We start from the raw sequence: 72,089 nt of genomic DNA on the forward strand, positions 1-72,089 counted from the left end.
GAGAGAGGGAGAGGATGGGCACACCAGGGCCTCTAGCCCCTGCATATGAACTCCAGATGCCTGTGCCACCACGTGCATCTGGCTTATGTGGGACGAGGAGAATCAAATCGGGGTCCTTAGATTTCACAGGCATGTGCCTTAACCACTAAGCCATCTCTACAGCCCTATTTTTCTTTTATTAATCAGTTTTTAATTAGATTATGTGTCATCCACAAAAAAATAAATATACTGTTTTGATAGTAGATGATCGGGGGCTGGGGAGATGGCTCAGCAGCTAAAGGTACTTGCTTAATAGTGGGTGATGTTTGTTCTAGTGAAGTATTATAGCAAAGTATCAGATTACCTCATCCTATTAATTTATCAGTGCCAGACTGGGACTGCTGAGGCGTCGGGCCACATGGAGCAGCTACCAGATTCCTTGATTCTTGGGCTTTCAATTGCTATTGAACTGCCCTAAGTTAATTCAATAAATTCCTTTTTAACATAAGTCATTCTAGCAGTTCTGTTTCTCTAGAACCCTGACTAACATGCCATCTATCTTTTAGCTCTTACCTAACTGTTCCTCAGAGTTTTATACAACCTGATTCTGTGGGTAGAAATATCAAATTCTAATTATATTTTGGGAGGTAGTTTCAAAAATGATGAATATATGTATCATGATTAAAATATAGCTTTTAGGGCTGGAGAGATGGTTAAGCAGTTAAAGTGCTTAACTGAGAAGTCTAACGACCCCGGTTTGATTCTTCAGGATACATATAAGCCAAATGGATATGGTGGCACATGCATCTGGAATTTGTTTGCAGTGACTAGAGGCTCTGGTGTGCCCATTCTTTCTGTCTCTGTCTCATTCTCTTCCTTGCTCTGTGTCAAATAAATTTTAAATATCGTAATAAAAATATAGCTTTTAAAGCCAATATCTTTATCATGTGACTGTTTCTTGGTTATGCAAATTCTATTTTTAGTAGCACATATTTTTTATAATTGAAAATATATGTTAACATGAGAGGGATCTTGAGGAGTAATTAAGCTATCTTTGAGTACAATTTATCTAATTTGGGTGAAGAGATGAACTCTTTAAGTCATTTAGTTCATCATTTTCTCACTCCATAAGGTTTATCTACCTGCCAAAGTGAAGTGGACATTTGGCAAGTCACTGCTAATTTGAAGAAGACAGATGCCAAGAGGCATCATGTGGGGAAAGTGTCCCTTGGCAGCTCAAGTGAGGTCTTAATGTGACCAAGGGTCAACGCAACGTAAGGAATGTTTTGTCTCCTCTGTGATCTGACTTTGCATGGTTCAGAGAACACAAGGATGCTTACACATAAGAAATCTTGCAAATGCTTTAAAATTTTATTTCTCAAACCTGTGATAAAAGGGATAATAAAATAATACATTTTTCTGCATTTATACAGATCCTTGCTGATTTTCATTAAAAAACTAAGAAAACAGGTATGTTTAGGCACTTGCATGTGAAGTCTAATGACCGATGTTCAATTCTCCAGATGCACATGGTGGCACATGTGTATGGAATTTGTTAACAGTGGCTAGAGGCCCTGGTGTGCCCATTCTTTCCCTCTCACCCTCTGTCCTTCTGTATATAATACATAAATACATAAATACATAAATAAATAAATAAATAAATGATTAAACAAACTTTAAAAAGCTAATGCAACAACCCTGGTTTTTGAAAGTTCAGTTGATGTGTTCAATTTTACCTTGAAACACTCATTAGAAGATGTTTACTAGGGAATAACATTCATTCTTTGTATATAGTTTAAAGAATTTTTATTTTTATTACCAATTTCATCTCGGGCAGATGAAAATTAATGTAGCAAAATGTTAGACAATTTTTCATATCTGATTATGGGGCGGTATAGAATTAATCGTGTGCATTTGTTGACTAGAGAATAACCATAGCTGTATAATTTAAGGAAGGAAAAAATATCTTGGAATAGCATGTGCATTGTCAAATAACAAAATACATTCCAATGCTAATATTTTTCTAGTATTTTCTGAACCTTTTTCCAAACGAAAGAATTTAGAAGGAACTTGATCTAGGTTTAGTAGAAATTACCTTCTTTTGCCTCAATCTCACCTTTTTAAGGGTGTTTCTGTCTTTTACCACATTATGTCCTTTCACAGTGCAAAGAAAACTTCTGTGACTATCGGACAAGGTCAGGGATAGAGCATGGGCCCTTACACACACACACACAGACACAGCAGGGGCAGAGATAGGTATACATATCTATCACCAACATACTTTACTTATTAAGGAATTTTACAGTAAATTATGGAAAATAATTTTTCAAGCATTAAAACATAAATTATCAATGATTCTACTGAAAATACATGAAATAAAAACAGAGTTGAAAAACCACATATGGTTAAATTATACTATGACAAATGTAGAAGAAATATTTAGAGCTTAGAAGCTTTGTATCACTGTTTAATGAAAGACTTATAAGCCCTTAGAATCTTACATGTGCGTTGTTTTACTTTGTCTTCTGAGTCCGTTGTATTTAATTTCTACACGCCTTCATTATGGTAGTGAAATCTTGCAGTGTGTTCCTTATTTCACTGAACATATTGTTGTCTAACTTCATCTATAATGTCAAAATTGACAAGACTTCATTATTGTCATATTTAACTTATTTATCTGAGAGAAAGAAAGAAAGAGAGAATGGGCACACCAAGACCTCTAGCCAGTACAAACGAATGACAGAGACATATGCCACTTTGTGCATCTGGCTTGTGGGTACTGGGGAATTGAACCTGGGTCCTTAGGTTTCACAGGCAAGCACCTTAACCACACAGTCATCTCTCCAGCTCCTATAAAACTACCTTCAGCATATGCAAATCTTTATAAAACTTTATTTTGAAAATTATTTACAAGTTGTTTCATGAAGAACCAATCTACTGATTCAAAGACTTTTTTGGGAGGGGTGGCATTCATGTCTTTTTTTTTTAATTTTTTTTTTTTTTTTTTTAATTTGAGAGCGACAGACACAGAGAGAAAGACAGATAGAGGAAGAGAGAGAGAATGGGCGCGCCAGGGCTTCCAGCCTCTGCAAATGAACTCCAGACGCGTGCGCCCCCTTGTGCATCTGGCTAACGTGGGACCTGGGGAACCGAGCCTGGAACCGGGGTCCTTAGGCTTCACAGGCAAGCACTTAACCGCTAAGCCATCTCTCCAGCCCTTTGTCTTTGTTTTTTTTTTTTTTATATTAGTTTTGTACTCAGTGAATACAGTCAAGTTGGTACCATTGTTAGCCTCTTCCCTGTACTTCCCCCTCCACAGGGACCCTCCTTGTTGGAGTATATGGGATGTGCATTGTGGGGTTAGCCATCAGTTAGGGGTAGGAGGAAATGTCTTTGTGTATCATGACCCAACATGTGGTTCTGACATTCTCTCCGCAAATTTCCCTGAGCCATGTTGGGTTCATTTTAGGTCTGTTTCAGTGATGAGGTCTTGGAGGCCTCTGTGTCTCTGCATATCTGGTTTGACAGGAGTTGATTGTTCTCTGTGTCAAGCTCCTTCACCCTTGTGCTGGTACCAGGTTCACCAAGAAAACAGCATTCTTGCTTGTTTCCCCAATTATTCTTAGTTTCAGCTGGGACCCTTTAGAGGTATGATGGGGAGGGTTCTGTTTTTAGGATCTTCTACTGACTTCTAATGTCATTACAAGTTAAGAAAGTACACAGTTTTGACCATGAAGCTTGTGTAAATGTCTTTGAGTTTTTCTACACTAGTTTTCTTGTCAGAAATAATTTTTAAAAAGATTTTAAAATTGTTGATAGACCTTGATAAATTTTCTTGTTCTCTAAGGGTGTCATGAAAAACATTTTCCTTGAGTGGTACATATTTAATGTTTCTTTTACTACCACTGTGTTTATTAATGTTTTGGTTATTTAGATCATTGTTTTCCTGCCCCCCCCCCCCGGTGAATTTTCTTTCTTTTTTTTTTTTTCTGTCTCTCTATCTTGTATTCCAGATTTCTTCCTACTAATTATTGATTGTATTTGGCTTTTGAGGTAGTGTCTCATTCTAGCCCAGGCTGAACCAGAATACACTATGTAGTCTCAGGTTGGCCTTGAACTCACAGTCATCCTCCTACTTCTACCTCCTAGGTGAGGGGATTAATGGCATGCACCACCACGCATGGCAGTCATATTTTTTGACTATCGAAAATGACCAATTCTTTATTTTTTCTTCAACCAGCCCTCCCGCACTTTCTCTCATACAATGGCCAATAGAAATGGTTCAGACACCGGATTTTAAAAATAATATATTGGTCCATTTATTTTACTTAAAATATTCTAATTCTGCAGACTTATGAGTGAAAAATATAGCTTTATGTATCATGAGGGTCTTCCTTGGCACAAATGCTTTCATATACAAAGAAACATGGAAAACCAGGCCCAAGACTGAGTTACCAAATGAAATTAAATATTTTAGACAGCAACATATGCTCTCTGACCATTTGTAGCATTGAACTATTACAGAGCACTGAGTGTGGGTCTAGGGGTTGTTAGATTCTTTTGTGACAAAGTATTATTTAGCTAAGCATGGCTTAAGGAAAACTGTGTAGGAGTAATGCATGCCCCAGTGAGCATGAGTCATTTACTTCACTTTTTTGACCCCATGGGGTCTGTGAAATGAGGAAAAATCTTGTGATTCCATCTACAATTTTGGTGACTAAGTGCTAATACTTTAGCTCAATATTTGCATGTCCCTTAGAGACACAAAATACTGCATGAACCTAAATTATATTTGTTACTTATGCATTAGCTGGAGGACTAATAGCCCAGATCTGCAATTCTTCAGAAACAAATATCACAAAGTTCGTGCCTTTTATTTTTAATTGGGAGAAATATATGGCTTACTGTTATAGAACTTTAGTACTTGTAGATATAATTTGTGATTAATACATGCTATTAACGGAGAGCAAATTGAGAAGCATTAATTTTATTTACCCTATTTATAAGGACTGGTTTGTATCTATGCATGTAATACGTGTGGGATATGCAGGGGGTGCAGAAATATAGAAACACACAAATACATATGAAGTAAAAAAAAAAAAAATTGTCAGGCTTGGTGGCACACACCTTTAGTCCAAGCACTTGGGAGGCAGAGCTAGGAGGACTGCCTTGAGTTTGAATCCAGCCTGAAACTACACTGTGAATTCCAGGGCAGCCTAGGTTAGGATGAGACCCTACCTCAAAAAAAAAAAAAAGAAAAAGAAAAAAAGAAAAACAAAACAAACAAAAACCAATTCATGAGATTGATGGGTAAACCCTATATTTTTTCTCTGCCATGTTTCAAAGCACATTTGAGCATGACCTAGAGGTTTTTCTTTTCATTTTTTTGGAAGATAGGATATCTAATTTATATTTTCATTTCTTTTTCACTCCAGTAGTTTTATTCAACTGAAAGAAAATAAACAATAGTTACTATGTAAAGATAAAGGGTTTCATTGAATGGAATGGGGCTCCAGACACTTAGGTCCCGCTGACCCCTTCTCGATTCGCACCATCCATGCGTACGCCCCCTGCTAGGATGCAGGGGTGACGGGCACCTCCGTGATAACGTGGGAGCCTCTGGCTGCACTCCATATGGCCATTTCTGCTACCTCCACATTTCATCATCTGGGCCTTGGAATAGTTACATTTTGCCAAGGTATGAATTCCCCTGGGACAGATTGTTGCACTTGTCCCAAACATAGGGCAGAGGGACATTTGGAACCTGGGGGTGTTAAGGGAAAACCTTTTGATGTGCAAGCCTCTCCTGATTACTTGCTTTAAAGTAGCATTTTTGTATTCTCTTTAACATGCCCTGAGAACTTGTTTCATGTAGTCCCAGCGTCCTTGTCCAGATCCGCTGTTAAACAGTGTGCAGGTTCTCCATAGCTCCTGCCTCACTGAGCTGTGAATTGAGAAAACCCCGTGGGCATCCTTTACAGAGCTTGCTGGTCTTTACCATCTCTGGTGAGGAGCTCACCAAAACTTGGCTGACTCACTTTATTATTTTTTTTTAAATTTTATTTACTTGAGAGAGACAGAGAGAAAATGGGTGAGCAAGGGCCTTTAGCCACTATAAATGAAATCCAGATTCATATAACACCTTGTGCATTTGGCTTACTTGGGTCTTGGGGAATCGAACCTAGGTCCTTTGACTTTGCAGGCAAACACCTTAGCCACTAAGCCATCTCTCCAGCCTCTGGGTGACTCCTAAGCATCCTTGACCCTGTAGTGTATACCATTATTCACTCAATCATTCTGTGAGTCTGTTCTTCATGGAGACTTTATTACTGTATGGCAAGTTGTGAACAAGAAGGAAAATGTCCCTGTGGTTTGACATATTACATCATGCGGTGGGCTGAGTATGGTGGAAAAATCAAAGCTTCCAGCTTATGTTATGAATATACTACATAGGGTATAAAGAGAGAAAAATATCAGGGAGTGATGGTGCATGCCTTTAATCCCACCACTAGCACTGGGGAGGCAGAGGTAAGAAAGTTGGCATGGGTTTGAAGCCAGCCTGAGAGTACATAGTGAATCCAGGTCTGCCTGGGCTACAGCAAGACCCTACCTGCAAAAAAACAAAAAGGAAGAGAAAAGTAAACAAGTTGTGGAAAACATAGAATGAAAGACAAGTAAGGGAAGAACTTTAATGACATGTTTTTTCTACTTGTCTTTCTGTTAAAAGTATTTTGACATTTAAAGAAGATATTGAAGTAGAGTATTAAAGGAAACAAACAAACAAAAAAAGAATAAAGGCATCCCAGATTGAGTTCAGGACGAAGTTGGTAGATGGACTATAGTTGTAGATGCCTCAGTCAGTAGTAACATGAGGATCGGGATTCTCTGAGGACAGGGAAGAAAACCCTGGGGAGTATCACACAAGAGTAGAAAGACGCTCCTAGGCTTGACGGGAATCCAGCACCCTGCAGCAAGAAATGATCGAATGGTTTTAAGCAGAGCTAGCATTAACGGTTTGTGCAGGTCATGTGGACACAGGAGCGAGGAGCATGGACAGAAGGCTAGAAGCCACAAGCTCTCTGGTTGCTCAGGTTGCACTATTCAGTGCCTAGCACAGGCCCACAGAGGTGAGGGTGCGTGAGCGTACAGAGAAGGTGCCTGCCAGCTACTACACTTTTTCTCCAGAAAACACTGAGGATTAAGCTAGAAGCATTATATTGTTTTTTCTACTACTGGGTGTAAATAAAACATAAAGGGAGAATCCAGCCTAAACTCTGAACAATCTCTGGAATACAGATTTCTGGGGACTTTACAAACTTCAATTTTGATTGAACTTAGATTTCTTAAAAAATTTATGTCAAAAGTTAGAAACATTCAAAATTATAAAGACAATTATTTCTCACTCATATTTAATTTAATGGCAGACTTTGTCAGATTTTTTGATATTATTAAGAAGGGCACACAGAGTTACAGCTAAATACCTACCTTCGGTTTCAATCATTTCTTCAGATAATAAAATGACATTGTTCATGAATATCTTTTTCATGTATATTTTGAGATGTGGGTTATATATTAGTGTAACTATAATCACATATTGTACACATTTTAAACAATTGGCATCATCCTATATAATTCATCCAATTGCTTTTAATATAAAAATATAGGTCCATGTATAATGATAAATCTGAATCTAATTTGTTCACTTAAACCTTTACAGGGCTGTAATTTTATTTATCTATTTTTTGTAGCTGTTGAATGAGTATGTTTCCTCAGTTTACAAACTGTGCTGTTTTGAAAATTATGACAAAAGACTTTAACAGATACCTTCAGGTTGCCTTTCATCCTAAAAGAACGTGTGTACACGCCCTATTTCAGATCTGGCTGTAAGCCGTTTTCTCAAGGACTCATGCTAAAGTCAATCCTAATGGTCTAATAGACTTGTACTTGGTCTGTATTTACATATTGGATGCTCTGTCAACTATCCTGTGTGTATGAAAAGTATACGTGTGAGGTGTACGTAGTGTGTGCGTGTGATGTATGCTTGTGTGTTATCTTCTCTCCTTTTCTTTGTTCATGGAATGCTAATTTTTCTAGCATTTTCCTATACTATGCACATATTACCACACATGGTTATTACAGGGTCAAGGCTTAGCTTTACAATTAGACCAAATTGCTTACTATAATCTGCCATGTAGACTTATTTACTTTACCAATGATGGCTTTAGTTTTTAATATATATCTAAATTTTAGTAATTTGAAATGAAACAAAATAATTTTAGGGAAGCTCTAGAATTCATTATTCCCATTTAAGAAACCCCTTCAAAAATAGAACTCCCATTTTCTTCTGTTTCTAAACTATACATGTACATAGTTACTCCATGAGGTAAATCCCACATTATAAGAACTGCAGGATGTTTTAAATAGGCTCAGTTTTGCTTCAGTAACAAAACCTTCAGTATCATGATGACTCAGAGTCTGTTTCTTGCTTGCCTTGTGTGGTGATCTGAATATAATTCCCCTCAAGGTTTGTGCAATTGAATAGTAGGTGCTCTGCAACGTGTTGCTGTGAGAGTGTGTAGACCTTTTAGGAACTGTAGCCTTGCTGGTGAAAGGCCCAAGAATTCAGAAGCCCAGAAATACTATCACGCTCCAAAGGGAGCTTAAGCGGTCCCCTGCATACCTCAAACTCCAGGCTTTACTCTCTGTTGGAAGCAAGTAAAGAACCCCTCTTCTCATTATATCAGAGCCCGCTCCTAATATAAAACTAGGTAAAAAGGGCATGAGATAGCCCTCAAGGATGGGAAATGAGTAATGAAGTGAACCACTTATTTGGTTTCTGTAAATTGCCTGCACCATAAGCCTTAATAGCCCACACCGTAAGCCTTAGTAGCCCACACCATAAGCCGTAGCAGCCTGCCTCAGACCACCAAGGTCATAGGAGGCTGATACCACACTCTGCTACCCCCACCCAAGGACCTGCGCAAATGCTGACCACCAAGGTCATAGGAGACTGATTGGTCCACAAGGGGCTTGAACAAATTAAACTAGTTGGCTTAGAAACTATGGATTGACACAAACTGACTGGCTTGCACCCCGCGGGCTCCTGATATTAAAAAAATGATTGGTCTAATGCACAGGCTTTGTTAGAAACCCTATAAAAACTGTCCCGTTCCTGCATTGGGGGCTCTGCAGTCCTCTACCCCTGTGCAGTGTACGACTGTGGGCCCCAGCGCGCTTGGAATAAAATCCTCTTACAGTTTGCATCAAGACCTCTTCCTGTGAGTGATTTGGGGTGTCGCCATATCCGGGCAGAGTGTGGGGGCCCCATCTTGGGGTTGCTTCACTAGCAGCAGTGCGTCAGTAGGAGTGGTTCTGAATTGCTATAAACCCGCTTGTCTTTTCTCCATGTCTCCCTCTCTCTCCTTTCTCCCTGCTGGTGTGATGAGGCAACACTGACTTCCGGTTCATGCCATGCTTTCCCCACCGCTATGGACTCAATCTTCTGGAATCCTTTTCTTTCCACAGGCTGTTTCTGGTCAGATGACTTATCATAGCAATTAGAAAGTTTAATTGATGCACTTTGCACATCTTTCCAGTGCCACAAAGGGACAGAGGGACCTAAGAGCAGAAAAGTTTTGCTCCCATACAAAGGCAAGTGACAAAAATGAAAGCTGGAGGGCCAGCACCTTTCAATCACCTAGGAGTGATTGACATCACTTCTACTGCCAGTCATTGGCCGGAAAAGTCACGTGACTTCCTCAGAGTCCAAAGGTGCAAGGGGGAGGAGCTGTTTCTATGACAACCTTACTAAAAAGGGACAGTGAAAGGCTGTGAGTCATCACAAAGAGGCTACCAAATCTGCACTTAAAAGTTTGACCCAGAATGAGATGAGATCATTGAACTTCCACATAGTTTATCCAGATTTATTTATTTATTTATCATCATCTTGTATGCCATAAAGCCATTCAATTTTCCAATTCCTAATGAAGCTTGTCAATAAAAACTATGCATTAGAAAGAATATATTCCCTTAAACATCTGTCTTTAAAACATTTTCCACAAGTATAATATTTTTGGCCTATCACTTAACTCTAGAATGTCATAAAATAAGTAGCAGTGGAGATATATTTAATGGATTATATTATGCCCTTATAATTTGCTAGTAATTCTCAAGTTGGAATGATTTCAATGTCTATTTATATATGGTAAGTATGCATAAATTTGAAATTACAGACTTCTCATTTTAATTTTTGAAAAATCATATACAGTCATTGGTCTACCCCAAAATCTTCCTTAAATATTTTATTACAAGTTATTCTGTGGTTTATTTACTGTATTGCTGGGAATGGAACATAAGTCCTCAAGACATGGTAGGCAAGCTTTCTCACACTGATCCACATTAACACCGTTTAGCATGTGTATATTTGCATCATTGGAAAATGACAATAATGTTATAAAATCTCCATGGACATAAAAGTGTCTTCTTAGGGGCTGGAGAGATGGCTTAAAAGTTAAGGAGCATGCCTGTGAAGCCTAAGGACCTTGGTTCAATTTTTCAGGTCCTACTTAAGCCAGATGCACAAGGTAGCACATGCATCTGGAGTTCATTTGAAGTTGCTAGAGGCCCTGGCATGCCCATTCTATCTCTGTGTGTGTCTTTAATAAATAAACAAATAATTTTTTAAAAAGTTTCTTGTCAGTAAATTCTAAAATCTAGGGAAAAAAACTGATAACTAATAGAAGAATTAATATTCATTTGCCCTTCTTTTCTCTCACCTTCCCTCCCTCCTTCTGGGTGCATAACACTTTTTACATTCATTTAAGCAAAATTTACAAGCCTAATGACAAATCATTGACTATCTGAGAATAATTTTGCTAAATCACCATGCACTTACATGGTTGGAACCACATGCATAATTCCTGAGGGGAGAAAACATCACTGCAATCTTATTGTTACATTTCCATTAAGCTCTGTTTTATTTTGCAGCAATTTCAGTGGCTTTGTGTTTAACAGATCAAGCAAGATCTTTTTAAAGTGTTCCATTGTCATTCCAAATAATAAGATTGCTTTCCTAGTATAGACTTCTTTGTTACAGATTAAGGAATGCAAATTGTCATTTGAAAATTGCACTCTGAGTAGAAATAAAAAAAGAAGTTGATTGGAATTTTCAATGTGATTTGTGACGCCACTTAGTGAAATATTACCAAGATGCCTTGGGCCATGAAACTACTCATTAACTTGTGACCGAAAAGCAAGAATCTCACGCTTCAGTTCCCAGTCCCAACCTTTCTCCATTTTAGATGGTTGTGACTCTGACTTTCCTAGGTTATTTCATTTCATCCTTCTAGGCTCATCAATTTTGGCATGAATGAAAGCATTGTGGTTTTGATGGTTGAATATCATTCCATTATTCATAATTTACACACTCATACATATATAAAATTTCTTTATCTTTTCGTAGTGTGATGGCCTTTTAGTTACTTCCTGTTTCCTAACTCTTGTAAACAGCCTATAATATACATAAAAGTGCAAATGTCTTCTCTATCCACTGATGTTAGGATTAAAAAATATATTTTTTATCTGTGAAAAGAGAGAGAGAGAAAGAGAGTGAGAATGCGTGCATCAGATCCTCTAGGCACTGCAAAAAAAAAAAAAAAAAAAAAGAAAAAGAAAAAAGCCTACAAACACATGCACCACTTTGTATATCTGGCTTTACATGGGTACTGGGAAACTGAACCCATATTGTTAGGGTTTGAAGGCAAACTCCTTAAGTGCTGAGTCATCTCTCCAGCCCTGGTGTCTAGATTTTGATATATACCCATAAGTGGGATGGCTTGATCACACATTTGTCCAATTATTATTATTTTTTCAGCAAGCTAAATTCTATTTTCCACAATGGAGATTCTTTTATAGTTCATATTCCACCACTATTATATAAGGCTTCCTTGTTTTCTACGTCTTAATAATTGCAGTTTTTAAAAATTATTTTTTTAAATATTTTCCCAATTTGGAGAGACAGGAAAGAGGGAAAGTGAGAGGAGGGTGGTATTCAGGCACTCTAGCCACTGCAGAGGAATTCCAGATCCAAGTACCACCTTGTTCATCTTTTTGATGTGGATACTGGTAAATTTAATTTGGGTACTTATGTTTTGCAAGCAAGTGCCTTAACCACTAAGTCATCTCTCAAGCCCCACATTCATTTTTTATTATATGCTTCATATATAGTCATAAGAGATATCTCAAAGAAAATTGCCTTCCTTTCCCACAATCTTGGAAGAAGTGCTAACAGCTTCCAACACTACTATAGAAGGTAGAAATATCAAGATGCAAAAGGTAAATAGCCAATGAAGAGAGCATTTGCATCTTAAAGATCCCTGGCACATCAATCACTGTTACCTTTCCTGGCCTTTCTTCCATCATTCTATTTTTTAAATTTTTATTTATTTATTTGAGAGATACAGAAATAGGCAGGTAGAGAGGAGAAAGAGCGAAAGAGAGAGAGAAAGGAGAGAGAGAGAGGGAATGGGCACGCAAGGGCCTCCAGCCACTGCAAATGAACTCCAGATGCTTGTGCCCTCTTGTGCATCTGGTTTATGTGAGTCCTGGGAAATTGAACCTGGGTCCTTTGGCTTTGCAGGCAAGCGCCTTCAAAAGCCATCTTGCCAGCCCCTCTTTCTCCATTCTTAATTCCCAGTTGCCACTAATGTTATCCATTTTTGTAATTCTGACACATTGAGAGTGTTATATAAGGGCTGGGGAAATGGATCAGTGTGAAAAGTGCTGTCCAACTGCATCAGAATCTGAGTTCAGAGGTCCAGAATCCACACAAAACCTTAAGAGTGGTTGTGTGTCTGGAATCCCAGCACTGTGAGAAAAGAGGCAGGACATTCCTCAGGCTCTCTGCAGGCTCAGAAAGAAATCATGTGTGATAGAGAAAGGTGGAGACCAACAGATAAAGACACCCACTGTTAGCCTCTGGCCTCTGAACACACACACGCAAACACACACACACACACACACACACACACACACACACACACACACACACACGGGTGCTCACACACGTATAAACATGTACACACCAACACACATACACAAACACATGCAGTCAACATACATTCATAGAAAGAGTTTATGTCTAGTAGGATAGTTTGTAGTTGTATGAAGTTAAATATCCTTCAAATTTAAAAAGGCATTCTATTTTATTCTATGGACTTTGTCTTTTCATAGTTTATATAGTTTAATTGCATACTTGTTGTAACTTTAATATAGTAATAGTCAAGTTTTATGTTATATTATGCAAGTTGTTTAATTCTTGTGATTTAATATATCATTGTATGTTATGATAGCATTATGTCTTACTTAAGGAAACTATGTTTTGGTTTAAAAATTAGTGGAATGGAACCCATAGTCAGAGCTGGGAAACAAGTCAGAACCATATCCAAAAGTGAACCCACTCTCCATTATCAAGCTACCACCAATCATTGGCTACAAGAGGACCTACACCTATTAAATTCTCTCTTAAAAAAAATAAAACAATTGTTAAACCATTTATCTGGTGCTAACTTTGCTCTTTGTCAGAAAATTTGCTTCTCTTTTTCAGATAGACTCAGATTCTAAGGAGAGAACCACCCCATCATACCTGTAAAGGGCCCCAGCTGAACCTAAGAATAACTGGGGAAACAAGCAAGAGTGCTGTTTTTTTTTTTTTTTTTTTTTTTTTTTGTGAACTTGGTACCACCACAAGGGTAAAAGAGAGACACAGGGATACCAAACCAGATATCCAAAGACACAGAGGCTCCCAAGACCTCATCACTGAAGCAGACCAAAAATGAACCCAACATGGCTCAAGGAAATTTGCAGAAAGAATGTCAGAGCCACAAGTTGGGTCATTATACAAAGAGACGTTGCCTCCTACTCATAACTGATGGCTAACCCCACAATGCACGACCCATACACCCCAACAAGGAGGGTCCCTGTGGAGGGGGGAGGACAGGGAGGAGGCTAGCACTGGTACCAACTTGACTGTATTCACTGACTACAAAACTAACAAATAAAAATCAATTTTCTTAGGAGTCCATATTCAAACCAGCTGGCTTGACAATTGACCCTGTTAGAAAAATAAAAATAGAAATACTGTTTTAAAAAAAGTATGCTAGGCTGGGTGTGGTGACATGTGCTGCAGATTCCTGACACGTGTAGCGGTGACTAAGAAAACTCACCATGACTGAACTCACAGGAGCACAGCATCTCCCAATTGTTCATGCTATGTTCTCTGCACCAGTGAAATTTGGCTTTAGGAAGGGCAGCATGTGGCATGATATCACCATCATGATGCATTTTTTTCATGGAAATAATTGCCAACATATAACTTTAAAAAAAATTTATATTGAAATTTTGTTCATTGATTTATTTGAGAGAGAAAGAAAGAGAAGGGAGGAGAGAGAGGGTGAAAGAGAGGGAGAATGAGTGTGTCAGGGCATCCAACCACCACAAACACACTCCAGGCATGTGTGCCATCTTGTGCATCTGGTTTATGTGGGTCCTTGGGTATTGAACCTGGATCCTTAGGCTTTGCAGGTAAGCACCTTAACTGCTAAGCCATCGCTGCAGCTGTATATTGAAAATTTTGTATACATATACAATGAATAGTACTTGTAATCCTCTTCTGTTACTTTCTCTGGGCCCCTTTTTCTCTTCACCCTTTCACTGAACTCCTGCTTATTTCTAAGTAGTACCTCTTCTAGTTTAAAGTGTGTGTGTGTGTGTGTGTGTGTGTGTGTGTGTGTGTGTGTGAGAGAGGGGGGGGGATCCCACACCCTACATGACAGAATGTTGATGGGCCCAATATTGTGCTGGGAATGACATTTGAGAAAATGTTACCCACACATTTCAGAGGTGGCAAGATTCAGAGGTTTCTGCTCTGTGCATATTTTTCATCATGTATTTTCTGGGAGGTCTCATGCCATGATGTCAACATGTCCAAAGCAGACACTCTTTCTGCTCTGACCATTCTTGGAGAAGCACCGACAACAGAGCTTCTATTGAGACACAGCAGGACACGCATATGTGAACGATCTCTCTGAGTTATAAGCCACTGAGATTTTGGCATTATCATTACTGAAAAATGAAACACTCTGAACTGACAGGTATGGTCATTAAAATGGCAAAATTATAAACTGGAAATATATGACATTTTCTTTAGTGTCAGAAGTAGGTGGCTAGAAAATACATTGAAGACTAGCATGCTGGAAACTCCTATCATGGGATGTTTAAACATTTGGTACATCAGTTTCCTGCAGTGCCTTGGAAGACAGATGATGAACAGAATGAATCTGAAGTGAAAAAATATGAAGTAACAATTCTTGCTTATTGTTTGTGCATTTGACAAATACCTAAAAGGAAGATGAACTACAAAAAACTTAGAAATTGGGCTGGAGAGATGGCTTAGCGGTTGGGCGCTTGCCTGTGAAGCCTAAGGACCCCAGTTCGAGGCTCGGTTCCCCAGGTCCCACGTTAGCCAGATGCACAAGGGGGCGCACGCGTCTGGGCGTTCACAGGTAGCTCACTGGGACTGACTTCTGGTTGATATGGAGATCCTTCAAAGCTTTGAGAAACAACACTGCTTTATCTCAGGCTGGTGTAATTTTCAATAAGAATGCTTACTGCTATAAACTGGGTGTGGTGGTGCATGCCTTTAATCCCAGCACTTGGAAAGCAGAGGTAGGAGTATCACCATGAGTTCGAAGCCACCCTGAGTCTACATGGTAAATTTCAGGTCAGCCTGGACCAGAGTGAAACCCTACCTCAAAAAGAAGTTTCATCAAGGCAGGGAGCTCACAGCAGAGAACACAAATGAATGTTTCCTCTTGTCACATCAGCTTGGAGGAAGCAGCAAGCAAGAGTGGACGGCCTAAGAACACCCAGCAGTCCCACGGTCTGCCTAGTGAGCACACATCTTCTTCAGCAAAGCTCCGCGCCCCAAACCTGGTTCAGCTGAGATCAAATATGATGTTTCTCAAAAGCACATGAGGCTATGGTAACACGCCACACTAAAAACACCACGACATATGAATGAATTCAGGTAATGTTTATCTTTTTATTTCTGACAGATTTCAATTAGCATAGGTCCTTCTTGTTGTTACAGATGACAGGATGTCTTTTACAATGCTGAATATGAGATACATATACATACATACATACATACATACATACATACATACATACATACATACATACATACGGTAGTTAAGTTCACATTGCTGGTAGAAATCACCGAACCAAGTGCTGCTTGTGGAAAACAAAGAGGTTTATTTTGCCTTACAGGCTCAAGGGGGGAAGCTCCATGATGGCAGTGGACAAAGATGGCATGAGCAGAAGGTGAACATCATCCCCTGGCCAACATAAGGTGGATAATAGCAACAGGAGACTATGCCAAACACTGGTTTGGGAAAACTGGTTATAATACCCATAAGCTGCCCCCAACAATGATGTATCGCCTCCAGCAGGCTTTATTTTCCAATTGATGTTAGCTGGGGAGCCTAGCACTCAGAACACCTAAGTTTATGGGGGACACCTGAATCAAACCACCACATTCTGCCTCTGGCCCCCATAAACTGATAATCATCCACAATGTAATATGCAATGCATTCAGTCCAACTTTAAATGTGCCCATAGTTTTTATCAATCCCAGTGATGTTCAAATATTCTCATAATCCAAGGTCTTTTATCTGAACCATAATACCAAAAAAAACAAACAAACAAACAAACCATAATTGCACAGAATAACCATTCACACTGCAAAAGGGAATGGACATAGCAAAGAAATATTCAACCCATACAAGATTCAAACAGGGCAAACATCAAATTCTGTAGCTTTAAGCCCAACAACTCTAGCAAGTGACAAATCTCCAAGTCTAATAATTCTAACCAGCAACAAGTCTCTGGAGTTTCAATTCCTCCCCTCTAGCTAGGCTACTCACAGTCCTGGAAAATTTTATTGGGGCTGGCAGCTCTCCTTAGTAGCCATCTTGTGGTCCTGGCATCTGCACTGGGTCTCCACTGGAACCCATGGTCCATCCTCATGGCTCCATTGGGTCTCCATGCAGACATCAGGCAAACCTGCTTCACACTGTCCATGGTCATTTCCAAACAAAACACAATATTGTAAACTCAATGACTTTCTTTCCTGTATTTCTTATACTATACAATACAAGGTAGGGTGCCCATTTGTTAATCCAAGGGGGGAATAAAGCAGACTTTGAAGAACAAGACACTTCTTGAGAACTCAGGCACCTTCAAAAAAGTCTGTATTCTTCCTGTTGCCCCAGTGCAGGTCAGCTGACCCAATCTCAAAGCTTAGAATCTCTCAATTACAGGTGAACAAGTAGCAGTTCACCCAAAGATTTCATTTCTGTGCCATATCCCTCAGCTCACATATGCCGATTTCTATGCAAATCAACCATGCACAAGTTCTCAGGACATGGGCATAACAAAAAGCCTCTCACACAAACTGCTTTTAGCACATTCCAAGCAAAGCAATTTCTCACCCTCAAAAAAGCACCCTCATAGTCCATAGTTCTTACTGCATTCACATCTTTCAACTCTGAGCAGAACAGCCCATCAAGCAGTACTTATAACACTGCAAGGTATCTCTTAGGCCAAGGTTTCAAATCCTTCCACTTTCCTTTTTAAAATCAGCTCCAAAAGGATATAGCCACACAGTCAGGTGTCCAGCAGCACATGACACCACTCCTTGGTATGTTTTTCAATATTTTATTTATTGACACAGAGAAATAGAGGAGAGTTGGTGTTCCAGGGCCAATAGTCACTGCAAATGGACTGCAGACACATGCATCTTCTTGTGTCTTTGGCTTTATGTGAGTACTGGGTAATTGAACCTGGGTTCTTTGGCTTTGCTAGCAAATGCTTTAACCACTAAGCCATCTCTCCAGCCCAATTACATTTATTTCAAAGCACTTCATTCTCTTGATTTTATTGTAAATGGAATCACCTATGTATTTCTTTTATGAGCAACACAATCTGTATGTTGTGAGCTTATCATAGTTTACTTATTAACCCTAGAAATATTTTCTAGGAGACAAGAGTTTTCTACATGTAATATCCTGTAAGAAATAATTTTTTCATGATTTCAAGTTTGAGTGTTTTATTTCTTTCTCTTGCCTAATGTTTCTTGCTAGGACTTCCAGTACTGAGAGGAGTAGAAATGATGAGCACTATCTAGGATTTTTAGTGCTATGTGGAATCCAGGTAACAAGGGTCAGCTGGGACTGGGAGAGATTGTTATGAGGGTGATTTTTTTATAAAAGGCTTTCAACTTCTTTGGGAGGCGGGGGTTAATATCTTGTTACTTTTCATAAATGACTTTGACTGTATTGAGATAACTTTGCTTATTTCTCTAGTGTATTTAAAGATTTTCTCATGAATGACTAAGGTAAGTGTTTGTTCTGCAGCAGGTGAGAAGAATATGGGGATATGCCACATTGATTGATTTGTGTAGGTTTAAATATTTTTCCTCTGTCCAATACCATACGTAGTCTTAATAGGTTCTCTCCATGTGCTTGCTTAGGCTAAGGATGAAATGTAGATAAGATCTTTAAAACACTGAGTGAGTAGTTTTTCTTTGTTGTTGTTGTTGTTAAAAGATCCATAGACCAAGGGGAAAGTTGCTCCTTGTGTTCAGGTATATATAATTCATATACTAAAGTCCACGGGACAAGAGCTGGCAAGGGCAATAGGAAAATACCAAGCACATTTCAGGGTGAGAGGAAGAAAGATCATCTATCTTTAAGATCACATTCAAGCTTCAAGTAATTCATTGTTTGTTTTTCACCGAATTCTGATTTGTTGAGTTATAATAAATGATGCCTCAATTAAATTTATTTTAAGGATATATATCATTCTTTTGATTTTATTGTAAACAGAAACAGTCATGTTTTTCTCTTATGGGTATCTTGGTACTAAGAAACACGGTTAATTTGTATATTTTTAGTTGGCAATGTGTGTTTACATAATCCATTCAGTAACTTCAATTGAACTCACTTCAATTCTATGTGTTAGAGAAATGAAACATATTTCTTGTGTAAATGTTAAAGTAATGCAATGACTTTTTAAACCTGGCTCCTCAAAAGTGCCACTTTGGAATATTGAAAAAAAAATAATAATCTTTAAGTTGGAGAGATGGCTTATTGGTTAGTCGCTTGTATGCAAAGCCTAAGGACTCAGGCTGAATTCCCCGTACACATGTAAGATAGATGTGTAAGCTAAACATGCATCTGGAGTTCTTCACAGTGAGTCTCTGGCATGACTTTCCTCTCTTTCTCATCTACCTATCTCTTTCTTTCTCTCATAAATCAATCGAATCAAATAAATAGAATAAAAATAACAATACTCAAGTCTCATGATAGTGAAATTTGATTCCATCATGACAGTTGATTTTAAAACACTTCCCCAAAAGATTTAAACTCTATGGGCAAATGATAGACCTATTGGTCTGATGAGGAAAGGCTGACAAAATTGACAGTCAAACTCATCAATAAGATAATCCTTGGATGCATCTTTTTTTTTTTTTAATCTGTGCAACAAAATAAAATAAAGCGTTTTGATACTGGAAAGGTTCTTACTACAGTGTGATGTTCTGTTGAAGACTTGATCAGATGAGGAACCACAGACACTCCTCTTGGGCAGGTCTGCAGTGTTGTTCCCAGGAAGGATGAGTGGCAGGAGGAAGAAGACTTCCCTGTAGAGTTGTCAGCCTTTCCGGGGTTGACTATAAATGAAGACACAAGAGGACACAGGCCCTTTTAATAAATAAATATTTCATTTACTTATTTATTTACCTAAGAATTGGACGGGGAAGAAAGAGAGAGAGAGAGAGAGAGAGAGACAGAGATTGAGAATGGGTATGCCAAGGTCTCCAGGCGCTGCAATTGAATTCAAAATGCATGGGTTACGTTGTGCATCAGGTTTCCATGGGTCCTGGGGAACCTTAGTCCTTAGGCTTTGCAGGCAGCCGCCTTAACTGCTAGGCCATCTCTCAGGTCATTTCTGTCTGGATACCCATGGTACCCAATGGTAGTGAATGCTTTTTTATCTGGCTTTCTCTGCTATCTACTTCTAAATACATCTGCTCTGTTCAGTTATCTTTGGCACCATTGGAACCAAGTTTATTCAGTCTTCTAGTGTGGAGTGAATACTCTAGAAGAATCCTCCAGGCCTTCGGGGCCAGGTTGGAACTGCTCAGGCACCGAACCTTGTGGACTGATCTGCTACTGGTTCCCTCCGAGTTTCTCAAGCTTATGACAGATGCTGGATTGTGATAATTTAACCCAACAAATTCCCCTCATAATATAAATTCATTCTATCAGATCTGTTCCTATAGGGAACCCTAACTAATACTTATGGTCTGTACATAACATTATAATATGCAAAATTAATTAATGTAGTAAGTCCTCTCTTTAGAGAAAAATCAAAAGATGAAAAGTCATTTAAAGAAATGGAAAGCACAGGGCACATGACTTAACTAAGCTCTGTTAGCTGGGTTCACACTCAGAATGTGAGTGTTTGGCAGCATGCATTGTTGGCGTGGCAATTTACCTAGTAATTTTCACCTCATTGTTGCAATTTAGCTCAGTTTGGCCTTAATATTTTTTTTTTCCTGCTGCTTTGGAAAAGGTGAACTTTCCTTAAAACTTGTACATCACCAGGAAATGATGAATGTGAGAGACGCTTTGATTAAACATAACAGAACACTAATTAAACTAACATCAAGTTTTTATAAGCAAGTCTTTATTTGGAAGGACAAAGAAATCCTTTCCTGGCATTAAATCTATTTTGGTAAAATCTCATTAATTTACACCATACTGATTTTAAGATTGTGAGAATAATGACAGATTTAAATTCACATTTATCCATGAGAAAAGAAATCTTAAGGAAACAGGCCACCCACAGGTTCACATGGGGATGCAGACAGTGACAGTTTTTAATAAGATCAACTAAAGGCCCAGGAACTGAATGCAGCTATAAAAGTAACCCTGTTCACCTAATATTTATTATTTCCTCACCATTGTGTTAGATGTTAGGGTATGCTTGCTTTCTCCCCAAGAAGAGGTTCTTCATCAACATAAACCTTCAGACATGAATTTATGAAGTTAAATGCAGTAAGGTGAATGTGATGGTGGTACTCACAGCAGATAGTAGAAACAATTTGTCTTGCATCCCCTTGAATGTCCAAAGGCCATTTGTAACTGTTTATATTCCTTGTTCATTATCTGTCTCTCCAACTATGATGTGTGGTCAGGGGTAACAGAAGGCAATGCATTTGCCAAGACAGCAAACAGAAGTTTGTCTCATGTGCATGGAAAATGAAGATGTCACAGAAAAACAATGTGAGACCCTTCCTTGATATGATTTCCACAAGTATTTAAATCTTAACCAGTCCAATAATTCCATTTCCCTTTCAGTGGATATTATGATGTATACTTACTGAATTTTTGAATAGTACCCTCCTACAGCTAGTGATTTTGCTTATGCTGGAAACTCAACGAAGGTACACACTCATTGTTCAAGACATGCCATATGAAAAACAGAGTTATGTAGTATGTGGGCATGGAACACTGCCTGACATGAGTGGCTGTACAAAATCAAGATGCTTCAGGAACACACTACATGGGAAAGCTTCACTCTATCATCCTTGGCTCTACTTTCTTCCACCTGTTAGTCTAATTACCCTTCACCAGACCAATATCCTTTGGCCTCTTGAATAAAATTTTGTAGTTTGCTCTCATTCTCCTTGTTATCATCTCTTGATTTCTGAACACTTGGGGGAAGTCGTGTGCCAATGTAGACATATCCACCATTGTTTCTGGAATGTGGCAACAGGAATCTGGACTCTGGGTCCCTGAGAGAAAAGATAAGTAAACCCTATCAGACATCCACCATGGGAAGCTCTAGTCTGTGATGATTATATATTGAAATTCATCATAGTAATAGAAAAAAAAAATAGACATAGTGAATCCCCCCCCCCCCATGTTTCCCTCCTCTTTTCTCCTCTCTGTGATTTGGGGTTGGGCTCATCTTGGCATAATATCAAGCCACTTTGTGACACGATGGTTGCTCTTTGCAAGTGAAATTCTATGGAATTATGTATTTGCTTTTGTAGTCACACTCTACTCTCTTCTTGCAGCCATATTGGCAGAAGTGAACTTTTTTTTTTTTTTTGGTCAGGGGGTTTGAGGTGGGGTCTTACTCTGGCCCAGGCTGACGTGGAATTACTTATGTAGTCTCAGGATGGCCTCAAACTCACGGCAATCCTCCTACCACTGCTTCCCAAGTGCTGGGATTAAAGGCATGCGCCACCACGTCTGGCTCTGTGTACAATTATGATTTTTTTGTACACATGTGTATGTGCATGGGTGTATGCATTTGAATTAATGTTAAATTATCACTTGTCTTGTATATTAAGAACTCTCTCTTATGGACACAGTATGAAAAGAAGAAAATCATAGACTGCTTAAGTATTGTTTGTCCAATATGACAAGAGGGGCTGGACTCTGAGCAGCTGTGAGTGCAGATAGGCAAATTGGTGAGTGTGCACCTCAAAGAGCTCTTATCTCTAGAAGATTAATTGATGAACACAACGCAGAAAAGTCCCGAAAATATTCTCACAAAAATATGCCCATTGAGACTGTAAGCTGAAATACATTATTTCCTTCAGTGCGCTAACTCATTTAGGTGTTTTGTCTGTACCCAGAAACATGAAGGTAGCTGAAACAGTACTGGAATAGGCTGTGAACCTAAATCAGTGGTATTGTACCAGTGCAGGGTTCATTATTTAATCACCAGTAAAACACATGCACACACACACACACAGACACACACACACACAAATATTCGAATTACAAAAAAATTGAGGTTTAAGTATATAAACTACATGATAACATAGATGGTAGAACAACCACAAACATATCTACCCAGATATTAAACAATATGCTAGAAATACATCCCGTGTGTACTATTGGCATTTTACACCATAACAATCGTTATGGGAGTGAAAATACTTTCTCCTATGAATGAAACACTAAAGAAAGAAATTTTGTTTCCACTTTGATGTCTTTTTTGCTCCTCCCTACCAGTTATGACAGAGTGCTGATGACCCCGATACTGTATAGGTCTTGTGTAGGTATCAGCAGTGACTGTGACTGTAACAGCCTCTTCATGTGCCAAATGCAGAGTTCTGCACAACTGGCTTTCGCATTCTTCCCAACTCCTCTGCCACAATGTCCCTTGATGTGTAGTAGGGTGACAGAGATGTGCCATTTGTCACTGAGAACTCCAAAGTTACTTATTCTCAGCAATTTGGTGAATTTTGAGTCTACCCAGTAGTCACCCCATAGCAGAATAGGGGTCAGTTGGGAAGAAAAAGCTACTCAGGAGTAAAGTTAATGGGGTTGTGGAATAAGAGAAGATAACATGATGTGACTATGTTCAAAATATACTGTGCAGATTAATGAAAATTATTAGGAAAGAAAGCTTTCAAAAGATTGTGACTTTAGAAGCTGTTACAAACATTATGAAAACCAATTAAATACTATTTATTCTCTGAGATATCAGGATGTGGTGGTTTGATTCAGGTTTTCCCCCATAAACTTATGTGTTCTAAATGGTAGGTCCCCAGGTGGTGGCAGTTTGGGAAATGGAGCATCCTGAAGATGATGTGTTGTTGGGAGTAGCTTATGGGTGTTATAGCCAGTTTCCCACTGCCTGTGTTTGGCACATTCTCCTGTTGCTGTCCACCTGATGTTGGCCAGGAGGTGATGTCCACCCTCTGCTCATGGCATCTTTTCCACCTGCCATTATGGAACTTCCCCTCAAGTTTGTAAGCCAAAATAAACCCTTTCCACCAACAAGCTGCTCCTAGTTGGGTGTTTTCTGCCAGCAATGGGAAGCTAACTACAACACAGGATGTTCTCACAAAAAATGAAAATGGAGGATAATAGCGAATATGTGAGACAGTAGTGAGTAGGGAACTATTGTTTTAGATTGGTGGTTATCATTACCTTCTTGTTGTGGGGGTGAAGCACACAAGCAGAATCAGATAGTAGGAAGAAAGCTTTTATTTTAGCTTATAATCTCAAGGGGAAGCTCCATGATGGCAGGGAAATCATAGCACAAGCAGAGGTAGGACATCCCTTCTGCCACAGAAGGTGGAAAATAACAACTGAAGAGTGAGCCCAGCTCTTGCCAGTGGAACAGCCCATCCCCAACAACACACATCCTCCAGAAACACACATCCTTCACCTCCCAGATAGTCATTAGCTGAGAACAAGCATTCAAACACCTTTTTGTGGGGAAAACCTGATTCAATGTACCACAAACAGCTTAAGGAAGATAAAATTATCCACTTATGTTTTCCTATGTCATTAAATGTATGTTATGATAACAAATGATGAGACATCATTGAGATAAAATTTATATTTAAACAAATCAAAGCTGGAATTTATACTTTGGGGTTTAAATATCCCCTCATTTCCTAATTTAAAATGATTTTTTGCAATTTCACAAGTAATATTTGAAGTCTGACATTTGAAAATTTATCAGGTAGGTGACTTCATTCTAACATGTTGGGGTTACCTAATACATGTGGAACATTAAGTCAATTTGGGGTGCTGCTTATATTACCAAAAAGAGAGTAAAATTTTACATTGAAGCATTAATATCTTCAGTCTGTGTAATTCTCAGTTGAGCTATATTTTTGTCATATTAAATAAAACTGAGAAGTTATAAAAGTTAACAGTTTAAATGTCTGATGCATCACTATTCCTTTATGTGGTCCCATTGTATTTAATAAAATATCCACCATAGAGAATTGTAAATGTTTAAAACTTTATAATTTTAACAGATGACTGTAATTTACATTGAAGATGAGAATTACTGAGGAGATTCTATACTCAAAATGAATGCATTTTATTTTTTAAATTATGCACAAATTGTCTGTTTAACTCATATCAAATTGATTGCTTGCATATTTTATACAATAGAAAATTTTAAGAATTTAGTGTATCTTAGCATCACTTATAATGATAAATTTTGAATAAATTATCTTAAAACTGGATATTGCATTCTTTTCTAAAACATGGAATAACAATTTTGTTCTTAGACTGGCATGCATAAATACTGAAAGTATACTGGCAGATTTGATGTAACTTTAGCTCATTTATTGAATTAGTCAAATTGCCATGGAAAAAGTTTACTTGTGCTCTTCTCAGTTATTAAGTGATAAAATATAATAAAATCACTTCTCAGATTCAGAAATGCTTTCATCTACCACTGATGTACAACTTTAAAACATATGGAATAATAATTTATATGGTACCACAATCACTGTTCAAAAGGTAATCTGTGCTGAAATATTTTAATAAAAATTAATATTCAAAAATCTTTGTCAACAAGTAATAAGGACAGAAGCAATATTTCATAAGTAATGGTGAAATGTGGCAACATGAGAGGATAAAAATTAAAGCCAAATACATCCTATAGTGATATGTGTTGTCCTCATATTTAAGAAAAGAAACATAAAAAAGAAAATAAGAAAGAAATCTATTTACATTTTTTTTTTAAAAAGATTATATGCAGAACTATAGATAGTGTGACACTAAAGTCATTATTTAAAAGATCATTTGGGGGCTGGAGAGATGGCTTAGTGGTTAAGCGCTTGCCTGTGAAGCCTAAGGACCCAGGTTCGAGGCTCGATTTCCCAGGTCCCACGTTAGCCAGATGCACAAGGGGGCGCACGCGTCTGGAGTTCGTTTGCAGTGCTGGAGGCCCTGGCGCGCCCATTCTCTCTCTTTCCCTCTATCTGTCTTTCTCTCGTGTCTGTTGCTCTCAAATAAATAAATAAAATTAAAAAAAAAAAGATCATTTGGGATCAAAACTGAAAATTAATTTAAGTACATTGGTAAATATACTTAGAAGTATCAGATATATTTGTTCATGTATATTTGAATAGGTAATATTTGTTCTTACCTTTTGGATTAAGTCATAATTTAAAAATATTATATTTTAAGAATTAAAATTTATTTTTACATTATAAATATGAAATTTCAAACTTATGTTAAAATTTTCACACTAGGGGCTGGAGAGATGACTCAGAGGTTAAGGCACTTGCCTGTAAAGCCTAAGGAACAGGGTTTGAATCCATAGTACCAACGTAAAGCCAGATGCACAAGTTGGTACGTGTCTGGAGTTTACTAGCAATGGCTAGAGGACCTGGCATTCCCATTCTCTCTCTCTCTTTGCCTCTATTTCTATCTCTCAAATAAATAAATAAATTTCACACTGTACAAATTTATGTATATATGCTTGTCTACACACATAGCCTTAAAATGTTTTATTACAAATAATTTTTTCTATAGATGGCAATTCCCTGGAAAATGCAATGGTCTGCTAATTATAATGTTATGTGAAATATATTAAAATATTTACAAAATATTTTAAAACACTATTATGATTTTAGTCTATTACCTTTTAAGTTAGCTAGGAACAAATTAAACAAAATTAAAATATCATAGCCCATTTTGTTAGCAAAATATGTGTTTGTTCTATGATATCTTTTTAAAAATTTTATTTATTTATTTTCAAGGAGAGAGAGAGAAAAGGGAGACAGACAGAGAGAGAATGGGCATTTCAGGACCTCTAGCCACTGCAAATGAACTCCAGATGCATGCACCCCTTGTGTATCTGGTATATGTGGGTCCTGGGGAATCGAACCTGGGTCCTTTGGCTTCACAGGCAAATGCCTTAACTGCTGAACCATTTCTCCAGCCCTGGTTTTTTTTTTTTTAATATTTTTAACCATCTGTGGTTCACATAACCAGATCTCCAAGTTCATGTACTACATATTGGAGTTATTGGATTGGAAGAATCAAGGCAATTTAGGACATTCAACAGTACTGATGGCCAAAATTAGTCAGGAGCACTACAACCAGGGGCTGGAAAGGGGGAGAAAGAAAGAAAGAAAGAAAGAAAGAAAGAAAGAAAGAAAGAAGGAAGGAAGGAAGGAAGGAAGGAAGGAAGGAAGGAAGGAAGGAAGGAAGGAAGGAAGGAAGGAAAGAAAGAAAGAAAGAAAGAAAGAAAGAAAGAAAGAAAGAAAGAAAGAAAGAAGAGAGAGAGAAATGAGAGAGAGAGAATATATGTCTGGGAAAGTGAGATACTGCACAGAAATTGAATCTCTTGCTTCTGAATACAAGGGTTCTTCTTTGTGGTAAAGTAGCAGGTTAACTTTCTGTCCATGGTTACAAAAGGAAATTAAAGTAAGAAAACCTGTCTTCTTGGGGACACTGTAAATGGGCCATCTGACATACAGAGGAAAATTTGCATTTACATATTGAGTCAAATTCTAGTAGGGGGAGAGACAGAGTGGAATAGCAGTGTCAAAAGAACGTTTGCATGCCTGTTTCCTTTAAAGATACAGGAGAGTTAGACAGAGTTACTGGTGGAAATCTTAAAGCCAGAACAAAGCACTGCTTTGAAAAGTGAAGGAATGGATATTATTTAGAAGGAAATGGAACTGAAGCCATTCAATCCAGCCTTCTGAGGCAAGACGCCAAGAGAAGCCTTTGCAAATGCTTTCAGGCCCAGAAAGAAATCGCTATGGATAGAGTGCTCAGTGCTGTTGAGGTGTGGCGGTGTTGAGAAAGAACGCGATTTTGCAGTCATCTTTTAGAGCTACACAACCCATGTCTTGGCTAAACCTCCATTTTTAATTGCCTTAACAAAGTGAAAATATTTAATGTGATGAAATTTGGAGATAATGATGCACACTAAAAAATTCTATTCTGCTTTGTTTGGTTTTCCAAGAACATAAATAGCTCAGGAAACAGAAAAAAAAAAAAGTTAATTCCACGGCTCCTTGGTAACATAATATTTGTTCGGAAGATGCTACTTTTTCTGAGTAAAATTAATGCATTGAAAGTCAGTCTTGTTTCTTCCCAAGGTTACAATCATCTTTCAAAACACAGCAGGTCCATGACTTTGCCAATAGGACAGACTGAGTAGGAGAGCTGAAATTCGTAGCTAGATGAACATATGAGGATATAAATAAGACAGGGGGCCCTGAATCAAGGGGGAAGCCATTCGGTCGACCATCAACACGTGATGACTGCGACACTGGGCCCTAAGCACGATTACTGGAGCATTCTAGAGCAGGCGGTGTTTGTGGTCAGTGAACAAGATTCACCATCCACCATTGAACACTGATCCAGTCGTTTGCCTGGTATTGCAAGGTAGAATTTTGAAATTCATTCACAGTCTCAGGAGGAAAGGCCCTGAAATGGGCAGCAGTGGAACAGCAGGCGAGTCTAATCGAAGACAGGGCACATCATGATCCGTGACCATGAAGACAGAGTGCTGCATTCAGCAGTTCAGCACAGACACATGTCGACAATCCACAAAGTCCCGGGGTGTTGAGCTTGGGAATCTTTAAAGTCCCAAGGGACTTGGAATTTGCATATTTCTGGTGGTCGGGGAGGACACAGGTACAGACCAAAATTCATGCAGGGTCTCTATGTTGACCTGAGTGGTTCCAAAGTAATAGATATTTATTATTATCCTGTGTGTTTTTCTCCTTTTGTTCAGCAAAGAAAATCTATCTGGATATCAAATCTCCAAGAACTTGCATTATAGGAAAAGGGAATCCAGTTGCAAAAAAATAGCCTGAATCTGCGTGACGTAACACGCTTAGATGAAAAGGAGTTTGACAAGTGGCCGGGAACGATCTCACTCGGCATGCTAGGCAATACTGGGAAGACGGTGCATTCTGTCTGCCCTTCAGCGGTGCATAACAGGAGCCCAGCTGAATGAAGGTTGGGTTTTCGTTTCTACACTAGTAATGCGTATTGTTCAGGAATTGTATAATTTAAACCTAAACTATACAAAATGTAAAAGTCATTATTGTCCGTAACAAAGTTTAGGAATATTCTTTCACATATGTTTAATGGGACTTAAAAAAAAAAAAACTTTAAGAATAATGTGCCATTACTAAATGTGTACATATATTATATGGAAAATGAAAAACATATACTATCCTGGAAAATAGACAGTTGGATTCATTATTTGAGTCAAGGTTACGGGATAAATGAGCTCTTGTGATGACTCTTATGTTGATTGTACAATGATTCTTGTACTTCTTGGTATTACTAGAATGAGTTTCCAATTCAAATAAATCACAAGAATATCTAAAAGCACAGTTCCAATTTTCTTGATAGGCACAAGATTAACACATAAGTCTTTTTTTTTCTTGATCATCTAATTTGTATCATGTCAACATGTGCATTTTAGAAATGGAATTTTTCACATGCACAAAGCCTGATATATTTTGATTGCTTTGCACTCTGTGTTCTATGTCTGGGTGTGGGTTCTCCGTCTCACTTGCATTTTCACTTTAAACCTGTGAAAGTTTATTTAAATCCCTGTTATGTTCAGTGTCACACATTGCAATATCAGTGAAGCTTAAGACTGTTGACATGTGGGGAAAGAAATTTAATTTTAAGCAAACTAAAAGTGACTTTACAGTAAAACTGTTCCTTAGAATGAAATAATTGCTTTTTATCTGGACAGTGTCTATCACATTGTCAAATGTCAATTTGCCAGTGACTAATCTCTTAAAATGATAGATTAATTATATCACTAATTTCACCACGAGATTCTGGATATAAGAACATACACTGCCACATTCTTACTATGTTATGAGTGCTAATGTGTGTATGGGTAGTACACAGTGACATAAAAATGCCAAGATTGTTAACTGCCACTAAGCAAATTTTTTTCTTTTCTTTTCTTTTTTTTTTTTTTTTCAAGGTAAGGTTTTACTCCAGTCCAGGCTGACCTGGAATTCACTATGTAGTCTCAGGGTGGCCTCGAATTCACAGCAATCCTCCTACCTCTGCCTCCTAAATGTTGGGATTATAGGTGGGTGCCACTACGACCCTGCCCCTGGCTTCCCCTAAGCAAACTTTTGAATATGTATGAAAGAATTCAGTTTCCAGTTAATCAGAAGTGACAGTTCACTTAAGAAAATACACAACAACAAAAATTATTGAGCAGTGTTTGGTATCAGGCAGAGACAACGAGGACCAGATAGCTTAGTTTCCTCAAATAGTTTCTTGGAAATAAATACAAGCAACAAGGAAGAGATTCTTGTGTTCAGGACAAACAGAGCTAGTTTATAGAGTCCCAGTTTAGGGGATCAAACAAGCGAGACTATTGAATGAATGAGAGCTTGACATGCTGAAGAACACAGAGAAAAAGCAGCAATTATACCACTGAACTTAATGGGCATTGAGGAGAGAAGTTGAAAAAGCAAGTTGAAGGCAGAAGTGTGGAGCTTTGAAAAACCATGTTAGGGAATTTAAACCATATTCAAGAGGACTGGAAGACTGGAAGTGATACTGCTGCTAGCCAAGTCTCACATAGTAACCACTTTCTATCCAGTGTACCTCCATCTGTGTGTGTGTGTGTGTGTGTGTGTGTGTCTGTCTGTCTGTCTATCTAAATATGTACCTCACTTACACACACAACCCAGCCATGCATACCCCTACAAGCTTACATATATATATATATTTTTTCCACTTTTTGACTATATTCCATCCAGTAGTTTACAGTGTGCACATCCAAAAAGACAATTTTTAGTGTTCATAACTCTTGAGCCCTCAAATACTTCTCTTCCAGTCCTCAATTCCCCCACTCAGACTTAGCAACCTAGGCCAATGTCATCCTTATAAGTATTATCTTTCCTGACTATTATTCCTTCCTCAGGATCAAAAATTTAGTGTCATATCCCTCAGACATACCCTGCCTTCTCTCCAGCAAACTCCATTTAGTTCTCCAGCTACCAGACCTTCACAATTGGGACATGTAATTTATTACTAATACCACCTACTTAAGGTCAGGCATCAAGCTCTGTTGATGTCTATTTTTCAATAGACATAAAGATAGATGATAGATAGATAATAAGGTCGATATAGAAAATAGATATAATATTGATATAGCCATAATCATGTCTATATGCATAAAATTGCATTTATCTACTTATACCCACATATATGTAACGTGTGTGTGTGTGTGTGTGTGTGTGTGTGTGTGTGTGTGTGTCTGTGTGTTAGTGAACAGGATAACAGGATACAGCATTGCAGGCTAGTGTCTTTGACAGTGTGTGTCCTACAACAAAAGAAGCCTACAATGTTCATCATTATGTAAATTGTGTAATATCTTACACTGACAACTGAAAATATATGCATCATATGTGAAGATACCCTTAACTTTTCCTAGAAAATTCTAGATAAATGTTATGACCTCATCTAACTTTGTCATATACTCCATTGAAAAGATATCTTCAAACCAAAAATTTTCAATCCAGAGATCATGCCAAGTTCTGCAGGTCTATGAGGTTGACATTATTTTAATATTAACCAAAGAATAGTATTTGCCTTTTTATCATAATTGTCTTTGAATTGGTAATATAAAAATGAAGGTAAGAATGTTTACAGTTAGTCCCAACAACATGTTAGTTGATAAGCAGGAATGATATTACACATGAATAAGCCTGGCTCTTCTTTGAAAGTTTTTCTACTGAAAGAATGCTTAGCATTTTTTGGTCAATTTTTACTTATTTGCAATAGGAATCCTGTTTTAATGAATGTACTTAAAATATAAATTACCTGTCCTTATCCCATCAACACTATTGAAAGCCCCTTAGCTTTGAAATATACTAATGTTGCAACTGAGAGTGATGTTTAAGCAATGATTAACCTAAATGAGTGCTAGATTCATTCTACATACTAGTTGGTGGAAAAAATGTTTGCACTATATTATAACAACATTCAGTTCTACAAGAATTTAGGAAATCATGCCTAAAATTCCATTTAATCTTACTTTATGTTACTAATACTGGCTCAGCAGTAATGAAAACAAAAAAGAACAAATTAATCATAATTCAGTAAAAATATTTAGAAAAATATCTGAATATTGTAGCATATTGTTAAATATGTCTTAATTTATTAAGTAAACATTTTTCTTCTCAAATTGGTCAGTTCAGTTATTCTTGTGATTGCTATATTATACTATAAGAGCCATCAGAATTATTCAAAGATAATCATGAGTCTATTGGTGGGAAATATCTGGCTACTTGCAAAATTACAAAATAACAAAAACTACCTTATTTGAAAACACAGAGGCTGGAATTCAGAGGCCCTTGTGTAATTCAACACGTTGGGGTTGCCTATTTCTATTTGTTAAACATTTTTTAAGTATTATACTTTGGAAGGTAGGTAATTAATTTTTGAAGAACATTAAAGTATGATCAATAACTATGTTTTTTTAGGTAAGGTATGCAAAACATTATATAAAAGTCTTTAAACAAGTTCAAAACTTTGTTTTTATCTAATCACATGTAAACATAAATGATTTAATTTGTACTGTTGTTTGCTCTGTTCAAAGAAATAAAGCCATACAAATTCTTTTATGTGCTCATGGCCTAAAGAGTTTTATTAATGAAGAAGATGCTGCAGGGTAGAATAATTTCTCCTGTGTTGCATGTGCTTCTGTCATTTTGAAAATTGTAATCTGGAAATATATTTGTAATATAGACAAAGCAATTCTTCTTGTTATTGAATATCCTTAGGCTCCTTGTAATCCCTTTTAAAAGATGTATTTGTTCTCTTCTAAATGAAAAATCAGTCAAATATTAGAACTTAATGTTATACTTTTCTTCTGTGGGTCATTCATCACTAGTCCTTGGATTCATAACTTTGTATTGAAACTATTGCTTGCTTATTTATCTTTCATGTATCAAATAAATTTGTGTTGTTAATTGTATACTATATATATAGAAGGCTATATACAGCCTCATTTAAATGTGTTTTTTTTTTTTAATTTTTTGAGGTAGAGTCTCCCTCTAGCCCAGGCTGACCTGTAATTTACTCTGTAGTTTCAGGGTGGCCTTGAACTCACAGCAATCCTCCTACCTGTGCCTCCTGAGTGCTAAGATTTAAGGTGTGTGCCACCACCTACAGGCTCATTTGAGATTTTTAAATTTGTTTTCTGTTCATATTTTCATGGACTTATTTTGGAATAAGATCATTTTTTCATCCTAATTTGTAAGATTTTTATTTTGATAATGGTGAGCATCTAATTTGTAATCAACTAGCTGAAAGCACTGCCTAGTTTTTATATATCCTTTTAGTTCTTAATTAGTTTTTCCCTTTTTTTGGATGAAAACAAGTCTTAATTAAAACCGCTCTTCCTATGTTTTGTGAAAATTTCATGACATTTTTGTGGGTGGGTTTTCATATTCATCAGGCAATGGTTGCTGGTGAAACAGACCTTGGTGCCTTAGAAACAAGACGGTATCACTAGAGTTCAGAAGTACCAAACAGTGTTGTAATATGCGCGTAAAATTAAGTAGGTTTATTCTGATTTATCTTATTTAGGTTCCAATTTCTTCATGAGTGTTTAATAATTTAGGCACTTCTCACCTTTGAATTTAAGATATTGATTTTAATACTTCCCTTTTTTGTTAAAATAATAGAAAAAAATAAGTGAATGCCTAATTCCTAGAGTGCACATTAGCTGGAGATGAAGCTTGGTGGTCTATGGCGTGTGATAGTTGTTTGAAATGAGAAACGTGGAAATGCCATTTTCTTAACTGGTGATAGATTTATCCCACTGTCCCAAAGCAAAATAGGCACATAGCTCAAGGGTTAAATATGCTTAATCTAGAACAGACATATCTTCTGTGTGCATTGAGCGTGATGAAACAGAGAAGGAAGGGCCAAGGGTTGCCGGGTTACATTATTTGTGCTCTGTAATACTCAAATCCTTAAAGTTTGGGAAATAGCTACATTGTGTGATGCTCAATTACAAATGCTCTTATTGAAGAAACTAAATTAACACTATTCAACAATATTTTATCTTCCTTTGATGTTAGAAAAGATATTGTTATTCCTTACACAAATAATGTAGATTTTTTTTTTCAGATTAGTGTCACTTAAATTCAGGGTTAACCAATATTTATATAAAACACTTAGATGCTAATGAGATGTTAAAACCCCTGAACATCTGTTACATGTTAGGATAAGAATATTATCTGTAAAAATAAATTTTATGCTTGTATTTAATTGGAATAAAATTCCATAATGTCAACTATAAAAATGACATATAACAGACTGAGGTCATATTGACACCTGTGAGATATAATGGAATGCTAATGTACTCTTTCACCTGTAACTTGCCCGCAACACCACCCCTGTGATTTTGCAGTTGCTATAGTATCCTGAATAATTGCTCAGCATTTCACCTTCAGGATTTAAATAACAAGAATCATCATTATTGCCTGTACTTCACACTGTTCATGTGGCTGGCTTAATTTTTTTCAAGAGGAAAGAAAGAGCATGAGTGTAAATATCAACAGTCACATGTACTTTAATGGTAATAGGTAATAGGGTAATGTCCTTTAAAGCAAGCCAATGTTTCACAGACTTACTAGAGTACCAGACATATTTTCAAATGCATTCTTACACAATAGCTCAAAAGCTCACCATACAGAGGTTAAAGCAATGAATTTGAGGGATTCAAGGGATGTTATTATTTAAGTTAACATTCTTAAGAACTTTATAGATATGAGTATATTCAATTAACTCAATTTCTTTGTATGCACACTGTAATTAATTTTGATTTGGCTTAATTACAATAAAATAGTAACTAGAAATGTACCTTATACTATGTTGGGGCTAGCATTCAAGGACTTACACATATTAGGTCATACTAGGCTCATGTTCTCCCACTGAGTTACCACATTCCCATTTACTTTTATAAAACTGTAGTCTTCATTGTGTGTGTTATTTCCTATGGCAATTTTTATTTGAACTTTCTAGTAACTTGAGTTTATTTATAAACTGTCCACTTCTAAATATTTTGGAAAAATTTTGGAAGATTTGTCTTCATTGTAAAATGAGTTGAACTTCTCAAAATTTATTCTAGAAAGAAATCCCATTTCAGATGCATGCTAACTATGGTGGTTTGAATGTTTAATGTCCTCCATGGGCTCTTGTGTTTGGAAAATTGATCCACAACTGGGGATGGTGATCAGGAAGTTTGTGGACTCTTTTGGAGGAATTCCATTGCTGAGGGGCAATTGGGTCTTGAGGTTTTACAGTCTAGTTTCACTTGCTGTGTTCTGCTTCCTGTCTAACAATGTGACTCTGTCAGAAGTCTTTTTATTTTTATTTTTAGTATATCTTATTTGTTTATTTATTGGATAGAGAGAAAGAGGGAAAGACAGACAGATAGATGAGAGAGAGAGAGAGAGAGAGAGAGGGAAAGAGAATGCATGTACCAGGTCCTCTAACCACTGCAAACGAATTCCAGATGCATGTGCCACCTCATGCATCAGGCTTATGTGGGTACTGGGGAATCGAACCTGTTTCCTTAGTCCTTTTAGGCAAGTGCATTAACCACTAAGCCATCTCTCCAGCCCTCTGTAAGTAATCTTGAACTCCGGCATGGTAGGTCCTTCTACCGTCATGTACTCTACATTATACAACTGTAAATAACATTGCACCCTTTTGCTTCAGTAAGTTTTATTTTAGTATTTAACTTATTTTTATTTTATTTTATTTTATTTTTCTGGTCATCCATTTATACCCAACAATGAGAAAGTAAGCGATGTAATTATCAAATGTTTTCTCTCATTCTGCTCATTCTGTGATTGACTTTTCACAGTATTGATGAAATTTTTAAAGCATATAGCTTTTAAATTTTTTATTAATCCAATTTTTTTTGTGCTCCTGGTGCTGTATACATAATTCAATGACATAAAGATTTATTCCCCTGTTTTCTTCTACGAAATTTAAAATTTAACTCTTACATTTGAGATGATGTTATTTATTAAAAAAAAATACTTTCTTATTTGTTTCCAAGCAGAGAGAGATAAAGGAGAGAATGGATAGACCAGGGCCTCCAGTCACTGCAAACAGACTCCAGATACATGTGCCACTTTGTGCATCTGGCTTTACATGAGTTCTGGGGAAACTGTATTCAGGTTGTTAGGCTTTGCAGGCCTTACCTGCTGAGCCATTTTACCTGCTGAGCCATTTCTCTAGCCCTTGATGATGTCATTTTGAGTAATTTGTGAGCACATATGTGAAATGGGGATTCAAGTTTATTATTATAAACGTATAGTTGAGGAACTATTTGTTGAAAGCCATTAATTCCACATTGATATGTCTTGGCATGCTTGTATAAAGTTGATTGACATAACTCTCAGAGTTTCTTTCTGGGCTAAGGAGGTCATTTCATTTCATTTGTGTATACATCTTTTTTTGTTCGCACAAGGCAGTCAGAACTGCTAGAGATTTCCAGTATGTATTGAAATCACCCCTCATGCTTCAACCAAGGCCCAGGTAACACCACAGGGCGACAGGGGAGATGCACAAGAGCGCTGCCTACGTAGTGAGCCTGACAATCAGAGCCAGGGCAAAGGAGACAGTCGCTGAAGACGCTCAGCACATACCAAAGCAGAAATCCAGAGGCTCCTATGACCTCAGCACTGAGTTAGACTTAAAATATACTCACCATGGATCAGCGAATTTCGTGGAAGAGGGGCTGGAAAGATTTGGATGCCATATCCAGAGGCACTGACTCCCCAGTAACTGTTGCTGTTCTCACAAGACATAATCACAACCACATGGGGAATTCCAGCAACCCCATGAAGGAGGGCCCCCAGCAGAATGGGGGCAGACATGAGGGAAAAGATGGAAACAACACATGATGTATCCATACAAAATGTTCTTTTTAATTTTTTCTTAAAGGGCTGGAGAGATGGCTTAGTGGTTAAGCGCTTGCCTGTAAAGCCTAAGTACCAGGGTTCGAGGCACGATTCCCCAGGACCCTCATTAGCCAGATGCACAAGGGGTCACATGCGTCTGGATTTCATTAGCAGTGGCTGGAAGCCCTGGAGCACACATTCTCTGTCTCTCTCTATCTGCCTCTTTCTCTCTCTGTCACTCTCAAATAAATAAAAAAATAAAATAAAATAAAAACAAAAAAAATAAAAAAAATATTTTTTATAAATTAAAAACACATTTTGTATGTACATAAATACATATAAAAAGATGAACAGGATCTGGAAAGAAGGCTCAGAGACTAAAGGCACTTGTTTGCAAAGCCTGACCATCTAGATTTGATCCCCAATATCCACGTGAAACCAGATGCACAAAATAGCGCATGGGTCTGGAGCTCATTCTGGTGTGCCCTTTTCTCTTCCTTTCTCACCTCAAAAATAATAAACAAATAAATAAACTTTAAAAGATGAATTCAGGAACTGAATAAATAATTCTGCTTAAAAACACCATCATATTGCAAGAACAGAAAATTTTATCATAAGATCTCAACATAATTTTGAATACCTTGATATTTTATACTCACTTAATTTAAATATTCAACAATTTCCCCACAGGAGTAAAACTATATTATTCTTTTTTTTTTTTTTTTTTTTTTTGGTTTTTCGAGGTAGGGTCTCACTCTGGTCCAGGCTGACCTGGAATTAACTCTGTAGTCTCAGGGTGGCCTTGAACTCACGGCGATCCTCCTACCTCTGCCTCCCAAGTGCTGGGATTAAAGGCGTGCGCCACCACGACCGGCTTAAACTATACTATTCTTAAGGACTTAAGATTGATTCTGACATTGAAATATAATTAGGATCAGGTAACCCAAGCTGTAAATTTTATGATAACACAGCCCTCTGCATATGAGAGTGGCAGGCAGTTTTAATACATCGTCCTCATTGACCTAATTCATGTTTTGCCTTTCTTTCACTTGAAGGGCTCATATGACAAAATTGTTGCTCTAATGCCCCAACACTTATCAGTTATATGTACTCTGCTAAACAACCCCTACCATGTTCAGGCATGCAATCATAATTAGACTCAGATTGTCTCTCTCACACACAAGGGGCAAAAAAGGCATGTAATTGTAAGAGGGACCAGATGGAAAGGTGAAGGCAACAAAAGAAGGTAATGGTAGAGGACTATGATCAAAATTCACTATATACATACATAAACTTGTCAATAAATAAAGATAAATGAAGAGTATTCATATTGCAAATGCCAATTTCATGGTAATAAGGTTTAAATTCTCATATGTACCTTTTATTTATATTACTATTTACAAAAATGGCTGGGGGAAGTCCCCCTGTGTCTCAAAATATTTGAGCTCCAATTATAAATATCTATAGAAAACTTACTATGTATAATTATTTAAAGTGAACAAACTGTTGTGTTTGCTCATTTCTCACCAAGGTTCTACAGGATATGAGCTGGGTTTGGGGAATTTTTAGACATGATCGTTAACTAAATTTGTGCCATCATTCCTTATTACCCTAATCAAATTGTAAGCTGGGCAGATTATACAGATTCTCTCTGTGGGTGCCCTGAGCTATCTTGAAACAGATTGACCAAAAGAGCTTGCCAGAATCCCCTCTGCTCAAGTTGTCAGTTTAAGTTCCATGGCAGGGATTTTTGTTATTGGTAATGGACAGATACATTAAAATGATTTGCCAAGTGTTTAATGTGGGGTTTAAGTAACAATTTATAGTACCAATAAAAATTGGATATATAGTTTGTGAACTAGAGTACCTAGCACACATTTTAAATGTTCTGGCATTTTACTGTATGTTCTTTTCTCTTTGATGTCAGAAATTAATGTTTTATTTTGATTTTTGATTTTTCAAGGTAGGGTATTCTACTATGCTGACCTGGAATTCACTAGGTGGCCTTGAACTCACAGAGATCCTCCAACCTCTGCCTCTTGAATGCTGGGATTAAAGGTGTGTACCACCATACTTTTTTTTTTTTTTAACCAAAATCATTGTCTGTGTATTACCAGGAAAGAAGGGTTCTTATTTTACTGCTGGAACAGATTGTAATATACTGTTGGAATATTTTTCCTAAGTCATAAAGTTTTGGGAATCTCCCCAGATTTCAAGCAGACTGCCTGCAGCCAAAGTACCAGCGGGAACCAAGCAATTATTCAGCATTCACAACAAATACAAGTTTCATGTGCATTAACATGAAAGTTATGCATAATTGATAGATTTGTTTCACAAGTATTTTTCATCTGTGTGTGAGGGTGGCAAATTATGTAAAAAATATTACACTAACTAGGTAACAAAAAGAAAAAGAACTTCATGTGTCATTAATTAATTCCTCTACAAATTCTTATATAATTCTTGTTCCAAGCAAGAAGTGGGCAGAAAAATGAGACAAAATGTTTTCAATTATAGAGAGTGTGAAAGACAAGTTGAGATTTGCATTCTGACCAACACACATATATACTAAGAAAAGAAATGTGCCGTGTTTTGCTGAGGTTAAGGAAACACCACAAGCATTTGCAAGAGAGCAGAAGGGCTTTCAACTTGCATCTGGATCAATATCTCAGCAGTAACACCATAAAGAAGCCATTGGCATCAAGAAATGGTGTCTAGGGATAAATAAGATTAAGGAAAGCTAAACTTTTCCTTTGAATGCTAGCAACATAAGTATAAAACTGCACTTAGAGTACTGTTTCTCTGAAACTTATACATACTACACCTCACTGTTCCACATTTAAGTTCAATGTTTAACCTGAAAGTCCTACTGGGTCCTGACTCTGAAGTGTAAGCCTCCATCTCCTCACGTATCATTGTTCCTACTGAAGGACTTCCTCTTGATATAACCCAAAATGAGTGGCGAACACACCGTTTTGGTTGGTGTAGCTCCTGCTCACTCATGACGTCGCCTATCAGCCTGAGGCTGAAGGGTTCGCTTACAGAAATCCGTCTCAGGGGCCCTTGAACAAGTTCAGCTCTCAACTGCAACCCATAGGAGAACCAGACACTGTTGGATGATAGGCTAAGTTTTGGGCACTTCCTACTGTCTTCTCAGCTCTTCTGCCGCTGAGTTCCAAGTGGACGGGAGTCAGGCTTCAAATTAGTTTCCTCCTGAGATTCCAAATGAGCTGGAAAAACAAGAGATTCTTTGCCTCCCAATCTCAACACATTGACTTAACTCACTTCACATTATTATACACCAGGGTATGAAAGGAAACTTCCTGAAATGTTTGCTTATTTGGTAACCACAAAGGAAAACAGGAATGGCTTGTATTTTCTTCTTACACATTCTTAACTCTACTTCAATTGTTATAAGAGGTAAGTAAGTCATTTTATGAACACAGTACATATTCTTTGATAACTTCTATTTACTGGGTCTTGTTGTCAACACTACCTTAGATGTCTCAAATATATTAATTCTATTTTAATAAAACATATATAAAAGGTACTATTAATGCATCAGAAAATCAGATGATGAAATTGAGACAAAGTAGGTTAGGTGGATGGGATCATGGAAGAAAGCAAAGAAATACGAATTTTATTCCCAAACTTGGGCTACATAATGGACATCTGTTTATTACAGATTACGGCTAACATAGACATTTGCCTCAGTGACTTCAAACGTGGGTCATCTTTATAGAGATATGGCTTCCAAATGCATTTCTGGGAAGGACAGTGCTCTGTCCTTCAGGTGCTGATCAAAGGACGTTGAAGAGCATCCAGCATTTAACACATTAACAGAAGCCACATGCACATATAGGGACATCCAAGAAGTTGCTGGCATCAGCCACTGCAGACAGTTCATCACAAATGGCAGTGCGCAACAAATCTTGGTCCAAAAAGGCTTTATGCAATGTACCCACTGTCATGCATACATATCATGTGGCAAGACAACTCAAGATCAAATTGAGACTTACCACTAATAAAATATAAAAAGGATGGGATGTTTGCCTATGATCCTTTTTCTCACTTTTAGCAAACTTGTATTGACAACACATGGATTATTTTCACCATTTTAAAATATATTTATTTACTTATTGAGAGAGAGAGAGAGAGAGAGAGGGCGTGCCAGGGCCTCTAGTCACTGCAAATGAACTCCAGATGCTTGAGCCACCTTGTGCAATTGGCTGACATGGGCAATGGGGAATTGAAACTAAATCCTTAGGCTTCACAATCAAGTGCTTTAACCGCTAAGCCTTATCTTCCATACGGTTTTAAACATTTTTGATTGCCATTTACTCCTGTACACATTTCCTCAACTAAAGCAGAATATAGGATTTGCTATTATTTTGTCATTTCAAGCATGCAACTTAATACAAAACTATATAATGTTTCCTAAGAGACTGAATGAAATAATGCCTATGAAAAACATGGTAACAAAACATGATAATAAACATTCAACAAACATTAATTCATTCAATTCATGTCATTTTTCCAGGCACTAATACCTTTAGAACAAATGCAATTAGAAATAAAATATATGGACTAGAAAAATGTCTTAGCGGCTAAGGCCCTTGCTGGCAAAACCAAAGGACATAGGTTTGATTTCCCAGTACCCACATAAATCAGATGCACAAGGTGGCACCTGAGTTTGGAGTTCATTTGCAGTGGCTAGAGGCTCCAGCATGCCCATTCTCTATTTGTGCCCCCCGTCAAATAAATAAATAAACACAATATTATTTTTAAAAATGTATTAAAATATTTTCCCAAAAGGAAAATGAATGAATAAAATCCTGACCCCAGAGAAAGTGTTTAAACCATGATTTTTTGCCTCTAGCTTCAGTTACTTAAACCTTAATTTCTAGTTAGGATGCTTTCTTCTCTTCTGTTTAAATGTCTAAAAATATTCATATTTCTACAAATAGTCATCATAGAAGAATAATTTTTATCTTGGCACTTGTACATTAGCTTTAAACATTTCAATGATGCAACATCATGATATTAAAATATAGGTAAGAAAGAGTAAAATCAGCAGGTGAAAATTTTATCTTGCTATATTTTCAACCACCATTTTAAAGAAAATGATTAGAACTACATAAATCGGAAAATTCTGTGAATCAAGAGAATCTGAATATTTCCATGAACTTCAACAGAATTAGTATTCTTAACTAGGCATGACTATATTGAAGAAATCCACGTTGTTGCTTTTGAAAGTTCCCCTTTAGTTAATTATGTAATCATCCACTGTTCAACACTGGGGCAGTAGGAGGAATGCTGACTCTTTTTAGTGGAAGTTTTCTTGAAAGAAGAATGCTGAAATATCTTTTTTCCTCTTCAAATTCAGCTTTTCTTACCCCTGGATTAAAGAATTATGGAATCGTACCTGGTACTATGGAGTATAACAAGCACAGGCAATGATCACTGGATTAGTCACAGAGCTGTATGGAAGTGGACAGTGGATGATAGGAGGCAAGGTTGCTGGAGTCCTTGTATGTTGGAGCAATGGGGCCTTGTAGATGAACTGTCAGTTGCAGTGGAGACCCTGGGCATTTGGATATGCTAGGACTGTGAGACAGCTGCCAAGGAGAACTGCTGGCTGGGGATGGGATGTTTCCATGACTGGGAAAGCATAGCAGGAGGGGTAAATTGGAACCTCAGAGACTTCACTGTGGACAAGAGGAACATGGAACTATAGGATTTGATATTTGCCCTGTTTGTTTTAGATCTTCTACTTATTCACTCTTTTCTTGCAGTGCATTTGTTTGCAGTGGGAATGTTTGTTCTGTGCTATTATGTGTACTTGATTTGTGCTTTGGTTTTACGAGCTCCTAGTTAAGTGACTTTGGACTATGAGATGCTTGAACAGTGTTGGAATTAATGAAAACTACAAGATTTTTTAAACTTGAACTGAGTGCATTTTTACATCTTGAGATGGTTATGAGTCTCTGGGCCCTAGGGGTGGATTTTTTTTTTTTGTAGTTTGATCCAGATGCCTTCCATAAACCTTCCATAAACTCATGTGTTCTGAATGCTTGGTCACCATGTAGTAGCAATTTGGGAGGTGTGTTGGAGATGGGCTATGGAGTGTTGTAGGTAGCTCTCCCTTGCTGGAACTCCACTTACATTCTTGCTTCTGTCTTTCACCTGCTTCTCATGCCATGCTTGCCCCTGTCATCATGAGGTTTTCCCTGTATGCTCTATGCCAAAGTGCAACCTGTCCTCCTATCAGCTACTTCTGTTTGAGTGTTTTGTCCCAGCATTGCAAAGGTAACTCCAGCAATGACTGTATAGCTAACATACATGTTATGCAAAATTTCCCACAAAATGAAAATATTATTAGTGTCCTGAAATACTCAAGAATCAAAATTTTTCTGTGCAGGCTGGAGAGATGGCTTAGTGCCTACGGCATTTGCGTGCAAAGCCAAAGGACCTTGGTTTGATTCCCCAGGACGCACGTAAGCCAGATGCATAAGGTGGTGCACACATCTGGAGTTCGTTTGCACTGGCTGGAAGCCCTGGTATACCCATTCTCCCTCTCTCTCTCTCTCTCTCTCTCTCTCTCTCTCTCTCTCTCTCTCTCTGTGTGTGTGTGTGTGTGTGTGTGTGTATGTGTGTGTGTGTGTCTCTCTCTCTCTCTCTCTCACCCTTTCTCTTAAACAAATAAATAAAAATTAAAAATATTGGGCTGGAGAGATGGCTTAGAGGTTAAGCACTTGCCTGTGAAGCCTATGGACCCTGGTTTGAGGCTCGAGTCCCCAGGACCCACGTTAGCCAGTAGCACAAGGGAACACATGCGTCTGGAGTTCGTTTGCAGAGGCTGGAGTCCATGGCACGCCAATCTCTTTCTCTCTCTCCTTCTTTCTCTCTCTCTGTCTGTTGCTCTCAAATAAATAAATAAATAAAAATTAAAAAAATATTTTTCAAAATGCTATTTGTGACAGGCATGGGATGAAGGACAGTCTGCAAACACGTTCACCTTCAAAGATAGTGTTCATTCTTCCTCACCATGGGTGAGCCTGGGTAATCACACCAGCTGCAGGATTAGGTACAGTAATTGTTATTTCTGATTTTAATGCATGTTTGTCTCTTTAAAAAAAATGATCCCTATCAAAGGCTCACATATCTTCCTTGCTTTCTAAATAATCTGTGAAATTTCACTGTTTCCTAGGATAATTTTGAAATATCTCGTCCTAACACATTTAAATGAAAGTTCAGGTTTATGTTCATTTATGTATGTAGCTAATATAGGAATTTGAAAATCTCTCTTCTGATTAGAGACTAATTTACTATTTAGAGGAGAGGTACAGTCAGTACTTTTATATCTACTACTCAACCCTACACTAGCAAACAATACAAAGACTTTTATTTCAAGTTCAAAATATCCCAGATCAGTAGAATGACTTTTGATAGTCATAGCTTGGCAAACTTAAATTAGAAGAAAAATCTACATCGAACAGGATAATGATCTTGTTTTAACAGATGTACATCTGTTCATAAAAACAGTATCAAAGCTGAATGTATTCTATGAGGAAAAATGCAGTTGAGAGCAACTTAGACCATACTTACTAGGGGGAGGTAGTAATTGATGGAACGTGATGCTGGGAAGAGATTTTTCCTAAGTAAGCTATTTAAGAACCACATTGCTGATATACTTGAAGAAACAGAAATGTCAAATTTAGCTAAGGTGGGAGAGATAACTTAGCCATTAAGGCACTTGCCTGTGAAGCTTAAAGATCCACGTTTGATTCTCCAGAACCCACGTAAGCCAGATGTACATGGTGGCTCATGCATCTGGAGTTTGTTTGTAGTGGATAGAGGCCCTGGGATGCCCATGTATTTTTTTCTCTCTCTTTTTTATCTTTCTCTCTTAAATAAGTTAAAATACTAAAAAGAAGAAATAACAATTCCATTCTTTTAAATGGCTTCATGATATAAGAGAATTAGAAATAAAAAAGTACCTGAAGGAAGAGATTATAACTTGTTATGCAGAATATGAAACAATACTGACATAATGAAAGCGATTCATATCAAGAAAGCATGCTGGGGAATGGAATGATAGTCACTATGACACTTTTTTTCTGTGTGACCCGAGTCTCTCTTGCTTTAAGAGGCAGACATTGTCTTCAAGTTTCAGGTGGGAAATCAGTGCTTCAGTGAGTGTATTGTTTGCTGGTGTTTCCCACGTGTGTCTGAGAATCAGGAAAACCTCTGTTATACTGAGCTGACAGGATTATAGAAGAGAGGGCTTGGAAACCATCAAATATGCATCAGCATTCAATCAAGTCATTTAATCTTATCAAGTATTGATATTCTTAGATGGAAATGAAGATTACAGTGCTTGTTATAAGCCTAAAGCTATAACCAGTTATCTGCTGACTATGCCACTTTGAATAAGGCCAAAGTATTCATGATTATTTTATGAGGTTTAAATTAAGTATAGATTCAAAAAAGTTGACATAAACACAAACATAAAACAAGTCTTTCAATGGTCCTGAATTCACTTGTCTTTTAAATAATAATTCACTTAGTACATTCATATAAAAATTGATGACATTCTTCAGTTTTGGTCTCCAAAACTGAAGCTATGATCTTAAAAGTAATATCAATGAGGCTTACATGTGAGAATATTTTCTATACTGTGATTTAGAAAAAAATTATTTTCTGTAACTTTTAGAAGTTGTCATGACTTTATTATTAAATTCAAACTAATAAAATTTTGTTCAGTGAATGATGGAGATCAGAGATTCCATCTTCTTTGGCAAGAGATGGCCTTAGTAAAATGTGTAAATATAAGTTAAAAATAAGACATTTCATTTTTAAAATTTTTTTTTTATTTTTATTTATTTGAGAGTGACAGACACAGAGAGAAGTACAGATAGAGGGAGAGAGAGAGAATGGGCGCGCCAGGGCCTCCAGTCTCTGCAAACGAACTCCAGATGCATGCACCCTCTTGTGCATCTGGCTAACGTGGGACCTGGGGAACCGAGCCTCGAACCGGGGTCCTTAGGCTTCACAGGCAAGCGTTTAACCGCTAAGCCATCTCTCCAGCCCAAGACATTTCATTTTAATATGAAGATATGATGAAATAAAATGTGAACTAATAGTATTCACAAATTTCACATATATAAACCATAATTTTGTGTATTAACAAGTCACTACCTTGTTGGATATTGGTTCAGTTACCTAAAGAAGATGCCTCCCTGAAAACAGTAATTGCCACAAAGATTTAGAACGTGGAGGATAGGTCAACACACTCCATGACTACTCTGGGATAACTTGCCGTTCTCTGTTCTAGAGGTATATAAGAAAATAAAAATGTTACAAAGTCACATTTAAAAATTAGAACTTAACAATAGCCATTTTTCATCAGAAAACACAAGCTAAAAATAAGAAAAAAAAAAAACAAAAAAAAAAAACAAAAAAAAAAAAAAAAGAAAACACAAGCTAAAGTCACAATTAGATATTGTCTGACACAAAACTGCTATCATCACTGGAGAAATCACTCAGCAGTTAAAGCAGTTGTCTGAAAAGCCTAAGGACCCAGGTTTGATTCCCCAGTATCCACATGAACCATATGCACCAGGTGATGCATGTGTCTGGAGTTCCTTTTTAGTGGCTGGAGGCTTAGGTGTGCCCATCCTCATTCTCTTTCTCTCTCCCTGTCTCTCAAATATAAATTAAGAAAAATTTAAAAAATAACTGCTATTAATAAAAATAAAAGAAAAGCCTGGTGAAGATGGAGAGAAAAGGGAAGTTCCATATATATACTGCTTGTGAGAAAGTCAATTACTATAGGCACTAAGGAAAATAGTGTTTATTCAAGATATTTTGGATATATATATATTTATATAATATATATTTAATATATTATGTATACTATATTATATACAGCATATATTATGATATATCATATATTACATATTTTTGTACAGCTTGCCCACAACTAAGCACATATACAAAGGAAGTGCTATCAAGATATCAAAGACGTGTGTACAAGTTTATATTTATTTACTTACTATTCAGAATTATGAAGACATGAAATCCACCTTGGTTTCCATGACCAGATGAATGTAATATGTGGCATATACACACAATAAAATGTTAGTGGGTTACAAAAAGAACATCTCATCGTTTAAAACAAAAGATAGAACTCACATTGCGCTAACTAAAATTAGTCTCATAGAGAATTACAAAGTCCACACGTTCTCATACACGGGTTCATTTAAAAAGTCCATTAAGGGGCCTGGAGAAACAGCTCAAGGGGTGAAATGCTTACTGTGGAACCGAGAGACTCTGAGTTTAGATCCTCAGAACCCACCTTGTGCACAGAGACATCACCTCTTTCCCATAACTGATGGCTAACCCCACAATGCACAACCCACATTCCCCAAGGAGGAGGGTCCCTGTGGAGGGCGTAGGACAGGGAGGAGGGTAACAATGGTATCGACATAGCTGTTTACACACTGTGCACATAACTAATAAAAACTAATAAAAACAAACCTAGACCCAAAAGGCAATGGTACCATAAAATTCTACATCCTAAAAGGCAGACCAAGTGGCTGAACCTTCACTAAGCCCTTAGAGGGAACACCTCTACACCTCTACACCTCCACAAGACACTGGAGAGGGTATGAGGAAGACTGACCTGAATCTTCTATAGCCTCTCTCTCTCTCTCTCTCTGTCTCTCTCCTCCTTAACTCTTTTATATTAGTTACCTTTTTCTTCTTTTTCTTAGTGGGCACTGACCTGTAACTCCCAGTACCAGCATGGGGCTATCATCCACAATGAGCTTCTGATTAAAGAGACCTACAAGGTTTCCTAAAAGAAAGACAGATTTCTGTCAGAGTACTTGATGACCCACCAAAGGTTAGTGGTAAGACCCTACTGCTGAAGACACCATATGCAGTTGACATGTAAAATGGAACGGTATGACTAGAAGCTGGAAGAGAGTCAGTCCCCAGGTAGTCAGTGTGTCTAGTGCCAGAAGGTGCTACATGGGCGACTGGGGGAAGAATGAGCAATATCTGTCCAAGCAATTCATGGTCTAACCTACTTAGCAGCAAATAACCTATTGTGACGCCCACACAACTGCAATAGTGGTGCACAGCCATGGTGGGAAACCAAGCTGCTCTTGATTTGGTTAACTGATCCCCTCAGTGGTATGGGACCCTTAGCTGAGCTGGGAAACAAGACAGGACCATATCCAAACATAAGCCCACTCTCCATTATCAAACTACCACCAATTGTGGGCTACAAGAGGGCCTACACCTACTAAATTTTCTATAAAAAAGTAAGGGATATCTCATTTGTCTGATGCTAACTTACTTTCCATTGGATAATCTGCTTCTTTTTTTTTCAATTAGATGTAGATCCTAAGGAGAGAGCCATCCCATCAAAAGGGCCCCGGCTGAAACTAAGAACATTTGGCAAAACAAGCAAGGGTAGGTACTGTTTTCTTGGTGAACTGGGTACCAGCACAGGGGTGAAGGAGATCAACACAGAGAAAAATCAATTCCTACCAAATCAGAGATCCAGAGACCCAGAGGCCCCCAACACCTCATCACTGAAGCAGACCAAAAACGAACCCAACATGGCTCTGGGAAATCTTGCGGAAGAGGCGGTGGAAAGTATGTTGGAGCCACATGTTGGGTCATGATATGCAGAGACAGTTCTCCTACCCATAACTGTGGGCTAACTCCAGAATGCACGACCCATATACCTCAACAAGGAGGGACCCAGCGGAGGGGCTAGGTCATGGATGAGCCTAATAATGGTACCAAATTGACTGTATTTGCTGAGTACAAAACTAATTAAAAAAAATCGCAGGTGTGGTGCTCTGTGCCTATAATCCTAGCACTGAGGAGGAGGGGCAGGAAGAGCCTAGTTGCTGCCTAGTCTAGCCAAATCAATGAAACCCAGGGCAGTGAGAGACAATGTCTCTTTTTCAGAGGGACGCAGAACCTGAGGAGCGATTCACCCCGTCACACCTCACCAGGGCCCCAGCCTAAACCAAGAGTAATTGGAGAACCCAGCAAGAGTGCTGTTTTCTTGGTGAACCCCGTACCAGCACAAGGGTGAAGGAGATAGACACAGAGAACACTCAACTCCTACCAAACCAGAGATCCAGAGACACAGAGGCTCCCAGGAGCCCATCACTGAAGCAGACCTAAAACGAACCCAACATGACTCAGGGAAATTCGCAGAAGAGGGGCCGAAAGACTGTTAGAGCCACAAGTTGGGACACTGCACAGAGACATTGCCCCTACCCCGTAACTGCTGGCTGCCCCCACAATGCACGACCCACATTCACAGACGAGGAGGGTCCCCATGGAGGGGGAGGGACGGGGAGGAGGCTAACGATGGTACCATCATGGCTGTATGCGCACTGAGTATGTAATAAAGAAAAGAAAAAGCAAAGTGGCGTGCCAGCCAAGAAGACACTTACTGTCAGCCTCTGGCCTCCGTACATGCATGCACATGTGCACGTGCACCCCCACATACCTGAGCGTACACACATATGGACACGCATACACACACAACACAATTTGACTGGAAAATAGTGATTACCAGAAATCAAGAAAGGTTCAGAGGAAAGCTGATAAATGGATGTCATCTAATAGACACTCTGTTATTCACTGTATGTACCCATTGCAGTATCCATTGAATTTGTATAATTAAGTTAATATCCATACTATATATGCATACACACACACACACACACACACACACACACACACACACACACACATATATATATATATATATATATATATATATATATATAGAGAGAGAGAGAGAGAGAAATGTGTAGTGGTAGGGTAGAATATAAAAATAGCTGGGCGTGGCGGCCCACGGCAGAGGTAGGAAAATTACCATGAGTTCGAGGCCACCCTAAGACTACATAGTGAATTACAGGTCAGCCTGAGCTAGAGTGAAACCCTACTTAGAAAAGCCAAAGTAAAAGAAGAAAAAATTACCATATATATATATATATATATATATATATATATTTCATGTTTCTAAAGATTACTTTTAGTAATGCTGTTGTACTTTGATATCAATATTGGGATACAGTGCTAAATTTTCCAATCAGATATGGTTTAACAGATCTACATGGTACAATAAAGCAGGATTTAAAATATTTATGATGGATTGTTGAAAACGTAAGAAACCTATATAGTCACCTTTTAGAAACTGTAATTCAACATTTAATTTAGGAAATATTACATATGCTTTTTTCTGCATGAAATTTTAGACATTTGCCATCAAACACTGGAAAATTAGATATGCAATATTGTTTCATGTTGATGAATCTTGTTCTGGAGCTAACAATGACTCTTTTTGATATTTCTAAATTTCATAGTTTATATTTTTCCTAGGTGAAACATAATAAAAAATAAATTAAAAAATGTAAAAGTTACATAAGCCTATAAATTCACGAGATTAGTAAAGCTAAAAATAAACTTGTGAAATTTAGTTTCAGTTAAATGTTTGTAAAATGAATACTAAGCCCTACAAAATTAAAACAAAAAGATCCAGGAAAAAACATTTAAAACAAAAAAAAAAAAAACTGCGAGAATATTTTAAGCAAATGTGATGTTTGTTAAATATGTGATCATTTGAGAAGAAGGCTTTGTTTTTTTTTTTGTTTGTTTTTTGTTTTTTTTCTTTAGCAACTGTCAGAAGCTACAGACGACCACAGGCTTGAGATCAGGACCACCACTGGAATGGTGTGACTGTGCGCCTGAAATCACAGACACAGAGCGGAGAAGGGGTCAGGGAGGACGCAGATGTTTTCAGAGGGCGGCTCCCTGTCATCACCTTCAAGCAAGAAGCCCGTCTCTCCATCTCCACCACCTCCCTCCAGTACCGTCATACTCTGACTCCATCCACTGCTGGATTTGCCCACCGAGGCATTGAGCACCTTCATGGCCCCAACACTTCTCTGAAGCTCCATCTTTGAAATTGCACGGTGGGCAATGCAGCTTTCCATCCATGAGCCTTTAGGAGACTCTTCGTGTTCAACTGCATATGTTGGGTGTTTTCCTCTGCTAATTATACCAGGCTTTATAGCACATGCTTTTCCTATTAATCTCTTCATTTTAACTGAAAAAGAAAATTGCAGCTGAGGAAGAGTTTACTATTATAACACCCCAAGCTAGACCACTGTCCTAGCTTATTCAGCAAACATAGGACATACCAAATTTTGAATTAAATGCTATTATATTTTCATGAACATGCCAATGGTCAACTGTAGCTCCTACTAATATTTGCCAATGAAATGTTCTACCTTGCATTATTTTTAGAGTTTAAGGTGTAGGATTTTGGAAGGAGAACCTAATTGTTAGCTATTTTATTTACTTGCATAATTTTCTATGTATAAACATTTTTTGTATTATTTTTTCAGACTTTATGACTCAATAAATCAATCCTAAATGAACAATAAAGTCTGAAACTCCAATTCGGAATTATGCCTGTTAAGACAGTTGAATCAGAAAGTAATCTCATTTGCTAACATTTAAAAATTCTTTCTTTTTGTCCTGTGTGCTTCACTACTTATTTACTTGCATAATTTTTATAATGTTTTGCGATTGGCAATTTGAAAAAAAATTGAATACCAAAGGATTTTTTTTTTTTTTCTTAGTTTGGGCTTTTGTTGTTGTTGTTTTGTTTTATAGGTTCTAGCCCAGGCTGACCTGAAATTCACTCTGTAGTCTCAGGCTGTCCTCAAACTCCATGATTCTCCTACCTTGGCCTCCCAAGTGCTGGGATGAAAGGTGTACACCACCATGCCCCACCAATTTGGGCTTTCAACATTTCTGCACTTTGAGAAATACAACCTTAATGTTTTAGAGCTGAAGTGTCTATTGTGACCACTTTGAAGATAAGCAAATAGTAACTTTAACTTTGTTCTCGGAGCATTCACTTTCCTTCCCAATGGCCGCTTCCTCCTCCTTGTCACGCTCCCTGCGTCGCCCAGCTGACCATGTGTGGTAGGTGAGCCTCAATGTTCTTTGCTGCAATCATCCCTACATTACTTATTCCCAGGAATTACTCTGTAAGACAGGTTTCCTGCATAGGTTCTCAGAATTTTAAAGACTTTTTTTTTTCCCCTTCTGTACAGAAGTTTTATCTCTAAACTTCAGCTTCCCAAATGGACTCAGAATTTAGCAAATGCCTTGTAGAGAAACCTTAAGTTATAATTTATTTTCCAGCCGCTTGTGGCCTTTTTTTTTTTTCAGAATATAAATGAGTTTTTATTTTAAATCAACCAGAGAGTTTATCTTTTACAAAAGTGTTTAAAATATTAACCATGGTGTCATAAATAAAAAATGAATGTGCTTTTTCTCCTCTACTGTGTTTGCTTTCGTGACATTGTCTCTGCATTTGGTTTTTCTGTGGGGATCAACTCACGCAGTAATTTATGATGTGTTGCCCTATGATTTGGGAGCTCCACAGCTTTTTTTCCCCCCAACTTCTACTGAGTGTGTTTCAAATTACTTAACATTTTGAATCTATTAACTTTAGCTCTGTAATTAGGTCAAGAATGCAATTACATTTTAAATATCCCCATATAGGAAGAATTTTTCTTTTTCTTAATTTTTAATTTATTTATTAGAGAAGGAGACAAAGAGAGAAATATAAAGAGAGAATGGGCACACCAGGGCCTCTGGCCACTGCATGGAACTCCAGCTGCATGTGCCACCTTATGCATCTGGTTTACAAGGGTACTGGGGAATCAAACCTGCTTCCTTAGGCTTCACAGGCAAGTGCCCTAACTGCTAAGCTATCTCTCCATCCCAGAATTTTTCATCTTACTAAATACTTTTGGTTATATTTTCCTTTTTAAAATCACATGAACAAAAATATATGAAGTAGAGATTTTTTTTAAGCTCACAGTGTAATTAACTGCATTTTCTAATTTCATTCTGATTTTTATTTTATATCTTTTATACATTGGTTTGAAGTCAATCATTAGTATTGTTGATACACATGAATAGAGAGTTGAGACCTCTGACAGTTTCCTTATTCATGAATCATCAAATCAATATTATTCCTCATGCATATGAAAATTATGTGTATGGGCATGTGCATGTGTATGTGTGTGGGGGGTGTAATTCCTCATGATACATTTTAACACTTCTTTCCCCAGAAAAATATACTTGTAGTTTCTTATATATTTAAACATTTCAGAAAGAAGGATCAGCAAATTCATATTTATTAAATGACTTAGTCATTATTAAAGCAAGAGATGGCATCTTTATTCATTAATCAGTTCTCTTTCCAAGTATTTTTAATAGTTCCAGGGTGGGAAGAGAACTATTTCAATTAGTTCTAAAGGTTTATTGACATTTTGACCTAAAGCTTCTCATTATTGACCTCTTCTTTTTGAAAAGTTTCATTTTCAGTAACTGAGTACATATTTCAGCGATTTTTCTTCCAGAACTGTGAGTAGGCACTAAAGTTTCTTTTTTTTTTTTAACAAATGAAGAATAGCTTGGATTACATAAAACTTGCTTCACACACACATGCGTCTCCATCAGAGAACATCCTTACACTATCTTTATATTACAAAAGTGATACCTACCACCAGGTTGACATTTGCACTTGAAGCCATTTTTTTTATTCATGTTGAAGGTTTAAAAATAGGTCCAGCCCTTACCTGTGACCAGAATATGTCCTTGTGCATACGTACATTTTATATATTAAATGTACTGTAAATAGCACATGCAATTTTAGCTGAAGGAGATTTTTTAAATGCAATGTTATTTCTGATTCTGTATTTTTTTTTCTTTGATCAAAAGTCATTGTTGTATATTCTTGCTCTTAACTATTTTGTCATTTTCTTTTCCCTTCTATGAGAATATATTTTTTCAGCTTACATAACCCACATTATTACAATTCTTTTAATTGGAAGCACTCATCCACATGAAGTGATTTAAATGGAACGGGGAAAACATGGCTAGGTTCAATTTAACTTAAAAATGAAAGTTGCTGTCACAATTTAAGTGGTGAGTCATAGGAGCTGTGGATAAGAATGAAAGTATTTCAGTTTTTGGCATTACAGAAATGGGATGTTTAGCAATTTGGAAACCCCACAAGAGTCACATTAAAGTATTTCCATATACTCTCCTATTAAAGTATCTGTTAAAGACTGTGAAATACTAAAAAGGTTTCAGCCACACCAGCATATATTTCCTCTTACTACGGCGTAGGTCGGGGCAAGACAGCGCAGCATCTCCCTCAGGCTGCAGCAGGTAGCCCGCCAGGACCGGGGCGGGATGGCAGGTCTGCTCGAGCCCTGCCCCACATCCTCCCTTCTGCGTTCGCTCCACTTTCTGTCCTACTTTCGACTCTCCTTTGCCCTTCACTTCAAAAAGCCGTGCTTCATTGGCTTGACAGCTTTTAGATCGCCACATGAATGGTTGCCACTTTCCACCTTTGCTGCCATCCCTTCCTGCCAAAGTGATTCTCTCCCCCTGCCCTGACAGGAACTCTTGGCAAGAGAGACGGGAATAGAAACTATTTTGGGCAGTGTGGCATAAATAGCTGACTTCTGCCCACAGGGGCTAAAGCGCCTTGAACACAGATTATAACTCTGTTTCCATATTGACATGTAACATGTCCACGTTTGCCTCTCTGCCTGTCTTATGGCCAATACATGCGAAAATTTTTACATAAAAGCACTCAGTTACTAACCTGAATGGTTTATGGTCGAAAATCGTCTTGCAGTTACTAAATATCATTAAATATTACTTAGGATTTAACCCTCTGCATGTTGTACAGAACACTCATAATAAAACTGCTGTATTTAAAATACATTAAAAATTGCTCAGTATGCATATTATTCTCTTATTTCTAGAACATTCCCCATAGATTCTAGAGTGGGTTCAGTCAGGATGTTTGCCTTGCTAAAGAATCTTAAATTCTCAGAAGAGAAGCTTCTCAGAAAAATACTTATAGTTTTATTTATTTGCAAGCAGAGAGAGAGATAAAGAGAAAAGACACACACACACACACACACACACACACACACACATAGGGAGACAGAGAGAGAGAGAGAGAGAGAGAGAGAGAGAGAGACAGAGAGAGAGAGAGACAGAGAGACAGAGAGACAGAGAGAGAGGGAGAGAGAATGGTTTTGCCAGGCCCTCTTGCCCTGCAAATGAACTCCAAATGCACGTGCTACCTTCTGCATCTGGCTTTACTTTGGTAATGGGGAATCGAACCCAGATCTTTAGGCTTTGCAAGCAAGTGCTTTAAGCACTGAGCTGTTTATCCAGCCCCTGATTAGCCTTTATTCACTGCCATGCATTAGTTACAAACATTATAATGCTAGAGAAATTACATGAGACATAGGTGTACACTGAAATATAGATGAGTAGGAAGTGGATAACATTAATCTCAATAATATACTTTATTTAGCTTAACCCCCAATATCTTATATTAAATGAGATATGTTTATTTTGTGTAGGTGTCTTTATTTTACATGCAGAATGGCACATTCAGCATTTGTATTAGTTCCAGTGGCCCAATATCCTTGTGACCAGTGGATACTGTGATGGAATATTCTATTATCTCTTGTCATTCTTAAATTCTCCTGCTTTATCCCTTGTCCCAAATTTATATTGACTGAATGTAGTACAAGAAATTAATTTTTCCTAGTAGTTTCATAGCTTGAGTTCACTCTCTTCTACTAGCTGAATTTTATTTAAAGTGTTTAGTCAAGTTTGAGATTATTGATAAACAGCAATTAATTGCATCTCTATTTTTCATAGTAAAATATTCCTTCAACTCGGTTTAATTACTTCATATCGTTACTGATGTACCTGAGTTTATGTCTGCCAATTAATATTGTTTGACTTTCTACTTTTTCTTTAGTTCTTCTTGCTGTCTTTTTAGCAATGTTAATCACTCAGCCATCCTCTTATAATTCAACCATTTTCATTCGTTTTACTTCAGAGGCCTGTTTACAGTGTGCCTAGATTTTATTACATGTCTTGTTTTTTTTTTTTTTTTTTTTTTTTTTTTTTTTTCTGTTTGGGCTCCTCAAAGTGTATTTGATTGTTAGAATGGTTCCTTTGTTATATTTGGAGCATTTTGGGTTTTTATTCTTATTCTGTTCTATTCGTAGCCTCTTCCCTCACAGGTACTCTAATTCAGATTATTTTAACTACGTCTGGTTTTCTTATGGCAGCTTCTGTTATTATTCCCATCATTTTATGCTTCGCTTGATATTGATCATTAAGTTTCATTTTCTTCTATTCACCATGGATCTCTAAAGGCTTCAGTTTGCTTTGAAGCTTACACCAGTAGTTGAAAAATTGTGGTATCAGCCACTTGGTTCTGTTATGAATCTCTGATGCTTCCATACCTATTTTTTTCTGGCTCTAACAAATCAGAAAATTAAAATAAATCTCCTCATACTTTATTACCTCTTTACCTTTTTCTCATTCATTCCGTGCATGTTATTTTTTTTTCTTCCCTGAATCCCTGTGGTAGCTTCCACCTCTTCTTTCCTGTCAGTGATATGCCACCAGAAATCTTTCCCTTCTAGAAGGACAACTTACATGACATCATTCTGCACATGCAACCCCTTCAGCTGCTTCTAACTCAGCTTCGAATATTTGTGCTCCTTGCACTGAGCTGTAAGGTTTAGGGTGTTGTCTAACTCTTCTAAATGCTCTTGTAAAGGTTCCCTGCTCCTTTTCTGCACAATTTAGAGCTATGATTTAGCTCTGTCTGTAAAGCAAAACGTGTGTGACTGCTGATGTGAAGGTATACTTTCCTTCTGCTTATACTTCTAAAATAGTAAGCATCACGAGGACCATACTTGCATGCAGGTTTGCTTGCTGTTGATTTATTTAGCATTCTGAAATTAATATTTCATTGAATAACAATAATAGCTGTCATTTATTAGCATGCACTGCCTGAATTTACCTTTTGGACTCAAGGTTAGTATGTTATGTAACATTCAAGTTCAAGAGTAATCATTTCAAAAATCAACATTTTAAATTTTAAAAGAAAGCTGAGAATTCTGGAATTGGAAAGAGAAAAAAGAGCCATCATTTTGACATAATCGTCATGTTAATAACAGATGTTCTAAAATGACGCCATTATTAGGATCCCACTCCACAAAGGAACACATTTAACTTCAGATAATTTTTAATATTTAAAGAATGTCATTTTCATATTTAATGTAACTTAATCATTAAATTTAATTATTCTGATAATATCTTAAGCCTAAGTTTGCTCAATTCTGAAAACATTGAAATGTCTTCTTTCTTTACTTCTGGTGCCTTTTAAAAGCCAAACCACTCAACAATACGATTAATAATGACAGTTATTTTAAAATTTCACTGAATGTTAAAGGACAACACTTCATCCTATGATTCTGTGACTAAATTGGGATCCTTTAAGCTGTGTATTAGACCTAATTATCTATGCCTAATGTACTTTTAATGACTTCTGTTTGTATGATTTTCAAATGACAAACATTGAATGTCAGATAAACATGAAAATAATAGTAAATAGGCATTCAAGAGTTCCATTTATAAAAAATTCATTTCCTTGGACTAGTAGTGAGAAAGCTAGGTCAAAGATGTTAAATCTTTATGATATTCACATTTATGTGATTGTATATGTCTTTTTTGTATATGTTTTTTATAGTCCTAAAAATATATGTATTTTAGAATCCTCTATATTCTCTCACCACATTGGGTGATAGTCAAGTGAAAAAATAATATTTGTAAGAAATTCTTTTAAAAATAAATATTTTATGCTGTTCATTGTTATCATAAATACCTACAAAGAACTGGAACACATTAAAAAAATAAATGAAGAGAGACAAGTCAGAACACAGTTGCTTACTTCTCCATTGAGGGAGCAATTTACACAACAGAACCATTTTGTTCTTTAGTTCTGATTTCTGAATTATTTTTATCACCACTGTTTTCTCAGAATGAGAGGATTTTGGGAAAAGAGTGACCTATTTTCTCCTAGCTGCTCATTGGAACTATATTAGCCACATCTAAAACTGCATTAACTTTTATGAATAACTAGGGAATGCTGAGTACTTTATTATTTCAGGCATAATAAATTACATTTTCCAAATTGGTATTTATAAGCCATCGTTAGCCTAGGAAAATGAGTGTTTTGGTGGTATCATTAAATATCTAATCTTTAGGAATTCTTGACAGGATAAAATCAGAAACCAGACTGACCAAGTTCTAATTTCAGCATGATTCTTTTTTTACATATGTTTGACGAGATGATGTGCAATTAACCCTTGCGAAAATGAACTGTAACATCATTCACTCGTCTTCCTGGTTTTGTTCTAAAAACAACAATCAGGGATGAAACCTATTCTTCAAATAGCTTCAGTTGTAAAAAAATAAAAGAATATGCATTATTGATCAAACACACACACACAAAGCTGGTATTCTGTAGCCAAGGACATGGCTAGCTCCGGGTCTGACTGTGGACAGTGGGAACAGATGTCACCTGAAGGTGACCAGTGTCAAAATCAACTCTTGTTAGGCTAAGTGGAAAGGTAGCTATCGAAGGTAATTGAAATCAAAATACCTCATCAATTGATTAAAAAGGTGGGGAGAGCATGTAAAAATCACTTAAAATTTTAAACTTTGTTTAAGTTTGGGCATAACTTTTGCAAATCTTGAGAATGATGAAAATACCTTTAAAATTGTGAATTTAAGTGATATTCAAATCTGCAGAGAATAATCTCGATTATTTCATACAAAATATAAAGAAATTTGATGGATAAGTAGTTTTTCATTTGTGAATCAAATTCTTATTTTTCCTTGAAATAAATACATCAAGATTTATCACAGCATAGTATAGTTGAAGTTTTCCCCAAGTTTAAAGAATTTTTTTTTAGTTTTATTTATTTATTTATTTGAGAGCGACAGACACAGAGAGAAAGACAGATAGAGGGAGAGAGAGGATGGGCTCGCCAGGGCTTCCAGCCTCTGCAAACGAACTCCAGAAGCGTGCGCCCCCTTGTGCATCTGGCTAACGTGGGACCTGGGGAACCGAGCCTCAAACCGGGGTCCTTAGGCTTCACAGGCAAGTGCTTAACCGCTAAGCCATCTCTCCAGCCCTCCCCAAGTTTAATGAACATGTTAAAAAGTATTTTAGGGCTGGAGAGATGGCTTAGCGGTTAAGCACTTGCCTGTGAAGCCTAAGGACCCCGGTTCAAGGCGGCACACGTGTCTGGAGTTTGTTTGCAGAGGCTGAAAGCCCTGGCGCGCCCATTCTCTCTCTCTCCCTCTATCTGTCTTTCTCTCTGTGTCTGTCGCTCTCAAATAAATAAATAAAAAACTTTTAAAAATTTAAAAAAACGTATTTTAGAGAAGCTCAAAAGATTACTTTTCTGACAAATTTAAGATGGAGTCAATTACTAAAGCTTAAGGTTGATGAAAATGGTATAAGAAAATGGAATTATAGAGTAATTTATCATTATGGATGTACAGATCCAAAGTGATGTTATTGGCAAATGGTATTCAGAAATGTTATAAAATATTCAGCAACACCATATTGTGTTTATTCTCATAATTCAAGAAAGAGTCCATAAAAATGTAATAATTAATCTCATCACTTCAATCAAATGAGGAAATGGTCTGATTATTACATAAAAATCATGAAACCATTCAACAAGTTTTGAGTCTCATAAGAAACTAGGACTTCGTAAGTATACAAGTGCTACTTAAAATTTATGATATCTTTATTTTGTGTATTTATTTATTTAGTTAGTTTTTCATGGTAGGGTCTCACTCTAGCTCAGGATGACCTGAAATTCATTCACTGTGTAGTCTCAGGGTGGCCTCTAACTCATGGAGATCACCCTACCTCTCTCTCCCAAGTGCTGGGATTAAAGGCATGCGCCATCATGGCCAGCCCAGCTGAATTCATAATATTTTTTTTCTTTATTTATTTGAGGAAAAAGTGGCCCCTGAGGAAACAGTGATGAGAAGATAGATATCATGCTATTGGCTCAGGTCTTTAGTCTTCCTCCCTTCTCTGAGCTTTATCTATCATCTGTTTTAATTTTATTTATTTAATTAATTAATTAATTAATTTGAGAGTGGCAGAGAGATAGACAGAAAGAGGCAGATAGAGAGACAGAGAACGGGTACACTAAGACCTCTAATCACAGCAAATGGACTCGGCACAAGTGCCACCTTTTACATCTGGTTTTACATGGGTACTAAGGAATTGAACCAGGGTCCTTTGGCTTTGCTATCTAATGTGAAAAATGGTGGTTTTAATCTAAAAGTAATTGGTCTGTTATTTTGGTAAACATCAGGAGTGTACACTGAAAGTTGTGTAGGGTTTGAACTTTTTAAACTGTTGCTGTAAAAGAAGCATATCAGCGATCCATATATCACCTGAATTTCCCCTTGTGTGTGAATATTGCTGCACTCATCAACAGGTGATTTTGTGGCATCAGAGCTATGGAATAGAAAAACAGAGCTATATTGTATAATCAATGTTCATCTATGTACTAAAGAATAATGGGCCTGAAACAAATGACAAACTGAAATAGTGGCAAAAGAAGTAAAATGAGAATAATGAGGAAGGAAGAAAGGCAAGGGTAAAAGAAAGAAGAAAGGCAGAAAAAGAGAAAGGGATTAAAAAGGGACAACAACTGAAGAAAAGGTGGAGAGGAAGGAGGAAAAGAAGGAAGGAAGGAAGGAAGAAATAAGGCTTTAAGTTCCTGGGTCTTTATTTATTTAAGCCATAGAGTCATTTCAGTCATGGAATCTAAAATTCCCGTTTTTCTTCGAAGTCTGAAATTTAGCGAATATATTTTCCTAATCAAAAATTGTTAGGGGTGGAGAGATGGCTTAGTGGTTATGGTTTACGTGGGTCCTTGGGGAATCAAGCCTTGAACCGGGGTCCTTAGGCTTCTCATGCAAGCACTTAACCACTATGCCATATCTCTGGCCCCAAGGACCCAGGTTTGATTTCCCAGTTCCCACACAAGCCCGATGCACAAGGTGATGCATGACTCTGGAGTTCATTTGCAGTGGCTGGAGACCCTGGCGAGCCCATTCTCTATCTATGTGCCTCTTTGTCTGTCACTCTCAAGTAAGTTAAACAAAAAATTTTAAAATTATGTGAACCACCACGCCACTGTCCTTCCCAGTTCCTAGAGCTCTCAGTGTCCCTTATTCACAGCCCACTGTTTTTAAACTTCCCCTTTGGTTTTGTTTTTCAGAGTACTGTCAAATAAGCTTTAGCCTTAGAATTCCAAAACTCAAGCATCGTTATACTGGTGCTGTCTTCCCTTACAATGCTCATTTTTGTATAATACTCACTTTCTTATAAATCTCTTTTTGTGAGTAGTGTTCTGTAATTACTATAACCATTTTCTCAATCCCCATTTATTACACACATATATGTATTATGTGCCACTCACTGTTCTAACCCTAAATATGCACTTATATGTGGATATTAAATCACTAGTTAAAATTACCATGCAGAAAATCATTTATTTCTTACTATTACAGAGATGCCTGCTAATTACACCCTAGCTTCCAGCCTCATTCTACAAAACATACAAAGGAAAAAAGTTATCCATAATTATGGATATGCTCATTACAATTTACTTATTTTTAAGCTGTGAATTAGGTGTGCATGCATAGGTTATTTTTTGTACAAATAGTGTGTTTATGTGCATATTTAAATAACTATTTTGCATACCTTTTTAACACTATACTCTACTATACATTGTCTCAAGATAAATGAACACAGTGAACCACAAAACCAGTTCCATATTATTTTTTCTTGTTTCACAAAGAAATATTTTGAGACAAAAATATTAAATAGCTTTCTCATAAATGGAGAACTAGGCTCCATATTCAGGAAGCTTCACTAAATGCCTCATCATGTATATGAGCGTGTGTTTTATACAGTCTCCAGGTAGATGGCATGCACACACACAAACTCTTGCTCACATATGTGCCACAGATATTTGCACGCATACAGTGAAGCCACAGTTCTAATGACTGTACACATTTCATATTGCATTTCACCAAAAATGTGTTAAAGATTTTATAAATTACTTTCAGGCACAGTTTATCAACGTCAGTATAAATGTACTATGTATTCAAAATTTCTGTTTGGCTTCTGTTTCCAATCATTATATATTTATTTTTTGCATTCTTTTTTGTTTGTTTGTGTGTGTGTGTGTGTGTGTGTGTGTGTGCTCGCACACACATGTATATGGATGTATGCACATCCATGTAACAGTTGTGTGTGTATGGGTGCATATATGTCTTAGGTCCTCTCCTTCCACCTTGTTGGTACCAGGGTGTTGTTTCTGCCGTTGAGTGCACACCAGTCCAGCTTGCCTGTCAGGATACAGATGATCTTGTCTCTTCCTCCCATCAGCATAGAGACATTGGGATCATAGACACATTTGCCATAATTTCATGTGGCCTTACGTTGGTACTGGGGAATTAAATTCCCAAATTACTCCTGCCCATCTGCTGCTTATTACATTTTTTCTGTTCTCTCTTCTGCAATGTTCCCTGAGCCTTGGAAGGCTTTATAGAGATGTCAAATATAGTCGAGAGCACTCAATAGTCACTCACTCTTAGCATGTTAATGAGTTTGGTGTCTTCTCTGTAGTCAACACCATGTTCAAACGAGACTTCTGACCAAAGTTGAGAGCAGCACTAAGCTATGGGCAGAAACACAGTGGAAATGTGTAGGAGCCATTTTGATGGGGGCACCACATCCACTTGATCAAGCAACAGCCGTGGCCACTCCCTTAGGGTCTATGACCTGTCCAGCCATAGGCTTTTGAAAAAGTTTCCAGGATAAGGCAGGAACTCCCTCCCATGAGGCAGGCCTCAGATCCAGTCACCCACATGATATAGCAGTCACGTCACTGTTTCACCAATAGGCACATCCTGCCTGGCTGGTATGTTTTGTAGCTCACAGGATGCAACCCCTGTTGGATAAGACTGTTGGCGTTTCTCCCCTAGCGGCTGCATAGAACTTCCCAGAACTGTGACAGTTCGTCAGCAGGCTTTCAACCTCATTTCAGCTTGGATTTTTCATTGTCCCTCCACAAGCAGATGTAGTGTCTTCAGCAATAGTCTCACCACTCGGTGGGAGAACATGAGTCACAAAAATTGTCTGTGCTGCATTTGAGGCCTCGGGAGCCTTTCTGGCCAACCACTTACTGAGAACCATGTCGCCCTGCCACGGAATCTTCTAAGTAAGGGAAGAGAGCACAAGCAGAGCTGAAGGATGTCTTGACTTCTAGAGCAAATTAAATTCTGAATTTTTCCCCAGGCCAGTACCATAGGAATAACTGGATTCATACTGATATACTAAAATAACATAATTCTGCCTTAATTTTTTTTTTCTTGTAGGAAATTATCCAAGTTCTAGAGCTTTGTATGCTTTTACTGAAATAATTATTTTCAAATCCTCTGAATGGTGCTATATAAGTCAAGAAAAGTACATTGCAGCAGTAGGAAAATGTCCACTATGATTTTTAAAGTCATGCTTAATTTTCCTTAAATGTGCTGTTTCTTCGGAAATATGGTTTAATAATAGAATTATGAAGCATAGCCTATGTCTAAAACTCACTAACTAGGCTAGAGAGATTGAGAATAACATTTGTCTTTTTTTTTTTTTTTTCAAAGTAGGGTTTCACTCTAACCCGGGCTTATCCAGAATTTACTACGTAGTCTCAGGGTGGCATCAAACTCACTGCAATCCTCCTACCTCTGCTTCCTTCCTGAGTGCTGGGATTAAAGGCATGCGCCACCACACCTGGCTTGCATTTGTTTATTTCTTTAAGTATATCAGTAGAGTGTGGATCTCCAGACTTTTATTCTTATGTTGAGAACATGTTTTATGTTGTTTTCTCTGAATACTTGCTACAATTTGTATATATTTTTTTGTGCTATTGGCTACAAAATCAGAAATTATTATTATTATTTTTTTATTGGAGGGAAGTGCTGGAGACCACATTCCTATCTCAGTGATGCAAACAGCATAATTAAAAAAAATAGTAAACATGTTTGTGATGCAAGTTGAGCCATGCAGCTGTTCCTACCTAAAATTAGATGAATTAAATCCTAATAATCGACCCAAAGTTCATTTACCATAGCCAGATACCTCCCTAGCAAACAAACCTGTTATCTTCAAATCATAGAATCAAAGAACTTCTCTCAAGACAGTCTGTATTATGTCAGTCATATATATGGTGACAATTATCAAATACTAAACTATACACACAAACAAAAAACACAACACAATCACAAAATATATTTAATGAAAAGATTAACTACCTATAATAACTTAGCCAAACCATCTACACATATGCATTGCCTTATTTTTTATTTCTGCAAATAAATAATCTTGCAGAGAGAGAGAAAGAGAGGGAAGAGAAAGACACTTAAAATAGATATCGACTTATATTGCATGTATACCTAAGATATTTTCACATATATGTATTTGCTTATGCATATATGTGTGTAAGATGTATCTATCTTCAAATGAAACAACATTCGTGAAGAAAAGTTTTGTCCCCAGCTTTTTGTAAGCTATCATAGCTTTCCACAGTAGAAAACCTAAATGCACAAAGAAAAAAAATTCATCTGTGTTTGCCAGGTGCATTGTTGCTGAATCAGCCTTCTTGGTCTAATGCCAATTTCTACTGTTTTTCCCTCAGGAAAAATATCCTGGAATAAAATTTAGCTATGTTTAAAGAAAAATAACAGCTAGACATAAAAATTTAGAAGTTGTGATTAAGACATATTTTGTCAAAAATAAGTGGATAATGAGGAAAAAGTGATTTGAACATTAATAAAGGAATGCAATTTCATTATAATCCCATGTCTTATTTTATTATGGAATTGTTGTATGCTAATATCGATGAACATGAACTTTCCCCTGCAAGAAACTTGTTAAAGAAAATCTATGCAGGAAATGTGGTTTCTGGCTGATCACCTATTATACATACTACAAACTCAGAAATTTATAAAGAGCACAAGTTTATTTATAATAGTCCTTTAATCTGGGAACATTAAAATTCAAGTACTGGCTAATGAGGTTGGGTCATCCTGTTTTGAGGTCCCATTGTTTGGTATAGTTTCTCTATCAATGTTCGTTAATTCTTATATTTAATATCTGCAGTTTTGCATCATATTTGGATAGCTGGCAAGTGTGCCCTCCTGTTTTTCTGACCATCTATGCTAACATCAGGCTTTCATGATCATAAAATAACGGAGATTGTGTGATGAACCGGAAGTCACCAAATCAAATAAACAAAGTCAAATAACTAAAACTAAATATATAACAACATGATATGCTCTACATGCTTATTGGAACCATTCTAGGAAGTTCTTTAATAACAGGGAAGTGAGGAGGCAACAAGTGTGCCCGTTTCAAGAATGGTAAGTTTTGGAAACTATAATTCTTTGAACATTATCCTACACAGTATTTATGAACTGGTACATTCAGTCATTTCTTTCCTTTCGACACTAGGGAAGAGGTAAAACAAAGTACATTAATTTCTTTCTTTTTAACATTAAAGTAGGAACTTAATACTATAAAAATCATATGCATTTTTTTGTTGTTATTTTTAGAGGTAGGGTCCCAATCTAGCCTAGGATGACCTGGAATTCACTACATAGTCTCTGGCTGATCATGATATGATAGCAACCCTCGTACATCTGCCTGCCAAGTGCTGGAGTTAAATGCATGTGTCACCACACCCAGCTTATATACACTACTTTTTAAAGTGTCACCTTTTAGTGAAATGTGTCTTCAAATAACTTGTTTTAAGTGTGTTGTGACTATAATGGCTTTTTGAAGTTGAAAAAGTGCCAAATACACACCAACAGTGTCTTATCACTGAGCAGTTATATTTGCTTAATCCCCTGGCACATGCCCTGTTCACATAGAACACCTTGGTAATGACCTGGTATTAATAAATTTCACTCAAAATATCAGAGGAAATATTAAAACTTAAAAAATAACATTTTCCTTTATCCTCTCATCTCAAGAGGAAATGTACCTGCACTGTGGCTAACACACCCAGAGAAATAGTTGTCATACTATTTTATTTTTCCCTAAGAAATCACCTTTTTTGCAGCAACATTTGCTTAACTTACAAACATATTTGGCTACAGACAAGATAGGTGAAATATAGGGTGCTGGAAGAGAGCAAGAAATTTGAATGTACACAATAAAATAGGCAAAGCCTGCCTCTGTTTATTTTTGATTCGATGTGGACATATTTTGTATGTAAACAACGCATGTTGGTATCGTCGTTTCCCTGCTCCCTGCTCCTTTTCTGAAGGGGCCTTTCCCATTTTGGGATGCAGCTCAACCTATGGTGATTGTGGGTCATGCATTATGGGGGTGGGGAGAGGCAATATCTCTGTGCAAAATGTCTCAACCTGTGGTTCTAACAATCTTTCTATCCCCTCTTCTGCAAAATTCCCTGAGCCATGCTGAGAGCATATTTTTTAATTTTTGTTTATATTTATTTAGTTATTTGGAGTGACATACAGAGAGAAAGAGGGAGGGAGAGAGAGAGAGAGAGAGAGAGAGAGAATGGGCACAGCAGGGCCTTCAGCCACTGCAAACAAACTCCTGATGCGTGTGCCCCTTTGTGCATCTGTCTAACGTGGGTCCTGGGGAATCAAGCCTCGAACTGGGGTCCTTAGGCTTCACAGGCACGTGTTTAACCATTAAGCCATCTTTCCAGCCCTACTGGGAGCATTTTAAGTTTACTTCAGTGATGGGTACTTAGGAGCCTCTGGGTCTCTGGTTTGGTAGGTGTTGATTGTCCTCTGTATCTTTCTCTATCACCCTTGTGCTGATATTAGCTTAACTAAGAGAGCAGCAATCTTGCACATTTCCCCAATTCCTTTATCATTTTAGCTGGAGCAGGGCAGAGTGAGCTGGGTTATTTATCTCCTCAGGTCCAGTTGAAAAAAAAGAAGCAGGTTCTCCAATAGAGAGTGAAGTCAGCACCAGTTAAATGGGAACCATCATTAATTTAGAGAGAATTAAAAGGGTTTAGACCCTCTTATAGTTGAAGGTTAGTGGGAGCTTGACAGTGGAAAGCAAAATCATTATCTGGATATGGTTCTGACTTGTTTCCCAGCTCCAGATATGGTTTCCATTCCATGGAGTGGATCTGTTAGCCAATCCAAGATCAGTTGGTTACCCATCATGGCTGTGTGCCACTATTGTACTTTTGTGAGCATCACGACACATTGTTTGCTTCTAAGTCACTTCGACTTTGAGTTCCTTGGACAGATGTTGGCCACTTTCCACCTGTAGCTCATGTAGTGCCTTCCAGTACTAGATGGGTTAATTGTCTGGGGTCTGGCTGTCCTCCAGATTCCAACAAGGTCCATGGTCAGTACCAAAAGCGTTTGGTGTCTTTAGCAGTAGGGTCTAACCATTAACCTCTAATGAGTAATCAAGTGCTCTGACTGAAGTCTGTCTTGTTTGTTTTGGGAGAGCTAATAGGACTCTCTGATCAATAGCTCATTGTGGATGTAGACCACATCATGGGACAGGAAATTACAGGACAGTGTCAAGGGAAAAGAGAAAAAGAAAAAAGCCAAAGAAGAAAAAGAAACAGGAGAAATTTGAGGTTAGGTTTCATCTCACTCTGTCCAGGGCTCTTTGATTCTGGTGCTCCCTCTAAGGTCCTCTTGAGGGTTCCACCCTTTAGTCTAACTTCCAGGATATAGGATTGTGTGGTACCAGTTCGATTTGGGTTCAGTTTTGTGACCTCCCACCCTTTCTCTTCCCCCAAGCCCTACCTTCCCTTTTGCACAAGACTCAAGATGCTATTCAGTTATGTCAGCAACTTGGGCTGACCCAGGTCAGGAACTGCAGATGAGTGAGATCATGAGAAGTATGTCTTTCTGTGATTGTGTGAGTTCATATAGAATGGTCTGTTTTAAGTTCAACCATTTTTCTATAACTGTCAATGTGTCATTTTTTTTTCTTATTGCTGAGTAGAATTCCATCTTGTAGTTATACCCACCTCTTGGTTATCCAAGATGGGCACCTGGGTTGACTCCAGTTTTTAGCTATTATGAATTGAACAGCTATAAACATGGTTGAGCAAATATCTCTGAGCTGAGATGTGAAACTTTTAGGGAAAATGTCCAGTAAGGGAATAACAGGGTCTGTTGGCAAGTCTATATTCATCCTTTTCAGGAGTCTCCATATTGATTTCCATAGTGGTTGTCCCAACTTACATTCCACCAACAGAGAATGAGTGTTCCTCTTTCTCCGCAGCCCCACCAACCCTTGTTTTTATTTGATTTTTCTTTTCTTTTTTTTTTTTTTTTTTTTTAGTGCTTGCTATCCTTACTGGGGTAAGGTGACATCTCAGAGTTGTTTTAATTTGAAGTTTCCTAATGGTTAGGGATGTTGGACATGTTCCTGAGTCTGTGTTAAGCATTTGTGATTCTTCCTTTGAGAACTCTGCATTTAGAACTCCCTATATAGTTCTCTGCCCCACTTTTGGAGTGGGTTGTTTGTTTTTTGATTGTTCAATTTTTTTGAGCTCTTTGTAGATTTTAGATATTAGGTTTCTGTCAGTAGTATAGCTGGCAAAGATTTTCTCCCATTCAGTGGGTGACCTATTGGTGGTGTTTGTGGTGTGTTTATCTGTGCAAAAGCTTTATAGCTTCATGAGATCCCATTGGTTATTTAATTTGCTTGGCTACTAGGGATTTTTTCAGGAAGTCCTTTCCCATTACTATATCTTGGAGAGTGCCTCCTATTTTTTCTTTCAGTAGTTGAAGAGTTTCAGGTGTCATATGGAAGTCTTTCATCCTTTTGGACTTGATTTTTTGTGTGTGGTGAAAGGAGTGATTATAATTTCATTTTTCTAAATATGGCGATCCAATTTGTCCGACATCTGTTGAAGATGCTCTCTTTTCTCCAGTCTACATCATTGGCTCCTTTGTAAAAGATCAAGCAACTGTAGTTGCTTGCCCTTAGGTCTGGGTCTTCAATTCTGTTTCATTGGTCTATGTTTCTGTTTTTATTCCAGTTCCATGCTGTTTTTGTCACTATGGCTTTGTAATATAGCTTTAGGTCAGGTATGGTGATACCACCGGAGGTGTTTCTTTGGCTGAGGATATGTTTGGATACCCAAGAACTTCTGCAATTCTATATGATTTTTGAGACCTTTTCTTTTTTTAATCTCTGAAAAGAATGACTGCCTTCAATGAGTCCCATAAAATTTGGTAGGTTGTGGCTTCATTATCATTCAATTCTAGAAATATTAAAAGTTCTTTTTTGATTTCTTCCATGGCCCATTCATTGTTTAACAGTGTGTTTTTCGTCTCCAAGAGCTGGTAGAGTTTTTGATGTGTCTCTTGTTAACTTCTAGTTTTAAAGCATTGCTATCTGACATGATGCAGGAAGTTACCTCAATTTTTCTAATTTTATGAAGGCACGTTTTATGGCCTAATATATTGCCAGTTTTGCAGAAAGTTCCATGGGCCGCTGAGAAGAATGTATATTCTATAGAGTTAGGGTGGAAAGTTCTGTAGATATCCATTAAGTCTAGTTGATCCATAGATGTTGTTGAGTTCTATTATTTCCCTGTTGATTTTCTGTTTGGATAATCTGTATATTGATGTAGTGGATTATTGAAGTCGCTGACTATGTTGGCATTGGTATTTATTTCTGTTTTATTGTAAAGTAGATTCTCTTTTATAAAGTGTAGTGCCCCTGTGTTTGATGCATATATGTTTATGATTGTGATGTGTTCATGTTAGATAATTCCCTTGAATAAGAATTGGCCTTCTTTGCTCTTTTTGATTACTTTTGGTTTGAAGTTTATTTTATCAGATATCAATATAGCAACACCCACTTGGTGTTGTTTTAAATTTCCATTTGCTTGGAATATCATTTTCCAACCTTTCACCTCAGGTGGTATCTATCTTTAGTGGTGAGGTGGGTTTTTTGAAGACAGCAGATAGAAGGGCCCATTGTTTCGATCCATCCTGATAGCCTGTGTCTGTTGGTGAGTGAGTTAAGACCATTAAAATTTAAGGTTATTGCTGTGCAGCTTGAATTAATGTCTGCTATGATAATGTGTTTTATGGGGTTTGGTGCTTTCTTGTGTTATGTACTGTTTTGAGCCTGGTTTGTTTTGATTATTGTGATCTTCGTCTGTTGGCTATTGAGACTGGTTGTTTGACTGTTCTGTGGGGAATATTTTCACTGGTATTCTCTGTAGGTTTGGCTTTGTGTTCATATAATCATAGAGTGGACTTTTTCATGGAAAGATTTTTTTTCACCAGCTATTATGAGGGTATGAGTGCTATTTTTGCTGGGTAAAGTAGATTGGGTTAGAAGCTATAGTTTTTGAAGATCTTGAAGTATTCCATTCCAGGACCTTCTGGTTTTCAGGGTTTCCATTGAGAAATCTGATAAAATTCTAATGGGATTGTTTTTGTATCTTGTGAATTGCTTCTCTCTTACTGCTTTGAACTCTCTCTCTTTGTTTTCATTGTTAAGAGCTTTAACTCTGATGTTTCTTGGAGAGTTTCTTCTTTGGTCCTGTCTGTTTGGTGTTCTGTGGTCTTCTTGTGTCTGGATGGGCCTTTCTTTTGTGTAATTCAGAAAATTTTCATCAATAATTTTGTAGAGTATGTTCTGTATGTTTCTGATCTAGATTTCCTCTCCTTCTAGTATACCCATGATATGGATATTTGGTTGTTTTAGGTCCCACAGTTCCCTCATATTCTGTTCATTTTTTTTTGTTTTGTTTTTAACCTAACAAAGTTTTTGGCCTCCTAATCAATTTCTCCTGTCTTATCTTCTAGGTCAGAGGTTCTGTCTTCCACATGAGGAACTTTGTTGGTGAGTGGTTCTAGAGAAGTTTTTTATAATTTCTATTTGATTTTTGCTTTCTGTTGTTTTACTTTCTATTGTGTCCATCACTTTTTTGAGGTACAATTTCAATTTGAGTTCTGATTTTCTTGATGCTTCCTGGAGTTCATTATTGCACTTGCTCAAGTCTTCATTAAGCTTAATCAACTGGTTGTTGAGGTCTTCTATTTCTTGACTCGTCCTCCATTTATTCATGTCTCTTTGGGGCATTCTTAGATTTTCTTTAATAAATTTAACCCTACAGTCAAAAGTTGAACACCTAGGAGACAACCTTGGTCAATTTCATTGATATGATTGTTGGTTTGCTTCAAGTTCAGCAATTTTTTTTTTTTTTTTAAATCAGGGTCTCATTGGTTGTTTTGTTTTCGTTTATGGAATGAATTTCTGCTGATCTCTGAGTGATTTCATTGGAGGCTTCCATAGTAGAACTATGCATCCTTGGTGGATATTTCTCAGTTTTCTGATTTTTCTTGGATTTTTTTTGCATTATTGTCTACCCATTTTAGGAAGACTCTTTATGTGACAGTTTGATTCAGGTGCTCCGCATAAACTTAGGTGTTCTGAATGTTAGATTTCCAGCTAATGGAGATTTGGGAATTAATGCCTCTGTCGGCGGTATATTGTTGGGGTGAGCTTATGATTGTTATGGCCAGTTTCCTTTGCCAGTGTTTGGCACACTCTCGTGTTCCTGTTTTGGAATGTCCTGTCCTTCAAAGTCTGATTTATTTCCCCATGGATTAACAAATTTGCACCCTAACTGGTATTATAGAGTATAGGAAATGCAGGAAAGAAAGGGTCATTAAGTTTGCAATGCAGTCTTGTGTTTTGGAAATGGTCATGGGCAGTATGAAGAAGTCTTACTGGTTGCCTGCATGGAGACCCCATGGGGCCATGAAAATGAACCATGGACTGCAGTGGAGACACAGTTTAGATGCAAGGACTATGAGATGGCTGCTAAGGAGAGCTGTCAGCCCAGATGAAATTTCCCAGGACTATTAGTAGCCTAGCTAGAGGGGCAGAATTGGAATACCAGTGACTTGTTGCTGGTTAGAATTATCAGACTTGTAGACTTGTCACTGACTATTGTTGCTGGATTTGAAGCTACAGAGTTCAATGTTTGCACTGGTTGATTTAAGTCTTGTATTGGTTGAATTTTTTTTTTTTTTTTTTTGCTGTGCCCAATGCCATCTTTTGCAGTGTGAATGTTTATTCTGTGCCATTTTTTTTTTTGAGTTTTTTTGTTACTATGACAGTTAAAAGATCTTGGGTTATAAGGATGTATGAACATCACTAGAATTA

Source organism: Jaculus jaculus, chromosome 15 (assembly GCF_020740685.1).
Source record: "Jaculus jaculus isolate mJacJac1 chromosome 15, mJacJac1.mat.Y.cur, whole genome shotgun sequence".
NCBI classification, from domain to species: Eukaryota; Metazoa; Chordata; class Mammalia; order Rodentia; family Dipodidae; genus Jaculus; species Jaculus jaculus.